This window comes from Castor canadensis, chromosome 8 (assembly GCF_047511655.1).
Source record: "Castor canadensis chromosome 8, mCasCan1.hap1v2, whole genome shotgun sequence".
Classification (NCBI taxonomy): domain Eukaryota; kingdom Metazoa; phylum Chordata; class Mammalia; order Rodentia; family Castoridae; genus Castor; species Castor canadensis.
Genome location: NC_133393.1, coordinates 51265219 through 51337307, shown reverse-complemented (window position 1 = coordinate 51337307; position 72089 = coordinate 51265219). Strand labels below are relative to the sequence as shown.

The 72089-nt window shown below is 41.5% G+C and overlaps 2 protein-coding genes across 4 annotated transcripts in view; both read right to left on the bottom strand.

Moving 5' to 3' along the window:
- Positions 1–2835, bottom strand: part of Serpinb9 (serpin family B member 9) — a 12139-nt gene extending 9304 nt beyond the window's left edge. Inside the window, exons 1-2 of one of the 2 annotated variants that reach the window (XM_074082993.1) lie at positions 2701–2835; positions 1376–1553 (exon numbers count right to left, since the gene is read on the bottom strand). In XM_074082993.1, coding sequence (XP_073939094.1) covers positions 1376–1543 — 168 coding nt within the window. In that variant the 5' untranslated portion in view covers positions 1544–1553; positions 2701–2835. Of the gene's footprint in view, positions 1–1375; positions 1554–2454; positions 2571–2700 lie in introns of those variants that run through there. The other variant, XM_020177990.2, reaches the window with a different exon arrangement.
- A 34121-nt stretch (positions 2836–36956) lies between these two features.
- Serpinb6 (serpin family B member 6) lies at positions 36957–54458 on the bottom strand. 2 transcript variants are annotated; one of them, XM_020177992.2, is made up of 7 exons: positions 54302–54458; positions 48089–48263; positions 45114–45266; positions 41555–41672; positions 40707–40849; positions 37796–37951; positions 36957–37492 (listed from the first exon to the last, which is right to left on the bottom strand). In XM_020177992.2, the coding sequence occupies exons 2-7, from the start codon at positions 48251–48253 to the stop codon at positions 37088–37090; spliced, it is 1140 nt and encodes a 379-aa protein (XP_020033581.1). In that variant the 5' UTR covers positions 48254–48263; positions 54302–54458; the 3' UTR covers positions 36957–37087. The 2 variants fall into 2 exon arrangements, with proteins under 2 accessions (XP_020033581.1, XP_020033580.1); XM_020177991.2 differs by lacking the exon at positions 54302–54458 and adding an exon at positions 53913–54128.
- Positions 54459–72089: the final 17631 nt, after the last annotated feature.

Sequence of the window (72089 nt, the reverse complement as noted above, 5' to 3'; positions counted from 1 at the left end):
ACAGGAATATAGTCATAATGGGACTCTTCAAAGGGAAATAAGTGAGCAATACTAATAAGACCAAAACAGAGCTCTTAAAACTATATCCTAGAGACACAATATTACATATATGCTACTTTAATATTTCAAAAATACATATTAGGCCATAAGGGAAGTCTCAGCCAACTTTGAAATTCAGAAAAATCTGTCAAAAAATAGAAAACCAACAGCTGAAGTCTATTTTACCTAAGCTATGATAACACTATTATCAATAGTTATTCATGGTGGGCACCAGATTTACATAGATTATCTCGCTGAATCCTCACATCAATTGAGACAGTACTGATAAGAATTAAGATATAGTTAATCACCAAAGTATAAAATTTAAAGCCAAAATGGGGAAATATGACTGGAAGGAAATGTTTTAATTCTTATATGGTTATTTCTGTTTAATAAGACTACAGGGGATTTTTTTTCCCTTTCTTCTACTTTCATTTTTAAAGATTTTTGTCATGGGCTTTTACCATTTATAGCATGAAGGAAAAATGAATAATTGTTTTAAATATTTTTTCAGCCAAATAGTCTCCTTTTGTGTTATAAGTAGCAATGTATATTTACCATATTGTATGCCTGGTTATTACCCAGTTGAGCCCTAGAGATATGAGGACCTTACAATCTCACACCTGGTAAATTGTCTAAAACCTAGAAAAGACCATAACACTTGACTGATACTGAAATAAAGACCAACAGTGACTAACACTCCCACCCTGAAGGTGTGAGCAGGGGCAGGAACCTCACAGTGACAAGTTTTTAGGCTTTCCTCAGGCACCTGCCCACCCTGCAAGCCTGTGGGAATAGGGACTGATTCTTTATCACCTCCAGATATCTACCAAGTGCTTGTTAAACCTAGCCAGACAGTGCTCTCATGGTCTGTATGTGTGACTAAGTGCACGCCTTTTAACTCTCCTTTATGTTTCTGTTTATCCCCTCAGTGAGTTAGCAAAGTAAACTGGTACAGAAAAGACTAAAGGCAGGAATTAACCTTCTCACCGTCAAATAATTACAATTATCCAAAAAATAGATACATTCTAGCAATTTATATTTCAAATAATTCCAGCATCACTTTCTAAGCAAAGTGCTACACAAAATTTTGAGAGTCTTCTCCAGGTTATTAATTGGGGAAACTTTTCCCCTTAAAAAAAAAAAAAAACCAAACAAAAAGACCTGTCTGGAGAAGACTCCCTGCCTTCTTTCCTCTTGGCACCCACCACCATGAAATGGGGTGCACGCACATCCTACCCTCCTTTTTCAGCAGTTCTGGAGGTGAGAATGAAGCAGGTGATAGGAAACAACAGCCAGTGGCAGGCCAGTCCCTCCTGGGTGACAGGCAACTTACCTGGGCCATCTGGACTGCGGTATTTCCCTTTGCCCCCAATAGAATCATGCACAGGGCAGAGGAGATGCTCATAGGAGAATAAAACACATTGCGTCCAGACTTGTCCTGACACAGTATCTTTAAAAGGCGGATGGCAAAGGTGCCATTTGCTTCAGAAAGAGTATCCATGATACAGGGTCTGGAGATAGAGAAGAAAGAAAAACAGCATTCTACACCCCTGAATGTTCATTGACTTAGCACCGGCAATGCGAAAGTTGTGCTTTTGTTTTTTCATCTCAAAGCTCATAAATATTTTAAGTTTAACCAAAAAAAAAATCTATTCACTGTTGTTGGCTTTTCAAAAATGAGTCGAAATCATCTCTGAGCCTTTGCATTTTTCCACTTAGAAGGCTCCCTACTCCATCCGCACCACCAAGTTCAAACCACTCTCATCCCACTGGGACACCTCTACTGAGAGGTGTCACAGCTCCAAGGCTTCTGATGTTCTACCCTAGAAACACCCCTCCCCCACACACACCCCAATTCTTCTCATCATTCCTTATTGTATTTCCTTATCTCATTAATTGTTGGCCCCACCAGATTGGAAGCTCTCTGAAGGCAGAGACAGCGGCCGACACCCTGATTTTAAGCATGCTCACGAAAAAGGAGGGTTCTGACAATATGAGGTGAGTTCCTGAAAATATTTGGGTGGATAAAGAGTGTTAGGATCTGGATTGGATACTGAGATTTCAAAAGGGCAGACAAACTATGACATCATCGTGCAGATCCCTAAGGAGAGAAGGGAGGGGATAAGTGGGCCCAGAGTTGGGACTCGCAAGGACGCAGAGGGCACCGAGAAGAAGCCGTGTCTTTGCTGGTTCAGGATCGCGCAGCACCGCTGAGGGACCACCCACAGACACAGCCTTGCTGCGTACTGCGCAGCTGGGATCTCCAGAGAAGCGGCCTCGTAAACACCATGGTGACACCGCCCTCTCGGGTTCTCTGGGTCCTCGGTCCCACCCCTAGAGGCAGTCTGAAGCTTCTGGAGATCGCCCGTGCCGGCCCCCGCCCCACTCGGCCCTGCGCCGAGGGACCCTCACCTGCCACCCTTCAGCGCCCTCTCTCAGTTGTGCTCTGAGCGCGCGGTCCGCACCTGTAAACGCAATCTGCTGACCTCGGGGCCAGGAGGACGCTTTTCTCGGTGCCGGGGTGGGCGGGGCGGGCAGCCTAGCGGGAGGGGCTTAGGGTCTCGGGGAAGTGGGGCATAGGGGAAGGGGGGCTTCCTACATTCACGAAGTGGTGCAAGTGTAGGAAGGGGCCGTGTGTCTGCGTTCCGCGCCTCTTACCTTTATACGCGCGAGGCATCCAGCTGGACCCACGCGCAGAACCCAGGCGTCCAGCTCCCAGGAGCCGAGCCCTTTTCCAATAGCCGGTGCTTGGTCTGCGGCGCTGGTGTGCCAGCGATCCCACTCTTCCCCGACAAAGCGACAGAAACAGACACTGAATCAGACTGGCTCCGACGCTTAGGCAGAGGGACTAACTCACGGGGTCAGTCCTGTATTTGCATGGATGAGAGTGGAGGCCTCCTTAAAATTTGCACCTTAAGTGCCTTTACCCTTTTTTTCTCCCAAATGGCACCGTTAAGAGCTGGTGTGGAGTGGTTCAAGTGGTAGAGTGCCTGACTACCAAATACCACCTTTATTAAGATATAACTTATTAAAATATAATGAAGATATAATTATTATATTAATTAAGATACAGTTATTATTAAGATATAATTCACATGTTACAGCATTGATAAGAGAAGAATTCTAGGATATCCTAAATTAAGTTAGTAGACAGAAGAATGGAGGGAAGCGAAAAATAAGTTTATTTTCACTGACAACTTTAAGCTAAACCAAAAAGAAAAAGAAAAAGAAATCTGTTCATATCCCCACATGTTGACGATTAGCGTCAAGACAACAGCCATTCTTCCTGTAGAACCAGTCCACGAAGAAGCAGCAAGAATTTTTCTGAATGGACTACCCTATCCCAGGGTTGTACTTGCTGCCTGTGGTCCTGCCCTTCTTACCTACAGCCACCATAGGTTCATTGTAAGTAATTTATGTCTTTTTCTTCCCACATTTTCAATATAAAATGCCCTGGCTCCTTACAGCCAGTAGACATTTTCCCACTGCTACCTGACCATGCTGCTGGTGCCCTTAGGGAACTTATCCCAGAACTCGTTCTTTTATTTTTGGCTAGCAACTGTAACATCTTAATAAACCCATTTATTTTAGAGATCTCTGGATCTCAAAAATTTTGATTTAACAACATTGATCCCTTTAAAGCATTCAATACATTGGTTTTTAATATAGTCACAAAGCTGTTACACCATCTAACTCCAGAACATTTTTATCACTTAAAAAAGAAATAGGATGCCCATTAGATTTTTTTTTTCCATTCCCTCCTCTCCCTTCCCCCCAGCTCTTGGCAGCTACTAATCCATTTTCTATCTGTCTGTATTTGCCAACTGTGAGTGTCTTCTTTTACTCAGTGTTTTAAAGTTTCATTCTTGATTGTTCAAGATAACATTTATTAGACTTTTTATAGCTGAAAAAATTCATAAGAATATTGTGTGAGTGGATATTCACTTTGTTTATTCATCAATGGGTACACATTTGTGTTGTTTTAGTCTATTATGAATAATGTGAACATTTATGCACAATATGTTTTCTTGGACTTATCTTGGGGATGGACCTAAGAATGGAATTTCTGGGTCATATGGTAACTAAATTTGACTTTTTGAAGAACAACCATATTATTTTGCATAGTTATCACAAAATTTTACATTCCCACCAGCAATGTATGAGTTTCAATTTCTCCATTGTGCTCTATCTTTTCTTATTTTAGCCATTCTAGTGGGTGAGATATGGTAGCACACTATGGGTTTTGAGTTGTATTTCCTGATGAGTAATGGCTAAGAAATGGCTATTACAATGCTTGTACCTGGTTGTTGGTTTTTTTTAATTGTTGAGTTGTGTAACATCAAATTTTTAACTGTGAATTCTGATTTACTTCCCCATCTCTTTGGTGAACTTGAAACCCTCCCAGGATTAAAGACACTCAAGCACTATGTTAATATGTCAGGTGACTTTGCCATCTCTGTGACAAGGAAATTGATGGACAGATCTCTGAGTCGTGCACTTGGGCTACTCTTTCTAGACTCTGGGATCTACATCCCCACCACCTTTACCTGTTAAGGTGACTTCTCCTGCTTTCATGTCTCCCACTTAAACTTTTATCCCCAGTTAGACTTGATAAGCCTAGACTTGATTGGTCAACTACAGACCTTCTCTCAAAGATGAGCAGTTCCACAGACTGGAATCATTCTCCATTTGGGGCTTAACTTTGTATTTTAGAGAGTGACATGTTCTGATATTGGACCCCCAAATTAATGTTGGTCTGATTTTTGAACCATTTAGATGCCTTTGCTCCAGTTATACTGAGTACCATGTCTTAGTCCATTTTTTGTTAATAACACAAAATCACAGAATGGGTTAGTTTTAAAGAAAAGTTCATTTTGACTCATGGTTCTGGTCCAAGGTTGAGAGACCTTGGTGCCTGATGATGGCATCTGATCTCTTGCTGATAGAGACCCAAGGTAGCAGAAAGCATCACAGAGAGAGACTTAGCAAAAAAATTGGCTTTTATAGCAGACCCACTCTCAAGACAATCCATTAATCAGTGGATCATCTAGGGTTTCATGAATTAATTCATGAGGACAAAGCCCTAATCATCTCTTAAAGGTCCTACCTAGTCCCATTTCTTACAATGGAAATTAATTTCAACATAAATTTCAGAGTGGACAAATTAGGAACATTCCTATTTCTGCTTAAAAAAATGCAATAGTGAAGAATAAAAGGTAGTCTTTCCTTAAAAGAATCAGCAATTATGGCCCCTGTTTCTTCTTAGAATCTTTACCACCAATGCCCTCTTGAGGCAGTACTTTACCAGGATGCTCTTAGCTGGTGGGAAAATACCACTTGATATCTAGAGTATGGGGGTATTCTCAGCAGTTTGGTATATACATAACTGATGCCACCTAAAAAAGGAGGAAGACAGAAGAAATATCTGAAAAAATAATAACTGGAAATGTCCAAGCTTGGCACATTATAATCAAATTGCTCAAAACTAAGGTAAAGAGAAAATCTGAAGATTGCCAGGAGCTCAGCACAGAGGAGCCCCAGGTAACTGAGCTCCTGCCTGGGTAGCATAGGGGACCAAGGGGTCAGGGAGGATGCACATATTGAAATTGGTGTCAGGGAGAGATTTCTCAGAAACAATGAAAAAGAGAGCAATAACACAGAAGCAATAATAAGTTCAAATTGTTAATTACAGAAGCATAATTCTAAGTACAATTTACAGCAGAAGTTATACCTCATACTCTATTCTTCTACAGTCTCTTATTTTCTTTTCATCAGCATGTAAACATGACTCATAAAAACATGTTCTTTCCCTCTGAAGAATCTGTCAGTCATTTTAAGAAAATACTGTGTGCCATGTGTGGTTTTTTCAAAAAGAAGTAACTAGAAACCCTGTGAACATTGCCACCGTTGTTTAACAAAGTGGCTGGTAATAGCAAACACCAACTTTGAACATTGCTCTGTCAATCCCCCCACCAAGGAAGCCTCCAAACAAATCTCTATACTCTATAGGTTCCTATAGAAAAGAAGTTGACTTAATTGTTGAGCATAGGGTTTGTGACCTCAGCAATTGGTGGTATTTGGGGCTAGACCATTCTTTGTTGAGGGATTTGTCCACATCACCTAATATTCTTAATAAACTAAGCGGAAAAGTGCCACGTTCACCACAAGATCACCCATCAGGGGACATTTGGATCAAAAGCACAACCTAGAAACACATCACCCAAGCCCTCCTGTGGTCACCTAGCCATTAGACCCTTTGTTAGTGAACCTAGGATATTGTAGGGAGCAGATTATGAGAAGCCTATGAGAACTCGACATAAGCACGGTTGTGTCAAATGATCTACAGGCTGAGTTTGGCATGGCCCCAGCCGCAGAAAAGAGCAAGAGGCAAAATGCAGTACAGCTGCTTTTCCTAAGTTGTTTATGTTTAGAGAAGTAGAGAGCAGGTTTCTCTTGTTACAATGTCACACCCCTCCCGGACAACTATTGTTCCACCTCCTTGTTTACCACTGGGTATAAAAGACTCATTGAAGGAGGATGTGAGGTTTTTTGGTGAGGATTTGACTGATGGAGGGTTGATGGGTTTGGATTGGTGGTTGCTTGTGAGGCTGCTGCTGACGCTGCTGCTGCTGCTGGCTGTTGTGTGTCTCCACCAGAGCAGCTTTCTGCACCGAGAACTTTGTACATAGGCTTTAGAAAAGCTGTGCTAAAGAAAAGCTAAAAAGAACATGGGACAGTGTAAGACTGAGGACCAAGACTTTAAGCGAGAACATGGGACAGTGCAAGTCTGAGGGCCAAGAGAAATTAAGGAAAACATGGGACAGTGCGAGTCTAAGGAAAGAAACTTTAAAGAATAGAAAAGAAGAAAGACTTAGAAGTAAGGTTTTAAACAACAGAGAAGAAGAAAGACTTTAGAAGTAAGGTTTTAAAAAATAAGAGGAAAGATGCAAGGTAAAAGAAGAGAATAATAGAGAAAAGAAATAACGAGACTGTTGTGCATCTCCATCCAAGCACCCAGCACACCTGATTCCAACTTTCTGCATGTCTGTCTTCTATCCTTTGCCCTTTCTGTATCTCCAGTTGCCCCCAGTTAGGTCAGGAGGAACAAGAGCACATGAGAAAGCTCACAACAGTGTGTGGTCAGCAGAATAACACTCCCGATAGATGTCCATATTCCAATTCCAAAACTTGTGTCTGTGCTGCCTGACATGGCAAAAGAGACTGTGCAGATAAGAGCATCTGAGTTACAGATCTTGAGAGATTATTCTGGTTACCTGAGAGGACTCAGTGGGCTCATGAGTCCTCATAAGAGAGAGACAGGAGTAGCTGAGTCAGAGGAGGAAAAGAGAGGACAGAAGCAAAGGTCAAAATGATTCAAGGCCATACACCAAGGATTGCTGGTGGCTTCTAGAAGCTGGAAAAGGCAAGGAAATGGATGCTGTCCTAGAGACTCCAGAAGGGACTAGTCCTGCTGACCCATTTTGGACTTCTGACTTCCAAAAATATATAAAGTTGGGTTGCTTTCAGCTATTAAGTTTGTGGTAATTTGTTATAGCAGCAAGAAAAGAACAATTACAGTAGGCTGAGGTTGTAGCTTAGTGGTACAGCACTTGCCTAATATGTACAAGCCAACAAAAAGAAAGAAAATCATGACATTGCTTTATTTATAAAATAGCCAATCCTGGTGACCCTCAGCAACAGGACTGCTGAATGGTTTATCAACACCCTCAAAAACTGTGTCCTGTACATTCTCCTAGAAAAGCAACCAGTGATTCTCTGTGCCAAGCACCGAGGTCTGCATGTTATTACCTCACTGCTAAGTTTGGAGCTTAAACATCCCCCAAGGTCCATGTGTTGAAGGCTAGCTCCCAGCATGGCACTACTGGAATGTAGTAGAAACTTTAGGAGGTGGGGCCTAGTGGGAGGACATTCAATCATTGGGGTGTGTCCTGAGGGGACAAGCCTCTTCCTGTCTTTCACGTCCTGGCTGTCATGTCTACCACATGCTTCCCACCATAATTTTCTATCCAAAAGCAATGGGGCCAAACAAACGTGAACTGAAATCTCCAAAACTGTAAGCCAAAATACACCATTCCTCTTTATAAGTTGATTGGTTTAAGTACCTTGACATAGGAACAGAAATCTGACTAACACAGCCACCCAAGTGAGGAGATGAACTTGTTCCAGATCCCATAGGTAGCCACCTTTGATAAAGTCAAGGTTGGAGCCCACAGTTTGGTTCCAGAGCCTGCATTCATGAGCATTACATAAAATTACCTACCACTGCTGGTTCTCTGTTGGTGTGATATTGCTAATATCATTACTGAGGAAAACGTAAATAAATTCTCAAGCTTTACTTTCTCTTAGTTGACTTAAAAATCATTAATTTTTGAGGTTATACAGCTGGGCCATACATTACCAGTCTCCCACTAGCTATGCTGCACATAGCACCCCTGTTGTGTGGGTTATGATAACAGCTGCCTAAGTTACTTTTCAGGAACTTGCAGTCTGCTTTTGCTGAAAATACTGACTCTTCACTTGGACCTGCAAATGTTCAAAGGGTAAACAAAAGGAAAAAAGCTTGGAATCCCTGCCTCCATTTAAAATCTGTCTTTACCCTGACCATTCTCTCTTGTAGCCACCTTGGAGCCACCTTGGAGTCCAGATATGACAAGACTGATAAACATCTTGTGACATTGCTGTCCTGAGCAGAAATGACTTTATCATGACCAGGCCCCACCTGACCAGTCTTGAGATAATGATTAACTGGGCCTTACCTTTGTCCACACTTTGACCAAGACTGCAATTTTACATAATTTCTGTCCACTGTCCCAATTCTTCCTTTTTTAAACCTAAAGCTCCATCTATAGCCTGAAGATAGATTGAAATGCTTACTTTGCCTCTTTCTACAAATACCTGTGTGACATAATAAATCTCCTCTCTCTGCCCTTACCACTAGTAATCTGTTTATTTCTCACATTGGGGCAAGTGACCAGGCCTGGTCTCTGGAGTTGGGCCTCTGACCTTAGGATTCCTGTCCATAACTCTAGATGCTATTTTTCTCTATGGTCATTCTCTCTCTTGCTCACTCTCTCCCTTTTCTCTCCCTCCCCCCTGCTCTTGCTCTCTCATTTTTTTCAAATACATTATATTTTTACTCAAATTTTTAAAAGCCACTCAAGAATATATATACAGTTTGGAAAATTAGAAAATAAGCAAAATAAACAATATTGGGAGCATCATGCAGAGACTAGCCTGACTATGCGAGTGCTCCCTTTTATAAACAGATGGATCTTCATCTGATCATCTTCTGGTTCCCCAGTAGACTGCGAAGTGCCTAGCATGGTAGCTGTGAAGGTGTCCTCCAATAAGACTTAGCAGACAACTCCTGAGTCCCTCGGGGAGCACCTGGGAGGAAAGTACAGCTGAGTTGGTGGGATAGGGGACTGGGAGGACCATCTCAATCCATGCATCTCCACTGCTCCCCCTTTTGTTTTAAACTTCTTCCTAAAATAATTTCTTCAGCTGGGCACTGATGGCTTATACCTGTAATCCTAGCTACTTGAGAGGCTGAGATCAGGAGGATTGTGGTTCAAGGCCAGCTTGGGCCTTACCAGAGCATCTCTAAAATAACCAGAGCAAAATGGACAGGAGGTGTGGCTCAAGTGGTAGAGTGCCTGCTTTGCAAGCATGAAGCCCTGAGTTCAAACCCTAGATACACACACACACAAATTCTTAAAAGGAAGTGCCTCATATTTTACAAAAGGAATAAAGTCTGAAGGTCTCTTTCTAAATACAGAACAACAGCCAAACAGGAGCAAATTCTTATAAGCCTCAAAGAATGGATGAAAATAATACAATAGTAGCATAATTTGCATAGTATCCTACACACAATGGGCCATTTCTTCTTTTAAAATATATTAAATTTTGTGAATTGTCCTTGAATAATTGCTGGAAGGTTAGTGTGCTGCCTTCGGCAGATTCCAGGGGAGCAGGGCCCTGCTGGGCCAGGCGCTTCTGGCCACACTCAGTTATCACCAAACACTCAATGCAGCCTTGTTTTATGGTTTTTGGGTTTTCATTTTGTTTTGGTTTTGGGGGTTTTTTTGGTGGGACTGGTGTTAAACTCAGGGCTTCATGCTTACAAAGCAGGTGCTCTACTGCTTGAGCCACACCTCCAGTCCATTTTGCTCTGGTTATTTTGGAAATGGAGTGTTACACATCATTTGCCCAGGCTGGCCTCAAACCACAATCCTCCTGATCTCAGCCTCTCAAGTAGCTGGGATTATAGGTGTGACCAACTGGTTCCAAGTTACATGTTAATTCTTTAAGGAATGTTCACCTAAAGCTGGAGTCTTTTTCCATCAAGACTGAAGACACCAAGATAAGAATAACTAAGGCATTTCAAGATTTGCAGGGCCATTATGTAACTGGTAAGTTTTAGGCCAAAGGCCCAACTCCAAGGGTTCTGTAACAGGATCTTAGAGCTGCTTTTGTGAGGAAGCCCTCATTCCTTATTTGAGCCCATGAGGAGAACAGGCTGGGCCTGCTCTGGGTCACTCTATGTTGTATAAAATAACAGTTTTAAAGCTGTGCCTACTCTTGACTTACTCCATTTTGTGAAGCAATAGTTTTGGTTTAACCTACTCCATTTTAAATATAAGTATCAAAACAGAAGGATTCTATGTCTTATTTATACTGGTAAACAACTACCATCTGCCAGCACAAACTCAAAAATGATGTATTTGTGCCAATAAACAATTACATCTACAAGTATATCAAATCAGATCAGAACCTTAGACATGTGAACTTATCACTCACACCAGATGTAACCATTTCACTTGGGACCTCAAAAGGAGAAGAAGCCCAAGGCTTAGATGTGACAGGTACAGCAACACCTCACCAGGTCACTCGTCGTGAGCCTCGTCCAGGAAAGTTGCCAGAGCAAAGGACCTCGCCCTCTGCCTCCGTACACAGATGCCAGTGTCGTTTCTCCTGCCTGTGACACACTGCCTACGTCAAACTGACACAAGAAACAGCCTACCACTGGATCTGCATTTGACAACGCTATGCCTTGAACAGCTCTGCCCCTGTGGTTCATAGAACTTTTTATCTGGTCCCCAACAGAGACTTTTCCCCTACAGAGACTTTTTCCTGTGTCTGTGTCAGTTCTCTACCTGAGCCTCCAGCACAGCCCTCTGAAATCTGAAGTCTCTTTAACCGTTTTTTAGTATTGCCTGTATATTGTTATTGTGTGATATATGCTACATGTGCTGAGAGTAATGTTAGTAATTAAAATGGAATAAAAGAAACTGTGTTGCCAGTGGTGCAGGTTATCCAGTGACATCAGTAGTACTTGGCCAATTAACAACTAAATTGATGTAGTTTGTGAATTTGTTGTTATTAAATATATTCTGGCATTGTGGAAAGACACAAGTATGTCTATCTAGCTATGTCTATAGCTTGCTCATAACAGCCCATGAATTAGCTAAAAGCAGGAGAAAAGCTTGGCATCCTCTCCTCCATTTTGGATCTGTGTTCTTTGCTCTGAGCAGTTACTTTGCAGTCATCTTGAATCCAGGACGTCCAGGATTGTTGGAAAACATCTTTACGAGGGGAGATGGAGAAAACTGCCTCCAAGGCAAGGAACATCAGAACCTCCTCAGGACGGACCACCCACCAGGCAACAATGACTTGTTTGTCCAGATAGCTATGACAGCAATAACAACTTTTCCAGAACCTCTCCCAAAACAAGGACTGAGATAATGATCCACTGAACACACCTATGACTGGGACTGTTTTTGCAGAATTTTCACCCCTTACCCAAATTCTTTGTCCATTTAATGCTAAAGTTCATGTCTGTACTCTGAAGATGACAGAAGATGCGCTGAAGTGCTTACTCCGCCTCTTCCTGCAGCTGCCTCTGCCATTTGGCTTGCAGGGGCAAGTGGTGGAACCTGACAAGTGAAACTTCTGCAGTTTGGGCCTGGGATCTAAAACTCTAGTTTTAGTTCCACATTGCAGGTCTGGCCACTTACCCCAATATGCCAAATAAAGAGATGAGTAGGGGTAAAGGGCAGAGAAAGATTTCTTACCAGGCACAGGTATGCTGCCGGAAGAGGCAAAGTCAGAACTTCAGCCCATCTTTGGGTTACAAACATGAGCTTTGCATTTAAATAGATGAAGAACTGAATCAGGGTGACAGACATATGTACAATTAAACAGTCCTGGTCATGGGTGGGCGTGGTGGCTCAGGCCTGTAATCGCAGCTACTCCAGAGGTGGAGATTAGGAGGACTGAAGTTGGAGGCCAGCCTGGACAAAAAGTTAGTGAGACACCATCTCAACAAATAATCCAAGCATTGTGGTGTGCATTTGAAATTCTGGCTATAGGGGAAGCTCAGGAAGGAAGATCACGGTTCAAGGCTTGCCCCAGGCAAAAATGCAAGACTCTACCTGGAAAAACGACTAAAAGCAAAAAAAAGAAGACTGGACTGGAGGCATGGCTTAAGTGGTAGAACACTTGAGTTCAAATCCCAGTACCACCAAGAAAAAAAAAAAAAAAACAGTCCTGGTCAAAGTGTGTCCTGGTTGGTTACTATCTCAGTTCTGGCCTCTGCAAGGGGTTCCAGAGAAGTTATCATTGTGGTCACTTGAGGGGAACACTCTGGTTCTCATGAGATGATTACCTCCATTATAAGTAATTGTCCTCACTTGGGAAGTAGTCAGTCCTGCCAAGCTCTGCTGTTCCTTTCCTTAGGGATAAGTTCAGTCCTTTCATTAAAAATGCTATTGGATTGGTTCTGTCCTTCTTGGAACCCAAGGTGATGGTGGAAGAGAGGTGCAGAGTAAAGGAGACAGAAATAAAATGGAGGAGGGATGCCAAAGTTTCTCCTGCTTTTGGTTAATTTGTGGGTCCAAGTAAGAAGTCAGTGCTTTTCAGCAAAAGCAGTTTCTAAGTATCTGTTATAATTATAATCAACGGATTGTCAACCACCAGCTTTCACAATGACCTGCTCTGTTCCAAACCACCAGAAAGATGCCATTCTTTCCTGAAGTCATTTTGGATTCTAGGACACAACACAGGAGCCTCACAGACAGATCACCCTTGGGGACTGCTACTCCAAGCAGCAGTGATTTCCCACTAGTGAGAACTGAGGCTGCCCTACTAAGCAGGAGCACTCATCTAATGATGGGAATTAAATTGCTTCAAGTAAGAACAAGACTTCTCAAGGACCTGAAATAACTAGACCTGAGATAATGATCAATCAGACCACAGTTTGACCACAACTGTTAAATTATACATCCGTCTTGCCCCCCTCTTCCTTATTTAAACCTGAAGCTCATGTCAGTAACCACCCCCAAGACAGGCTTCACCGTCTACCCAGTATAGCCATACTGAAAACTAAAGTTCCTTTCCTACTTCACTACTACTGTTTCCATTCTCTGTTTTGGAAAAGGGACCAGATCTGGTTTTTTGGGACTGCAACAGGTACTTAGAAACTGCTTTTGCTAAAAGTAGTGACTCTTCACTTGAGTCTACAAAAACTCTGCCTCTATTTTGAGTCTCCCTTTGCTCTGAGTTGTTGTTTGAAGTCACCTTGGCTTCACAGTCTAGTTAGCCCCGGACAGCAAGGGCTTTCTCTTTTTTCCTGCATTTCTGTTTTATTAAAGAAAATTAGTAGGTGCTTGGCTTCAGAGAGAGGTGAAGTGTCCTGAAAAAGCCCTGGATTGGAAAAGTGATCCATAACCAGGTAACTTCCAGATCTACTGAATTTGGAATTTCAAGAAATACAGATGGCTCAAACAGCAAACGTCCATTCATGCTGCCTCCCTACTTCACCTTCTGTTTTCTGTGTTCCTGGCTCTTCCTTTTTTACTGCTGTGCTGGGTGGGGTACACTGTGGCATTTATAAAAGTTCTCACAATATATCAAATACATCATAGTTCAATTCACACCCCCCCCCCGTTCTTCTTTATCTCCACCCCCCCACCCGGTTCCTGTGCATAACTCTCACCCGGCCCCAGTTCTTCCACTATTTAAACCTAAAGCTCATGTCTATACTCCAAAGATGGGCTGACATGCTTACTTTGCCTCTTCCAGTGGTGCATTGTGCTGCATAATAAATCTCCCTTTTCTGAGCTTCACTAATCCTCTCTTTAGCTGGCATATTGGAACAAGTGCTGGACCTGACATGTAGAATGTAGAGTTGGGCCTCTTGCCTAGAACTCCAGTTACAGGATTCCCTATAGTCACAGCCCCTTCCGGGACTCTGGTACCAGTCTGAATGGGCAGAAGAATGAATTGGCAAATCTCTACATTCCAACTGCTCTTCATTCCTTCCATCACTTACTTCCAACTTCTCTTGTTTTTCCTCTTCCTTCATTTCATTTCTTCACCTCTGTTCCTTTCTGATATCCAGGTATTACTAAGGATATCTACTACAGGCTATCTGCAGCAATGTATTTCCCATCTCATTACCGATCCTTAGTGCTCTCGCTCTCTCTCTCTCTCTCACACACACACACACACATACTCCGTGTGTGTGTGTATGTGCATGCTTCCAGGGTATGTCCCAGCTCACATGGTTACATGAGAACAGAGTGACTCTCTTCCCCATTCTTCTTGGTGCCCCAGTCCTCCTCCAAGGCCTTGAAGAGGGTTGGAACTTTAAACAACATGGACTTCCCCAAGAAATTAATCTAAAAAGCCATCATTTTTCAATACAATATGGAACAATGCAGGCAAGCACCAGTTTTTTCAGTGCCATAAAGGTATTGCAATGTGGAAAGGTTTGATTTACTTTCCTTTTACAGGTGAACAAACAGGGGCAATCACCTTTCTGTTCTCACAGGAAGAGTGGCAGAGTGGGTCTGAAAATCAAGCTTTCTGCTTCCAAGTATGAGTAATTGTCCTCCTCTTGGGAGCTATGGAGACCTGAGAACCCCTGCCCCTCACCTCCTCCCATCCACCCTCCCTAGATGAGGCTACTCAGAGACATTTACACAGGGCTTGCCTTATGAATTGGGGGATGAGAAAATGAAAACTAGACACCCTCAGTCCTGACATGGAGCTCCCACCCAAAAGGGTGACCACAGTTGTGACATCTGTTTCCAGAACAGCAGTGTGCTTGCTGTCTACAGGAAACACCAGGGGAGGGGGCCTGTGTAGTTTCCTGTGAGAGCAGTGGTGGTGGTGGTGGTGGTGGTGGTGGTGATGGTGGTAGTGGTGATGATGATGACACTGGATGGGAAGAAGGAGGGGGCTCAAAGAGCTGAGGAACTAGTCACTGTCAAGACCAGCAACTGTCAGAATATAGCAGACACACCTGTGTTAGAGAACTAGGAGATGGGATTGCTTGGCTGGGAACTGATTAGGGAACAGGTTAGGGAACAGGAGGAAGGGAGCTTTCAGCTTTCATCTACACTGCTAAATAAATTTCTAATTAGAATGTGCCATGGACCACAGGGAGGGTTACGTGAGGAAGCTGGCTCCCAGAGAGGAATGAGATATTCCACTGGAGACATAGGACATTCCAACTGAGCCCCAAAGAGACAGCCAGGGATGTTGATGTAGGAAAAGACTCATGATGAGTTGCAGTTCTAGAGAGAGACACTGGGGGCCATCAGCATCCCTCTTCCATGAGGGTCCCTCTGAGTGGTGAGAGGGATTTCCCAAATTCTGGGGATTCTCATCATGTGAGACTGTGCTGGGGAACCAGGGAGGTGTGGGTGGAGCTAGGGGCACAGCAATGGGGGCGAAGGGGCTGATGGAGCTGAGGAAGGGGATTAAAGGAATCCACATACAGAATTCCAAGTGGAGCACAGAGGCTGGTGAAGAAGGAAAGATGAAGGATGGCTTATTAAAAAAAAGCAAGAACATGAGAGGGTACAGTGGGATCAGATAGGGAGGAGGGCATTCTGTTCACCTCTACCCTACCTTCCTCAGGCCACTGTCCCCTTCTCTATCCTTACTTACTCTGGGCCCTAAAAAGGACATAGTCCTGCACTGCCACTCCTTCTGCCTCTATCTCTGCTACTGGTGCCACCACTGTCACTACCTCTGCCATTTAGATCATAACCACATCTCAGTGTTTTTCAAAAGACATTGATGGCACAACCCTACTTATTACTAAGCATTGTTAAATGTCCTTAAGTGGTTTTTACTTGTTTGTTTTGTTGTTTAAAGCAATGCATGCCCTCTGTGAAGAGCAAATGCATCAGGGTGCCTGTGTGTTATAAAGCAGTGGTGTCAGGACCTGTGTAGATGTTTAAAGAACCAAGCCATAGTTCAAACTCACATGTACCCAACTCCAAAGTCCACAGTGCTCTGCTTCCAGAGGGGAACAGGGAAGGCTAATCAGGAACCAAAGAGGAATGCAGGCACTCAGTTGCAAGCATCCTGGAGCAATTAGAGGGATTCATCCTTGCTGAGTCAGATGTCTGTTGGACATTTGCTTTTCAAAGGGTACTTATCCTGGGAAATCTTAAAGGAACTGCAGTCCTGACTCTTCTTGGAGGAACATGAGTAGGGTAAAGATCCTATGGGATTTGTCCTGAGGGGCTCAAGACAGCTCATGGCAAAGGGAAGTCTCACTTGTGGTTTGAGGGTTTCCTCTACTCCTGCCCGTGGAGGAGTGACCAACTGCCTCCCTTCCTGGACCTCTCCCCAGGGACATTTCTCCTCTAACAGCCCTCTCTTCTATCTCTCTAACTTCTTCTATTCCTTTGTAGTTATCTTTTTATTTTTATCTCATAAATATGCTCAAGACTTTCACATATTAAAACATTAACCATTTTTCCTTTACCTCTTCTGCCCTGGGTTCCATCTTCATTCCTTTAGAGACTTGGTAGGATATTTGTAGCCCCTTTCTGCATGTATGTCCCTCTACAAATACACATGTGACACCCAGCATCCCAGCTAGCTCAAATAATGCCTCCAGCAGGAAGCTCTCCTGGATCTCTCCAAGTAACAGTTGGTACTTCTTCTATTTAAAAAGCCCCATGTCTAATTAGTCTGCACCCCAACTCAATTAAGTCAGGATCTTTGGGGAGAAGCCCAGCCAAGTGGATTGATTCCATTCTGAGGCAAAGGTTGCTCTAGGGGTAACTGTTGCCAGAGAACACTTCCTCAATAGTCCTGGTCTGGGATTCACCCATCTTTCCTCTGTGCTTTGGAAACCTGTCCCTACAGTAATCTGGAAATCATAGCTGATTATGCCCAGGCTTTGCTGCTCAGCCTTCCAGAAACCCCAATGTCACTCCCCATTACTCACCAATTTCTCCTTGTTGGTTAAACTGAGATCCAGAGTTTTGTCCCCACCTGCTCCTTCAACATCAGGCAGAGCACATACTTGGCATGCGTGAGATCCTGGTTTGATCACCAGCACCACCACCACCCCTAAAAACACAAAGTACTATTCCTGCCTTGGGCTTGGTGCTCTGCTTCCACTGTAATTGTAAGGCCAACTCAGACCCATTGTCTCCGCGCTTGGGTTAAAACAGGATAACTGGTAAGTTGCCAGGTGACCATACATCCAGGTGACCAATTTTAACTGAAATCTCACAGTCTAGTTAGAGATACAATCTCATTTAACTTAATCAAATTGGCACCAAAACAGTCCACATCATTTTAGTTTCAACAAAACAACATCACAGATCACATACAAGGATACTCCATGGAGCTATTAATCCTAGCTGCTCTTAGAGAATGAAAGCTTCATTCCCTAAAAGGTTCTCAACAACCAGACCTGCTTCTTTGTGTTTCTAGGGGTGGCGGTGGTGCTGGAGATCAAACCAGGGCCTCACGTATGCCAAGTATGTGCTCTGCCTGAGTGACATGGCCCTGCGCTCTTTCAGATATCCCCTTCCCAGATCATCGTCTAGACTTGTCCAGCTGCTATGATCACAATGTGCCCTCCCCTGTAAGCCTCCAGCAAATGTTAGTTAGGTAGGCCAAGGTTCCTTATGAAGATTTAAATTCTCTCTGAAGTTCTGCGTTACATAAAGACAAATGTTCCCAATAGGAAAACCCGTGCATATAATAGTGCGTGGAGGTTGAAGACTGTGCCAAAGGACTGGAGGACTATACTTAATTTAGGCAGAGAGCTGGTGCATCAATGTTTAGCAAGTATTTGTTTGCAATTGTTACCTCCTCTTCATGGATTATTCCCTTTATTAATATGAAGTGACCTTCTTTGTGTTTTCTGACTACTTTTATTGTGAAGTCTGCTTTGTCAGATATGAGTATAGATACTACTGCTTGCATTTGGACTATTTTTGCTTGGAAAATCTTTTTTCCATCCTTTTGTTTTAAGCTTTTGTCTTTGTCAGTGAGGTACACTTCCTTAGGCAAAAAATAATTGAATCTTGTTTTTTGAAAATCTCTGTAGAGATGGTTTTGTGGCCATAAATATGAGAATCAAGGAAAGTGGAGTCTTTTCTGACAGAGGAGTTACTATGTAACTATCATTGCTTATACACCAGCTAACCTCCTTGAATTGCTCCCTACATGCTTTGTAGCAGCAAACATTGCTTGTTGCAAACTTTGCATGACTTTGCAGGGTTCTTAAACCTTTGACTTTGCAGGTCAAACAAAGAGCTGTTTATCACCAGATGTCCTAATCTCAAACTGCTTGAGATGAATATTGCCAAAATAATTTTCTTTTTCTCCCTCCTTCAAAGTCCCTCTTGCCCCAAATGGCCCCTTTCAAACTAGCCAACCACAAAGATTGTAAACCCAAACTGGTCCATCACAGTGAAGGCCACACTTACATTAGAGATAAAAGCTGAGGGGTCCTTTTGCCCTGTGAGCTTTGCACCCTTCTGCAGAAGTAAATTTTGCCTTGCCATCAACTTTTGAGCATGTGTCTGATTTGTGATCACAGCAGCACCCTGATATTTCTAACAATGAATTGCTTTAGTTTTTGTTTATCATAGAAGGTTTTTATTTCTCCTTCAGTTATGAAGGATGACTTTGCTGGATACAGTAATCTAGGTTTGCAGTTATTTTCTTTTAGGGTTTAAAATACATCATCTCATGCCCTCTTTTTATTCTGATGTTTTTGCCTTTATACGTGACTTGTTGCTTCTCTCTTGAAGCTTTCAATATTCTTTCCTTGTTCCATATATTTAGTGTTTTAACTATAATGTGTCTTGGATTGGTTCTTTTCTGGTCTTGTTTATTGGGAATCTTAAAACCATCCTAAAAGCACAAATAAACCACAGCACCATAATAGTAGGTATACTCCACTCTCAAAAATAGATAGGTCATCCAGACAAAAATCAACAAAGAAACTTCCAAGCCAAATGACACCATAGATGAAATGGACTTAACAGACATCTGTAGAACATTCCACCAGCAGCTGCAAAATACATATTCTTCTCAGCAGCCCATGGAGCATTCTACAAATAGATATTTTAGGACTTAAAGCAAGTCTTAACAAATATAAGAAAATAGAAGTAACTTACTATATTTATCAGACCACAATAGAATAAACATAGAAATCAACAGCAAAAAAAAAAATCTACTGAAAATACTCAAACACATGGAGACTGAACAAAATACTGCAGAATGATCAATGCATTATCAAAGAAATAGGAAAAGAGGGAAATTAAAAATTTCCTAAAATCAGATGAAAATGAAGGACTGGGGATGTAGCTCAGTGTTTAGTGTTTGCCTAGCATTCATGGGGCCCTGAGATCAATCCCCAGTTCCACCAAAAAAGAAAATGAAAAAAAAAATTACCATAACCTTTTGTACACATGAAAGGCAGTGCTAAGAGGAAAGTTTACAGTTAGGAGCAACTACACTGAAAAAGTCAGAAATATCTCAAGGCAGTCATGGTGACTCATGCTGTAATCCCAGCTATTTGGGAAGCTTAGGTAGGGTGGTGGTCCAAGGCAAGTCCTATACAAAAATGTGAGATCCTATTCAAACAGTAACTAAAGCAAAAAGGACTGGAGGAATGCCTTAAGTGTTAGTACTACCAAAATAATCAGAGAGATCTCAAATAAATAACCTAGTGATGAACCTCAACCCTTTAGAAAAAACAAGAATAAGCCAGTCAGGTGCTGGTGGCTCACACCTATAATCCTAACTACTTGGGAGGCTGAGATTGGGAGGATCATGGTTCAAGGCTAGCCTGGACAAAAATGTTTCTAAGATCCCTCATCTCAACAAGTAGCTGAGCATGTGGTGCTCAGCTATCCCAGCAATGAGGGAAGCTGAGATCAGGATTGTGGTTCCAGGCCATCCTAGGCCAAAAAATAAAAATTCATTAGATCCCATTTCAACAACAACAAAAACAAAAACAAAACAAAAAAAAAAAAAACCTGGCTGTGGTGGTGCATGCCTGTCATCCCAACTATGGTGGGAAGTATAAAATAGGAGGATCGCGGTCCAAGCCAGCATGGGCAAAAAAGTGAGACCCTGTCTTCAAAATAACCAGAATGAAAGGGTTGGAGACATGGCTCAAGCAAAAGAGTCCCTGCCTAGCATGTGTGAGGCCTGAGATTAAACCCCAGCACCACCAGAAAGAAAAAGAAAAAGAGAGAGAGAGAAGAAAGAAACGAAGGAAGGAAGGAAGGGAGGGAGAGAAGGAAGGAAGGAAAGGAAGGAGAGAGGGAGGAAGAGAGAGAGAGAGAGAGAGAGAGAGAGAGAGAGAGAGAGAGAGAGAGAGAAAGTAGTCAGAGAGGACCAAAACCTCCTCCACAGAAGCTCACTAGTGCCCTCTACTGACAAAGCCCTGAATTGTGCCAGCAGGTAAAGTAGTAAGGTTGGGGTCCAACCATTACAGTATTACAGACATGTCAAGGAAAGGTGGATTTAGAACTGAGAGATAATAAATTGATAACTGACATAGACATGCATAGAGTTCTCAGTTTAACCGGTGGCTGAATATGGAAGGCAACCAGTGAATCCGTTTCTCTTTCCCTGACCCTTTCCAGAAGTCTCCTGCTTCAAAGATGGCATATAAAGAATAAACTCATCGATAACACAACAGATACTTGGCCAAGAATCTGCTCACAGCTAAATTCTGGATTCTCATTCTGGGAGGAAAATTATTTCATGCTGCTTTCTTGAACAGCCACTTGGCTGTGCTGTGGCTAACACCATGGCAGGGATCATGGAAACAAAGAAAATGATAGTTTACATGTATGTAAGATATGTTCAGGAGACAACAGCAAGATGGCGATAGTTATATCATGCACCATTATACCTCATGGATATACCCCAATAAAAAGCAATTCTCAAACCTAACTACCTGCAAATCTGTGAGATAGTAAGCACCGGGAGCAAAATAGTTTTGATTCCATCAACAGCCCATAAGTGTACTGATAACTGTGGGCAAAACCAGAAGAATGGAATCACAGGCTTGTCCAGTGGGCATAACCTGCAGCAAGCATAGAAGCATCAGAGCATGAGCTTAATTTGTGGAGAATCCAGCAAGAAAAAACAGCAGGAAGTGGACTTGCCACATAGAGCACCCTGTGAGACAGAAAACACTATGGTTGGATGGGGCATAGCTGTTAACTGAAGCTAAGAAACTTCTGGTATGCATGGAAGGAAGCACACTGCAGCAGCTTCCAGCACAGTATAGGACTGCTGCTGGAGCATACAGCTAACCATGAGTTTCTAGGGACTTACGAGAAGAAACTACAAGATTAGTGGGAAGTGAGAGACTGGAGGAGTGAAGGCACAGATCTCAGAAGACTTCACTGGAGATTGTATTCAGATCTCCAAATCCTCTGCCTCCCTACCCACTCCCACCCCTGCTGGAAACAAGCCCAGATTCCAATCCAGAGTTCAAGTCTCAAACTGCCGTCTACTGGCATGAAAGACTCAGACTCTGAAGGGAAAAAATAGAAGATAGATAAATAGATAGATAGATAGATAGATAGATAGATAGATAGATAGATAGATACTCAGGAAAGCAATTGAGAACTTTGATTCTTAAAAAAAGAAAGTTTGTTTTTGTATTGAATCTCTGTATATCTGATTAGGATAACTTTGTACTTTCTCATTTTCTTTTTTGTTCTACTTTTCCTCCCTTTCTTTTCTTTATAGTCATTGTATATGAACCATGACACCCGCCTTTCAGTTTTCAGTCTTAAACCGTATCTTCTCCATCCCCTCCATCGCTCTCCTCCATTTACACTTTCCTTCCATTTCTGATCAGAACCACTTGCTTGCTCATATTGAGCAAGGATTATTTCTCCATCCATAACATTTCCTTATTACCTATACTCTTAGCAAGTTAATTATATTGCCAGATCATCCTTTTTTCAAATTTTTGTTGCTTCTTTTGTTTTTTTCTTTTATTTTCCACACCTCTCTTCCCCAACACAACATTAACTAGATCTTTCCTGCCTACCTCACTCCACTTTCCCACTAGTTCTTATTGATAAGCTAAGCCACACTTCTTCCTGCTTTATAAAACCAAAGACCCTATATTATATAACAGTGTTACCTCACCAACTCGTTCCCATTGACACCCTTAATACCTTCCTAGATTAGGAAGATTCTTCTCTGTGCCTATACTCCTCTAAATATACCAGAGCAGAAGCAATGACCAGACCTCATTACAGTTTACCATAATCTCAGCATCAGGATTTATGGCCTGTGACAGCTCTCGCAGCTAAGCTTCCTCTTCCTGAGTGTAGTAGGGAACTGAACCCAGTGTTTTAAGTATTGAAAAATATTTGACTACTGAGACAAACACCACCAATCTAGTGACAAGAAAACACACCACAACCCAGTCACTACACAGTTTTAAATAGCCTATGAGAAATATATAACTAAAAGGACACAGAGGACTGAAGCTCCAAACCAAAAACTTGGCCCCAGGTGTGTATATTCTAGCACAAACACAAATTTCATGAAAAAACAAATCAATATATTGCTTCCAAAAGCTAAAAAACTCTGCATTAAAGCACTTAAGTGATAGTGAAGAGGAAGAAATCTTAAATAATGAATTACAAAAAGAGCAAGAATGAAATTAAAAGCATAGTTGTATAAACAACTGAATGAAGTCAAAGAGGACAGAACAACAACTAACTGACTCAAAGAATTCAAACAAACAGGTGAATGAAATAAAGAAGACAATGCAGGATGTGAAAAAGGAATTCAATAAAGATATAGATATGCTGAAATATCAAACTGAAAATTTAGAAATGAAAAGCTCAATATCTCAAATAAAAACCTCACTCGAAAGTCTTGCTAACAGAGTGGAGCAGATTGAAATAGAGTATCAGAGATTGAAGATAAAGAACAGGGATTAGATCAATCAGCCAAACACAATGAAAAATACTTAGAAAACATGAATGGAACATGAAAAACATCTGAGACACCATCAAAAGACCAAACCTATGAATCGCGAGTATAGAAGAAGAAGAGATACAAACTAAAGGTGTAGATAACTTTTCAATAACATAATTGCAGAAAACTTTCCCTTTCTCAGTCTTGGGAAAGAGAGGGATATCCAGATACAGGAGGCTTTCAGAACACAAAACAGGCAGGATCAGAAAAGAAACACCCCCCAGACATATTATAATTAAAATGATAAATATACAGAACAAAGAAAGAATTTAAAAGCTGCAAAAGAGAAGCAACAAGTCATATATAAAGGCAAACCCATTAGAATAACAGCAGATGTCTCATACTAAAAGCAAGGGGGGAATGGAATGGTATGTTTCAAACCCTGAAAGAAAACAACTGTCAATGATTAGAAATGCTGTTCCCAAACATTGACCAAAGAAACTCGCAGGAGTCGCTCATCAAGGCAAAAAGAAGTTTTACTTCTGCAGAAGGGTGCAGACACAGACCAGAATCTGATAGGCAGAACACACTAAGAGTGGAGTCCGCTCAGTTTTTATCTCTCTCTGTCCCTCACCCTGATGGATGGGCTTGGGTTCACAATCTTTGCGATTAGAAAAGGGGCGCGTGGGGTAAGGGGGACCTTGAAGCAGGGAGAACAAGAAAATTCTTTGGGGGAATACTCATCTTTAAGCAAGCAGTTTGAGATTAGGACATCTGGTGATAAACAGCTCTTTGTTTGAACACAAGAACCTTGCAAGGTCCAGCATTGTTTCTCAAAACATGTAGGCAGCTCTTCGGGGAGGTTAGCTAGCATATACACAGTGATGGTTTTACATTAACTTCTTTCACAGAAAAGACCTAACTTTAGTTATTGTGTTGATTCTCACACAATATAGACTAGTCTATCCATCAAAACTATCCTTCTTAATTGAAGGAGAAACAAAAACTCTCACAATAAACAAAAACTAAAGGAATTAATTACCACCAAATCAGAAAATATTTAAAGCAATCCCACACACAGATGAAGAAGATAAATGCAGCCAGGAAAATGTAAGACAGAATAAACCCTACTAGCCAACAGATTAGCAAACAAGGAATAGGGAAAAAATAAACATAAGAAAAAACAAAAATACTACATGCCTTTCAATATTAACTCTGAATGTTAATGGCTTCAATTTCTCAATCAAAAGAAGTAGAATGGTGAGTTGGATTAAAAAGCAAGACCTGATCATTTGTTGCTTTCAAGAAATGCATCTTACAGACAAAGACAAACACTGGCTTAGCAAGAAAGGGTGGAAAAAGATCTTCCAAGCAAATGGACCCAAAATCAGGTAGATGTGGCTATATGGATATCTGATAAAGCAGACTCCAGACAAATTCAGTCAGAAGACACAATGAAGGAAATTCACATTAATAAAGGGAATAATCCACCAAGAGGAAATTAAAATTCTTAACATATATGTACCAAATGTCAGTGTACACAACTACATTAAAAAACAGTACTGTACTTAAAAGCACAAACAGACTCCAGCAAAATAATAGCGGGAGACTTCAACCCTACTTTCATCGAAAGATAGATCATCCAAAAGAAAATCAACAAAGATCCAGGAATGGGGGGAGGAAGGATAAAGAAGAATGATGGGAAGAGTGAATTCAACTATGTTATATTGTAAGAACTTTTGTAAATGTCACGGTGTGCTCCCAGTACAACAATAATAAACTGTTTAAATACACAAAGAAACCTCAGAATTAATAGACATTATAGATAAAATAGACTTACCAGACATCTATTGAGTATTTCACCCAGCTACTGTACAATACATGTTCTTCTCAGCAGCCCATGGAACTTTCTCCAAAATAGATCATATTTTAGAACACAAAGCAAATCTTAAGAAAGTTGAAATAATTCCCTGTATTCTATCAGACCATAATAAAATAAAACTAGGACCCAACAGCAAAAGAAGTTATAGAAAACATTCAAACACGTGGAGACTAAAGAACACATTGTCGAATGACCAGTGGGTCATCAAAGAAATAAGGAGGGAAATCAAAAAGTTCCTAGAATCTAATAAAAGTAAAAACACAACCTACCCCAACTACACAATTAGAACAAAGATAGTGCTGAGATGAAAATTTTTAGCTTTGAGCACCTATAAAAAAACAGAGATCACAAATAAATAATCTAATGATGCACCTTAGAAAAATAAGAACAAGCCAACCCCAAAACTAGCAGACATAAAGAATAATAAAAGGGCAGAAATTAATGACATGGAGAACAAAAAATTCTAAAAGAATCTATGAAACAAAAAGTTGGTTTTTCAAAAGGCTAAATAAGATTGATAAATCCTTACCCAATATAATTAGAAGAAGGAAGGAAAAGACCCAAATTAATAGAATTAGAGTTGAAAAAGGGACTATCACCAAAAATACCAATAAGATCCAGAGGCTTATAAGAGGATACTTTGAAAACCTATATTCTAATAAATTGGATTAATTTCTTGATGGATCTTACCTACCAAATTTGAAAAAGAGAATAAACCACTTAAATAGATTTCTAACAAGCAATGAGATTGAAGCAGTAATAAAGAGTTTCTCGACAAAGAAAAGCCCAGAACCAGATGGATTCACGGCCAAATTCTACGAGGCCTTCAAAGAAGAAATAACACCACTACTTCTCAAAATTTCCCATGAAATAGAAAGGGAAGGAACACTACAAAATTCATCCTATGAAACCAGTATTACACTCCCTTCAAATCTGGGCAAGGACACTACAAAAAAGATAATTATAGACCAGTCTTTTTTAACATGGACACAAAAATTCTCAATTAAAGTACTTGCAAACTGAATTCAACAACACATCAAAAAGAGAATACACCATGATCAATTTGGTTTCATTCTAGGGATGCAAGGATGGTTCAGCACATGCATAGCATATGTTTAGAATTAATTCTGTTTAGAATTAAGGACAAAAATTGCAATATCATCTCGATACAGAAAAGACCTTTGACAAAATTCAACATCCTTTTCTGTTTAAAGCTCTGAAGAAACTCAAAATAAAAGGAATGTACCTCACCATAATAAAGGTGATTATCCACCATCATACTAAATAGGAAAAAACTGAAACCATTTCCTCTAAAGTCAGGAACAAGACAAGGGTGTCCACTCTATCCATCCATTAGAGTACTAGAGTTTCTAGCCAGAGCAATAAGACAGAAGAAAGAAATAAAAGAAATTCAAATAGGAAGGAAGACATCAAATTATTTCTATTTTCAGATGATATGATCTCACACCGAAAAGATCCTAAAAGCTCCACCAAAAAATTCTTAGATCTCATAAACATTTTCAGTAAAGTATCAGGATACAAAATCAATACACAAAAATTAGTAGCTCTTCTATACACCAATAAGAACAGACTGAGAAAAAAATCAGAAAAACAATCCCATTCACAAGCACCTTAAAAAATAAATAAAACACCTAAAAAAGAAAGCTAATGAAGAAAGTGAAAGACCTCTACAAAAAAAAAGCAGATGTCACTGAGGAAAGAAACTGAAGAAGACATCAGAAGGTATAAGACCTCCCATCTCATGGATAGATACTGAAAAAATGGCTATGCTGCCAAAAGCAATCTCTATGTTCAATGCAATTCCCATCAAAATTCTAATGATGTTCTTCACAGAAATAGAAAAATCAATCCTAAAGTTCATATGGAAGCAAACACTTCGAATAGTCAAAGCAATTCTGAGCAAAAAGAGCAATACTGGAGGTATCACAATACCTGACTTCAAATTATACTACACAGCCACAGCAATAAAAACAGCATGATACTGCCCAAAAACAGACATGAAGACCAATGGAACAAAATAGAAAATCCAGAGTTAAATTCATGCAGCTATAGCCATTTGATTTTTTGACAAATTCGCCCAAAGTATATGTTGGAGAAAAAACAGTTTTTTCAAGAAACAGTACTGGAAAAACTGGAAATCCACATGCACAAGACTGAAACTGAATTGGAATAGGCATTTGGCTACTCTGGACCACTCCAAGGTGTATTGGTTGCTGGAAACTCTGTGGACTTTGCTTCTGTTGAATGTGAGGATCCTCAAGATGCAGTTGATGCTGCTCGGGAGCTAGATGGAAGAACACTCTGTGGCTACTGTGTAAATGGCCCAATGGTGAGAAAAGAAGTTATAACCCTCTTGGGGTCATCACCCTCGAGATAACTAGCGAAGGAGGAGTCCTCCACTTCACTGCAGATTTCCAAGAAGTAAGAGCTTCTCTGCCAGAGAAGGTCCTTTTTAAAGCTAGGAGAAGAGCAGGATCACTGCCTTGGGAGAGAAATCACAAACCATCTCATGTTTATCCTTCTCTAATTCTCATAGCCAATCTAGGTCAAATGAAAGGAAATAGAAGACCAGTTTTCAAGAGAAGTGGTGTTCAGGAAATAACTTCATTTGATAGGCGTATGTACAGAAAAATCAAGTTTTGTTTGAGATCTCTTAGCTTGGTGATTTTTTAAGATATTTTAGCAATTCAGATTTGTTAATCTCTTGGAACAGTGACTTGTAATTCTCTGTGGTTTGAAATGGATCATACGAGGCATGTAATACCAAGAATTGTTAGTCTACAATGCTCCCTTAAGCAAGATTGAATCCACTTTGAACTTTAGTCTAGCATAGACTGAAATAAACCTCTAAATCCTGCCAGCTAAAGTATGATGTGCTAATGTTCCGCATAAACAGCAGAAATTGAACTAAGATCTACTTTCTTGCATAGCTGGGATACAGAATGCAGCTGTAGATGAATAAGTAGTCTTTAAATGTGGCTGTGGCCACAGGCCGGCAGGTGAAGATAAAAGCTGTACCAGTAAGCTAGAGGTTTTCCAAAAATCCAGCTAGTCTTCACACTGGGCAAGGTTACCTAGTTGGTATAGAATCTCATAAATTTCAAGAAAGTTTCCCTTGCTTAGGCCATAATTTCCTAACGTGATTATTATATATGAATACATAACTCTTTGTAACATTATTTGGAAATTCAAGATTTCAAAATACCAATGTCCTGCTAGTTTAAGAGTACATTGTTGAGCTCAATTTTTGAGTTACTATGCAAGACTTTTTTTCATGTTGTCATTTGTAATATATTTTGTGAGCATCCTTGAATTAAAGTTTTTTTGTTACAAAAAAAATCCAAAATAGAACTTCCATTCAATACAGTGACACCACTCCTGGGTATATATCAGAAGGAATATAAGTCAGTATCTCTATACAATATACTTGCATACCCATGTTTATTGCAGCACTATTTATAATAGCCTAGCTATGGAAACAGCCCAGATGCCCTACAACCGATGAATGGATTTTTCAATGTGGTATATATACACAATGGAGTATTTCTTACTCAGCCACAAAGAAGGATGAAATAATGTCATTTATATGTAAATGGATGGAGCTAGAGACCATCATGTTATGCAAAGTAAGCCAGGCTCACAAAGACAAAGGTCACAAATTTTCTCTCATAAATCGAAGCTAGACCTGAAAGACACATATATACATAAATACATATATGATACATAACATGTTTGTAATAGCAGGACTGTCTGAGGGGACTAGGAGGAGGTGGTAGAGGAAAAGAGAAAGATAGTGAATGAATAATACTGAAATACATTGCAATCATGTAAGAAGATGATGTAACAAAATGCACTAAAGGCTGCTGAATAATGGGGAAAGAGAGTAATAGAAGGGTTAATCTGATTAAAGTGTAATATATTTATGTGTGAAATACCATGGAGAAACCCCTTTGACCAATGTATACACTAAAAAAATGAAAGACAGGAATGTAAAACAGGTCGTGTTCAGGTGGTAGATACCAGTGGGAGAAGGGAGGGTTAAACAGAGAGGGTGAAGGAGTTTGTATATGGTCAATGTACTTCATATATTTGTATGAAAACAGAACAATGGAACTTGTTGAAATTGTTGAAGGGGGAAGAGGGATGAGGGAGGGGGTGGATCTAACCAAGATACTGTAAACACATATAGAAATGTGAGAATAAAACCTCCTTATACAATTAACATATGCTAATAAAATGTTTTTTAAAATATGTACAGGGAAATAGAGCTATAAAGTCTTGTATTAAAAAGAGCCCCAAATCTCTACTACAGTGGTCTTGTCATTCATTGTATAGTGAAAAGTCTACAGTCATTTGTTTTACTGTTTGATTATGTTTCTGTATTTAAATTTTGCAATAAGTCCTTTCAGCGGTCAGCTCAAAAAGTAAGCACTGAATTTTCCTATCTTAAGAAATGGAATGTTTAACTTGCATAAAATGCTGTGACTTACCTCCACTGTTGGTTTTATTTCTGACCATGTAAAAACCAGAAGATGCTAAAAGATAAGGATATACCAATAACATCACCAAAAGTAGTGGCTTTTTTTTTTTTTTTTTTTGGTTCTGGTGCTGGGGATCAATCCTGGGGTATCATAGATGCTAAGCTTGTGTTCTACTTCTGAGATGCACCACCAGCCCAGTTACTAGTTAAGAAAATTCTGTCCAAAGACCACCACCTAACAAGTATAGCTACAGAGGATATAATTATACATGCGTGTGTAAAGCAGACTTTTCATGTGATTAAATGACTATTACCTAGGTTAATTTCTCTTGTCAAAAAGTAAAGCAATGTGTGGAAGTGTTGGCTCCATAAGCAGAAGGAAAACTGTTCCATTCAAGTCACTTTCACTGGATACATCTAATTCATGGACAGAATTAAAGTTAAGCTTTGGAATTTCTGTCTCCCAAGGGTAAAATATATAATAAGGATGAATGACTGCTGTTATAAAACCAGTTAAAATGTGTGTCAGCGAAGATTTTTTTAGTGACAACATAAATATAAATCAAATTTTGATGGAACACGACCCTGGAGTTGCCTATATGAACACACAATTCGGATTGCATAAATCAAGCTGCAACCTTCTTCCAATCAAACTATAATTCTGGGGCTGGAGGAGTGGCACAAGTGGTAGAGCACCTGCCTAGCAAGTGTGAGGCCCTGAGTTCAAACCCCAGTACTGCCAAAAAATAAAAATAGAAATCCATAGTTGTCAAAATTTATATTCCTCATAAAAATCACAACTATATATAAGGAAGCTACTGATGAATAAAAACAAAACATCAAAATGGCAATCCACCTTTCTGCTGCCCATCAGAACTTGGATTGCAGTGGTGTGTGCGCTTTTGTAGAACAATTTTTGAGTTAGCCTAACTGTTCTATGATGGTATTTACCTTCTTTTGACGGAGTCCTCAAAATTTCTGGTGCATTAATGTTCAAAATAAGTTAGAAACATTTAATCAAAATATTCAAAGTGAGGAGCACCCAGCATTTCAATTTTGGAAATTTTTAGTTACTTGAAAACAGTTTGCAAACTGGAAGATGTTGTCCCTATAAAAACAAGCAAGGAACTAACAAACTAAATCATGTAAAATTGATAGTGTACAAGATAGAATTCTAAAATTTTATAATTGAATTTCACAATATCCTGTCTTGTAGGAAGAATCTTTAGATGGAGTTCCTACTTTTAATTAGATAAATTTATACTCTAATTTAGAATGCAATGAAACCAAGAAAATCAAAAAGTTTGTAGCTTACACATTTGACAAATATTTCAAATGAATTATAGAAGCCATTTGATAAGTTTTTTTCTGGTAAAAGTATTTGGAAAGCAAACATATGCTGTATGAGATAAAAACTGCAATTGTAGAAATATTTAAACTGAAATATTTATACATTTTACTAGGAAAAAAAAGAATTGAGATGATTCTTAATGTCTCAGAATTTGCTCTGAGATTTCCAAGTCCCTCCATTCCTAAGGAGAATATGTTCTCAATAAAAAATACCACTGTCTATAGCAGGACCAGTTATGTAAATTAAGGGCCCAATGCAAAATGAAAATGCAAGATCCCCTGTTCAAAACTTATGAAGAATGTCAGGACGATGACAGCAGAAGAGTAAAGAACCCATGGGTTCGTCAGAGTGGGCCTTGCATGGCTGCTTAGAGACAAGTGAGTTCTGCTTAACAGAAATCATGGTGGCAGTAATTTCAAACTCATTAACAATAAAATGCATGAAAATTGTATGGGCAATCTTATTAAAATTTCCTTAATGAGATCCTACTGAAAAATTTATTACTAAAAAAAAAAAAAACAAACCAGTGACATTTGTTAGAGGCAAGTTCAACTAGGAATGGATTAAAGTACATGAACAGTACTAAGAAGAGATCTTAGCTCAGGCTGCCATAGCACAGTACCTTAAATGAAAGAAATTTATTTGCTCAAGTTCTGAAAGTTGGAAAAATTCGAGACCACGGTTCCAACACAGTGGGCTTCTGGCAAGGACTCTATTCCAGACTTGGTGGCTCCCTTCTTCACATGACAAAAACAGAGAGAGGTCTACCCTCCTCTTTTTATAAGGTCATGAATTATATCAGATTAAGTTTCCAAGCTCATTTCACCTAAATTATATAAGAAAGCTGACTAACAGACAAAATATCTGAGATAATTAGCTTCAAAAGAAGAAAGGGTTATTTTGGCTCACAGTTTTGGAGGTTTTAGTCCATGACTAATTGGACCCAACTGATTTGGGCCTATGGTGGCCATCATCATGGTGGGAGCATGTGGTGGAGGAGGCGTGTTTACCCCAATGACTGGTGCAAAAGAGCCAGAGAAAGGGTGAGGTCCCACAATCACCTTCAAGGGTACTCCTCCAGTAACTTAACTCCTTCTCCCTAGGTCCCTCCGTTTAAAGGTTCCACCACTTCCCAATAGGACTATACATTTGAGACTACGCCTTTAACACATGGGTGATAGGGGACATTTTAGATTCTTCGTACATATTGTACAAGACTGGAATGATTTGTGCCTTGATTGCCACAGTCAGTATCCACATGGGAATTTGAACGCAGATTCCACCTGACTGCAAGGCTTGCTCTGTTTTCCATATGCAAATGATCTCAGTGAGGGAGCAAATGAAAGAAAGCCCTTCACAAATACATGTGTGATAAATTTGGCTTCTATCATATTGGGCTCTCCTTTCCCAAAACTATGTACTATGGCTTCAAGAAGAATAGTCTGAAGTTCAATACCTGATTGTAGATGAATGTCCAAAGCCAGGCATCTCACTCCCCCACTTTGACCACCACCTGCATGACCACGGTCAGTCATCCAGCCAAGCTCAAAGTCACCCATCCCAGAACTGTGCTTGTACTGATTGAAGTTTCAGTCTCTCCAAAGAGTGATCTGAAGTGAGAACTTGAGGAGAGGGATGCATGGATGCAAGAGATCTAAGAGAAAACCTCCACCTGTATTTAATGACTTCCATGGAGACAATAGCCACCCCCCCACATACACACACACAAAACTTCACAATATTTAAGTGTATCATAAGCCCTTGATTTCTTGTAAGGTTTTAAAATATTTTTCTTATTCAAGAATACATATTCGGGCTGGGCCTTTCTGTATGGGAGGGGAGAGAGACCCCTCCCACACAGAGGGCTTTCTCTTTTCCTATTTAATAAACTTCTGCTCTTTTGCTTAAAAGAAAAATACATGTTCATTGTAGAAAGTTTTCAGTTTTTGCAAAATCAAATATTAAGCAAAAATCACCTCAATGTCTTCCAGTGACATTTCATTAAATATGCAGAAGTATTATTCAGACAATTGTGCATTTTTGGAAATAGTCAAATACTGAGAACTCTTTGAGGGTAGCTAACATGAAGAAACTCATCAAGAACAAAGGGTCTCAAAAAACTCTACTCAGAAGCTCCTAGACACCATCAATAGCTACAGCAAGGTAGCAGGATATAAAATCAACATAGAAAAATCATTAGCATTTCTATACACTAATAATGAACAAACTGAAAAAGAATGTATGAAAACAATTCCATTTACAATAGCCTCAAAAAAAATCAAATACCTAGGTGTAAACCTAACAAAAGATGTGAACGACCTCTACAAGGAAAACTATAAACTTCTGAAGAAAGAGATTGAGGAAGACTATAGAAAGTGGAGAGATCTCCCATGCTCATGGATTGGTAGAATCAACATAGTAAAAATGGCTATACTCCCAAAAGTAATCTACATGTTTAATGCAATTCCCATCAAAATCCCAATGACATTCATCAAAGAGATTGAAAAATCTACCATTAAATTTATATGGAAACACAAGAGGCCACAAATAGCCAAGGCAATACTCAGTCAAAAGAACAATGCTGGAGGTATCACGATACCTGACTTCAAACTATATTACAAAGCAATAACAGTAAAAACTGCATGGTACTGGCACAAAAACAGACATGAAGACCAGTGGAACAGAATAGAGGACCCAGATACGAAGCCACACAACTATAACCAACTTGTCTTTGACAAAGGCACAAAAATATACAATGGAGAAAAACCAGCCTCTTCAACAAAAACTACTGGGAAAACTGGTTAGCAGTCTGCAAAAAACTGGAACTAGATCCATGTATATCACCCTATGCCAATATTAACTCAAAATGGATCAAAGATCTTAATATCAGACCACAAACTCTAAAGTTGATACAGGAAAGAGTAGGAAATACTCTGGAGTTAGTAGGTATAGGTAAGAACTTTCTCAATGGAACCCCAGCAGCACAGCAACTAAGAGATAGCATAGATAAATGGGACCTCATAAAATTAAAATCTTCTACTCATCAAAAGAAATGGTCTCTAAACTGAAGAGAACACCCACAGAGTGGGAGAAAATATTTGCCAGCTACACATCAGACAAAGGACTGATAACCAGAATATATAGGGAACTTAAAAAATTAAATTCTCCCAAAACTAATGAACCAATAAAGAAATGGGCAAGTGAACTAAACAGAACTTTCTCAAAAGAAGAAATTCAAATGGCCAAAAAACACATGAAAAAATGCTCACCATCTCTAGCAACAAAGGAAATGCAAATTAAAACCACACTAAGATTCCACCTCACCCCTGTTAGAATAGCCATCATTAGCAACACCACGAACAACAGGTGTTGGCGAGGATGCGGGGGAAAAAGGAATCCTCTTACACTGATGGTGGGAATGTAAACTAGTACAACCACTCTGGAAAAAAATTTGGAGTCTCCTTAAAAAGCTAAACATTGATCTACCATTTGATCCAGCAATACCACTCTTGGGGATATACCCAAAAGACTGTGACACAGGTTACTGCAGAGGCACCTGCACACCCATGTTTATTGCAGCACTATTCACAATAGCCAAGTTATGGAAACAGCCAAGATGCCCCACTACTGATGAATGGACGAAGAAAATGTGGTATCTATACACAATGGAATTTTATGCAGCCATGAAGAAAAATGAAATGTTATCATTTGCTGGTAAATGGATAGAATTGGAGAACATCATTCTGAGTGAGGTTAGCCTGGCCCAAAAGACCAAAAGTCGTATGTTCTCCCTCCTATGCGGACATTAGATCAAGGGTAAACACAACAAGGGGATTGAACTTTGATCACGTGATAAAAGCGAGAGCACACAAGGGAGATATGAGGATAGCTAAGACACCTAAAAAAATTAGCTAGCATTTGTTGCCCTCAATGCAGAGAAACTAAAGCAGATACCTTAAAGCAACTGAGGCCAATAGGAGAAGGGGACCAGGAACTAGAGAAAAGGTTAGATCAAAAAGAATTAACCTAGAAGGTAACACCCACGCACAGAAATCAATGAGTCAACTCCCTGTATAGCTATCCTTATCTCAACCAGCAAAAACCCTTGTTCCTTCCCATTATTGCTTATACTCTCTCTTCAACAAAATTAGAGATGAGGGCAAAATAGTTTCTGCCCGGTATTGAGGGGGTGGGGTGGAGAGGAAGTGGGCGGAGTGGGTGGTAAGGGAGGGGGTGGGGGCAGGGGGGAGAAATTACGCAAGCATTGTATGCTCATATGAATAATAAAAAAATAAAAATTTTAAAAAAAGGTCTCTGGGAACAGGATACATTCTCTTGCTGTACTGTTATAGGTCTGTGACAGACAAGGCCACTCATCTTCAAAATTCTGTACTGATCCGGCTCAAGGCTCCTTATCCCAGGGAAAGGGAAGATAATACCTGAGGCCTGGAAAGTTGTATTCCCCTCACTCCCACACTCTACAACCTCACCGCCCCGACCAGACCTTTTGCAAGGCTGTGTGAAGCGACGCCAGGCTCTTGTGCTGGCAGTAACTCTCAGAGGCACTCCCTGCAATGAACTCTACATAAACTGTGTCCCACACTGGGGTTCTGTTCCAAGTCCCCTTGTCCTTGTTCTAAAAAAAAAAAAAAAACCAAAAAACCCCGAGGAATGCTGTGCAGAGGGGAGGATGCTATGATTTGGATGTGGTTTGTCTCCCAAAGGTTCATCTGCTGGTGGGTTGGTCCCCATTGTGATGGTGTTGTGGGGTCATGTGGGCTCCACCCTGGGAAGAAGTAATTTAGGTCTTCTGAGACTAGATTAGCTCTTGGGAGAATGGGTTAAGTGAGCCTGGCACCATGCTCCTGCCATTGTGATGTTATCCACCATGGGGCCCATCACTAGGCTGAAGTCAGCACCATGCTTTAGAACCTTCAAAACCTTTTAAAAAATAAAATCCCCAGTCTCAAGTATTTTATAATGGCAACAGAAAACCAACTAAGACAAAGAATGAGGCCAAAAGCAGCAATCCCTGTCCATTTTCCTCACCTCAATCCTAACTGCCATGTTTCCTGCTGCTCCCCCATTCCACCTGTCACCATGGCTTGAGTATCATGGGTAAAATGGACCAGCTGTAGAATGGGCACATGAGTCGCATCAGGGAAGCCAGAGGGGCCCAGTCTCCTGGGGACGGCTCATAGGCCAGTGGAAATCCTTCCCACCGTGCCTTGCAATTCCAACAGCACACTTCCATGCAAACTCAGTATATCAATTTGTTTCTGAATTGCTGGATGTTGCAATTGTATTTCTACCAAGTAGCACCAATGACTGCAGAAACCTTAGCTGCCTTTCTTTGTAATACTTTGAAATTAAAAAAAAAATCACCTGTTTATTCATGCAGTGTTGTAAATACTCTACAGTGGATGGTTAGACATGTCTAGCCCCTGGCTGCAATGTGATATTTGCAGAGTAAGTGGGCAGTGTGCATTTCAATAGGAATGTGACCCACATCTAGGAAGACAGAGACACATGTAGGAAAGGAGACCAGTGTCTCAGTGGTCTGAGTCCCTGCTCACTCTGCCTTTCTGTTTGCAGGAATTTTGACACTGGGCTCCCCACAGAGGGTTTCTGAGGACTGTTCTGCCCTTCCTTGCCCACTTCTTCAAAGCCCTGCATTGGACTCTCAGTCTCACTAAAAGTAGAATGAGATTTTGATGCCACTAAAAGAGAGAAGCACCATTTATTTCCCTATGTTGGGAAGGAAGCGCAGCCACAAAGGCAGCTGTCTACTCTCAGTGAAGCTGCAGGGTCCTCCATCCCTGGGATGGTTAACATCCCAACCCCAGCATGACCAGAGACCCACAGAGGGGCAATCATAGATCCCAGAAAAGCACTTCACATGCAGACACACAGACACACAGTTCTGAAGGTGGGATCCCATGATCAGGCCCTTTATTTTTCTGAATTGTCAGTGCACTGATAAGGTCACTTGGGTCAGAGGAAGAGTGGTGGGTGGGTGAAAGGTGGTCTGCATGAAGTGACAACCCTGTGCTCAGGGTGAGGAGAACCGGCCGCAGAACAAAATCCCGTTGGTCTTGCTGTGCTGGATGAAGAACAGGAAGGGGTGGTCAGCACAGAAGCGGGGGGTGTACCGAATGCAGCGCATCATCATCACGGCAGCAGTAGCGGCTGCAGCCTCTGTGCCCTCCTCATTGACCTCAATGAAGGATTTGTGCACAACCTTGGACAGACACAGGTCTCCCTTGGACGAGATTCCAGAAAAGTCTGCCTTGTCTGGCTCAAAGGCGTCTGTCATGCCCAGACTGCAAAGAACATCCTTCATGTCATAATTCTCCTCCAGTTTAAACCGAGGGAGGAAAACCTCTACTTCTTCTGCATCCATCTTGTCTGGTCTTGTCCACTCTATGAATTTCTCATAAGTAATTTCCTTTTCCACCTAGAAGAAGAGGGTTAGAGATTTTAAGCCCCAAGACAGGGCCACCCACATATGATGGTGACGAGTGGCTGGCCTGGCCATGATCAGAAGTGGTGCTTGTGGTAAATACAGTAGCCAGGAGGGGCTGGGGTATAGTTCAGTGATAGAATGCTTGCTTAGCATGCTCAAGACCCTAGGTTCCATCCCCAGCACCACAAATAAAATTTTAAAATAAGTTAACTGGGACCTGGAAAGAGCTGCTACAGCAGAAACCCAGAGGCTTCTCTCTCGCCATAGTGGAAGCATAGGGCTGAATATCCTTACCGTTCTCAGATCAGTGTCCTCATCTGGAAGCAAGATAAGCATGTTCAGCTCCTCACCCACATAAGGAAGGGCCAGAATCTTTGTGGATATTTCTCCTATGTAGGTTATTTTAAAAGTAGCCTTCTTAGACATCATCTGCACAGGTCTCTCCTCATTCTGTAAAGGAAATGGATAAGCATTTAGTTGAAACAAGACCCAACTGACACACTGGACAAATTCAATGGAGGGAGTCTCAGTCCCTTTTAAACACTGTGTTTGGGCTCAAAATACTCCATAAGACCTTCCTCATCCTCTGCTAGAATTTAGACCTTAAATGTCCCCAGAAGGCCCATGTTTAAAGGTGTGGTCCTCCGGTATGAGAGGTATGCCCTTGATGGAGATTGTGGGACCCTGCTCCTCTTCTTCCTCTTTTGCTTCTTGGCTGTGAGGTGATCAATTTTGCTCTACCACACACTCCCACCATTGCCATCCTCCTCATGATACAATAGCGTCATTCTATCTCTGCCAGGTAAGCTTATCCCCAGAACCCAGAGAGGACATTCTTTGCCTTCTCTATATCACCTTTGCAATGAAGGCTTCTTCAATACCGCTCATCTGCAACTATACCCCAAAACAACTTCCTGCCCCTCTTTTGTATGTCTCAATAGCACTTAGCATGACCTAGTAACTCCTACTCCCTTATGCATGCTTACTGTATCTGCCTCAGGAAAACATCAGCTTCACAAGGATAGGTGTGCTCAGTCAGCTAATGGTGGGAACAGAGCAGGCACTTAACAGCTGTTGACTAAATGAATAAACTAATGAGTGGATATACTGAAGGGCTGAGCAAAATTAACACGTCTTGCCAGAAAAAAGTACATTTTTTGCCAATGTATCCCCAACCAGACAGTGAGAAAGCCCCAAGGATGATGATCACATCCTATCTAACAACGCTCCATGGCTCCTGACCACTCTGTGGTTTAAATGAATGCCATGTGACAGGCACAGCCTAAGGCCCTTTGTTATCCCCAGTTCTTTGGCACAGAACATCATTCTGTATCAACTAGAACAAACCAAAGTTTTCTGCTGCTGTGCTATGTCTTGCCTTTCTAGAACTTGCCTGAATTAACCCTCAGTCAGAACAGTCTCCTGCCATTGGCTCCTCAGTCATCCAGGGCCAACAGCTGGCATGCTTTTTCCATAACTGGCCAGAAAGTAAGCATTTCTGCTTTGTGGGCAATGCACTTTCTGCCACAACTCCAGTCTCTTGTTATAGCATATATAAACAAAGAAGCATGACTGTTTCACTAAAACATCATCTAAAAACACAGGCATGGGCTGGCTTTGGCTCACTGGCCACAGGGTACTGACCTCTGCCTTAAGTAATTTCTCCCCATGCCCAGGTCTCCTTTTAACATAAAAGGATCTAATCTTAGTAATTTAATGACTCACTAAATATACAATTGTGTCAAGTTCCATTTCATTTAGAAGGAACTAAAATGAAAGTCCATATTAACTCAAAATCTGTGCCCTTGGAGGCAACACATGCACAGCAGCCCAGCACCTCCTCTTTGGCAGAACCCCTCACCATCCTGTTCCTAGTGGAAGTCATATGAAATAGTTCTAGTCTATGTGATATACAGGAAGGACTTCCCTCTGATTACAAGGATAAAACCTCTGAAGGAGGTTTTTTGCCCTCCATTCTCTGTCCTTCCTCCTCGCTGGTGGAGAGTCTGAGCTATTTGGGAAACATAATAGTCCCCATGATAAGGACAGCAGAGCAGGAAGGGAAAGCCAGTTCTAGAGAATATCACCCCAGGGCCAAGTCAGCCCCAGGCTCTATTCTCCTCCAGACCTCCTGGCTGGGGAGATGAACACCTATGAGTTAAACTATAGTGATCTGGGGTTTTTGTGGCTCAGAGATGAATGAAGTCCTAACATGTATCTTGTTAAAGATTAATTTCAAGGAGAGAAATAGGTTTGTGGAGACAAAACAGGATGGTTCATTTTAGAATAAAGCTCACAATAAAATGCATTTCTTGAGAAAGTAAAGATTCAGATTCAACTTGCCCTGAAAAATCAAAGTTTTGGTCAATCACCCAGAAAACACAGTAGTTAATCTGTTCTATCTGCTTTGGGATGTATGTGGGGAAAAAAGAAAGATTCAAAAGAAACAAAAAAACTATAGTTAAAGACTTAAAGAAACTGGATTCAGTAAGAGAATGATACTGGACCATTAGCAAATAACTTCTTCCAAGCTGGAGGTGGTTAAACTCAGTGTATCCTGCACACAAGTCCCTTTGTCTGCTGTTTTTAAACAGAAATCTGTACTTATATTATCCTTACTATCAAAACGAGACTGGAGAACAACAGTGGTTCAGTATTTACTGAGCACTACCATATGCCAAGCATGTGTAAGACAGAAAAGTTGAACCGCTGCAGTATCTCGTGGAGATCAGCAGTGCAATGGTGACAGCTTGGAGGAGGGGCAGAACCTAGAAGGCGCTCCCAGGGGAACACTATTAGGAAGAAAGGAGTGTATCAATACTGAGGGAATGGGGAGAATTGGCAGGAGCCAGGGCACAAAGAACCTTCTATGCCATATTTGGAGTTCAAATTTTATGTCATAAGCTCTGAGAAGTCTAAAAAGTCTTAAAGTAAGCCTGAGAGCTACCTCATCAGATTTGCCTTGTGGACAGACACCAGGGACAGTATGGATGGTGACAGTAGTGGGGATGTACCAAAAGCTGGGGAGTGCATAGCCACCTGTGGTAACATACAAAAGGAGAAGAGCAAAAGAAAGGTCCCAAGGCTTTGTCTGCCAGGCTGTCCAATGCCACTTGAAGCTAAAACATGCAGCCTTCCCGCACGTTTTAGAAAGTAACATGAACATTAACCATGTCCAGAAGTGTCGTTTCTGAACAATATTCACCTTGCTGACTTTAAACAGACTCTCCTGGGTCAGCTCTTTGTTAAACTGACCCTCCCAGTTTCCTTTGAAGTAGATGGCATTCACGAGAACCAGACCAGTTGATGGATTCACTGAACCTGGAGACAGCAACTCTGTAATTTTATCTGAAAGGAAGAGTTCAAGAGCCAGTCAGCTAAGGAGTTTGCTAGTGTGTACGTTAGGGAGGAGATGCAGAAGGGCCGCCTCCTTGTATGGTAAGTACACTGATAAAGGATGTCACTGTATACATGTATTGAAAATCACATGATATTCAATATGCATCATTTTATGTTTTAGGTACATGTTAAAGTAAATTTACATTTTAAAAAAAAGATGAGTGATTCTAAGATGTTCTTTGCAAGAGGAAAGCATCTGCATGAGAAGTCACAGGTGAATGAGGGCTGGGCCAAGCCCCCTGCAACAGTATGGGAGAAACACAAGTGTGAGCTTCAAAGAGGCACCTCCAGTTTTATTTGCAAAAAGATTAACCAAAAAAACAAAGTGTGGATTGTTCTGAAGAGGTGTAGTGAATATTGCGAGATGTCAAAGATACTCTAATGAGAGGAGGAAAAAGCTAGAGAAAAATGTCAGATGTTGACAATATTTCAGAAGCTTATTTGTAAAATTGACAGTTATTTAGAGAACAAAAATCCATGCCCATTTTCATCTGATGCGCTCATAAAGGAACCAGCAATAAAACCAATTAAAATACTATTAAAAATGGAGTAACAGGGTAACAGAGGCTGGAATGTGGCCCAGTGGTAGATCACATGGTCAGCATGCCCCAGGCCCTGGGTTCAATTCCCAACACCAAATAAAAGTATGTTCACCTTCTGTCTTTTTGGCTACCCAGGTGTTTATGTGTTTTCGGGACTCCTCTGTGGCACCAACAAAGTCAAGCTCTTCCATCTCTGCTTGGTAGAATTTGTAGCAGGAATCTTTAAAAGACTAACACAAAGCAACATAACTACACAGCTATAAAAATTATTAACACCAACAGCTTACTTCTTTAACACACCAAAGCAGAAAAACAAGGATCTGATTGTGTACAGGTATAATTTACACATAAATATGAGGGATAAACCTAAAATCTAACCTGTTTTCAGGGTTTGGGTTTTTAGTTTGTTTGGCTTTGTTTTGTCTGTAGTGCTGGGGATCAAACCCAGGGTCTTGCATCCGTTAGGCAGGCACTCTGCCACTGAGTTACATCCCAGCCCTTGACTTCTGGAGATAGGATCTCACTATGTGGCCCAGGCTGGTTTCAAACTCTTGATCTTCCTGCCTTCACCTCCTAATGTTGGGATTAAAGACATGTACCACCATGCCCTGTTTCACCTCTCTTTAATGTTAGCTTATGAACAAAGTAAGACAGTACTCTATCAATAAAACTTCATGAACTGCTGAATGGTTAAGGTGTAGCTGAGGCTCAACAAGGTAACTTATAAATCCATACCATCCAAACTGGTGTCACATGTGGCCAGCCACACAGCACCTAAGATATGGGCAGTGTGACTGGAGAACTGAATATTTTGATTACATTGGAATATAAATAGCTATGTGTGTCTAGTCGTTACCATGCTAGATGACTCAGTTTTAATTTAGCCTTAGTTTCTCAAAAAGCTTTTGGGGCTATGGCTGTAGCTCAGCGGTAAGAATACTTGCCTACCATGCACAAAGCCTGTGTTTCCTCTCCCGTATTGAAAAAAAGTTCAAACTATTTTGCTGATATATCCTACCAACATGATAATGACAATGATCAACATATGCCATATTAAAGAAGGAAATTTGATGAACATAAACAGGCTGAAATAACTCACCAACACTGCACTGTGAAATGATTTCAAGTTTTTTTTGAACAGCTATGGCTACATGTTAAACTCCCAATTGGAGCACTAATTTTATAATATAGGATTTTGCGTTTCTCCTTCAGTAGAGTATGAGAACAAAGATGTGACACAGTGGTTATGAACACAAGTGCTTCAATTATCAGCTGTGTGGAGATAGGAAAGCTGGTCCCTCCATACCTCATCCTCGCCTGTGCAAGGAGACACCTCCAAGAATCACTGTGAGGTCTGGATGGATCACTTTCATTCTTCCTGCTTTATCTAACATTACTAACTTCCAGTATGTTTCAGGCACTATAAAGGTGAACTGCACAGATCATCTTACTTAATCCTAGCATAGTTCATGCTCTGCCAACTTTACTCATCTGTGTTTGAAGATTTTTTAAACCTCTCATTCTAAGAAAACAGCCTGGAAGGATCCTGCCTTAAAAGAAGGATGTGTGCTCTTTGTGCTCTTTAACTCATTCTCCAAGGGGGTAGTGGAGTAGCTCAAATGGTAGAGCTCTGGCCCAGCAACTGTGAGGTCCTGAATTCAAACCCCAGTAGTGCAAAAAAAAAAAAAAAAAAAAAAAGGAATAACTTATTCTCCAGTCTCTTTCCAAAACACAGACACCACTATCTTGAACAATAAGGTTGAGGCTATATTAGGCAAAATATATATATATAAAGGGAACATGGACCTTTGAGACAAAGGAACACTATGTCTGTTTTTGGGTGATGGTACCAGACTTGTATTTGAATTAGAAATAAACATTTATTTTGTTTTGGAAAAAGGAAAAAAAAAACACAGCTTGGAAGCAAACTGATCACATATAATGGAGAACTTGCCACATCTTTGGGTGATTTTTTTACAACTTTAAAGACACTAAAAAAATAACTGCTATTTAAGTTACGACTTCATAAGCAATGACTAATTGTACTAAAGTAATATATCTATTTATAGATTTGGGTTAGTATTTGGATTCTTGTAATACTAAATTACTGAGAAATAACTGACATACTTCTATTTTATGTCCCAATTTCAAAAAAGAATTCTAATCAATTCTTTCTTTAAAACAGCCACAAAATAAAATTAAATAAGTCAATCCTTTGTGTTTGTTGTAAGTTTTTGTTTTGTTTTGTTTTTTAAATTTGGAAGGCTTTAAAAAGATGATGACAACCTCAAAAGCTATGACTAGCAAGTAAGTCAAACAAGTTAGGGGGAAAAAGAAAAATCACACTTGCCAATATCTGACCTCATGCTTGACTACATTTTACATCACTTAGTTTTAACAATTTAGAATCTGAAAGATTCGAAAAAAATGACCAAAAAAAACCAATAAAAAATTGATATCCTAAGCACAAAATTTTTGCACCCAACTTTGTCTTATTAAAAACTCTTATAAATCAGTAAGAAAAGTGAATGTAGGCCCGTAGAAAATATATACACTATTCACAGAACACAAACAGGCTAAGTATCCCTTATCCAAAATGCAAAGGACCAAAGGTACTTTAGATTTTGGAATTTTTCAGATTTTGGATTTAGGGATGCTCAGCTTGCTTATGCTCAACATATATGTAAGACAAGTTGATGCATCTCAAATAATCAAAATTTGAAATATTGAGATCATACAATGTTGATAAGAGTGGCTCAAGGTGTAGGTCCCAAGTTCAAATCGCAGTACCACAAAAAACCAATACACTGCCGGTATCTCCAGAGGGAATATAGACAGCATTTTGAAGAGCAATTCAGTAATATAGATTAAAATCTCTAAGCTTCACTTCCTTCCTCCCTTCTACAAATCATTTTGGAGCAACACATGCACATGTGTACAAAATCACATTCAGTAACTGTTATGGCCCACATTAGGTATAAGCTAAACGTCCACCCACGGGCCAATGGTCTATCACATTAGCATATATCTATCCCTAAGACTATCAGATGATGGTTAACAGCAGTGCGGTAGCAGAGATGCTTGGCATGAGTGAGGCTCTAGGTTCCATCTCCAGCAATAAATAAATAATAATGGTAATAGTGTGTATATCCACATATATTAAAATGCAAACAATGAAAGAAACAAATTACAAAATATGTATGGTCTAGTGGCATTATGCAGGGAAAATTCTCAAAGCAAAACTTCTAAATCTGCAGGAGGACATACCTCAAAATGAAAGTGCTTGGATTGGAGGTGTGGCTCAAGCAGAACACCTGCTTTACAAGTGTGAAGCCCCAAGTTCAAAACCCCAGTTTAAAAAAAATTTAAAAACTGAAAAATAAAACCTCTTATCCTCAGAGGGATGATGGATAAGGGAAAGGGGCTGATGAGGGCTCGTGTTTTTGATGGCTTTATTTGCATCCTACACAATAATATACTCACATGACTTGAGTAGTTTTCTGATTTTTTTTTTTTTAATGAGAAAAACCATGAGAGCATATAAACAAATATGAGAAGTTCAGAGTGCCCAGAGATCTGGGTGAATTCTCAGCTCACACTCTTTCTGACATACTAATGATCCCTCTCCTCCCCACCACCTTGCTTTGTGAAAAACAGCAGGTATGACTTACTGAAAGGAAATCATAAGACTTTTCTCCAAAGAGCCTGTTGGCTGTTCTAAGCAAGTACTGCGTGCCGGTCTTGTTCACTTCAGCAAGAAGTGACTGGAAGTCCTGGTGGAAATCTCCGCCTCCACTGCTGCTGAATTTATTGAAACAAAGTGCCTGAAATTATAAACAATAAAAACACACAACTTCAGTAGGATGACAGGAGATGAGTAAACATAAAAACTCAGCCTAAGAACTGTACAGATTCTTATGGCTGCTCAAAAGAACCAACTGATTAAAGATGAAGAGTACATCCTGTACCCCGTCAGCACTGGTTGGAGCAGAAAAAGCCCTCCACAAACCCTGGCTCTTTATGCTCTCTGTAGTTTGGCTGCAAACATGGCTACCAGCACAACCACACTTCCCATCTCAAAGGCAGGCTGCTCCTGACATTAGCCAGTGTTGTCTCTCCCCTATCCTTGGGTCTGGGTTGGCTCTCTAGCTCTGATCAACAGAATTCAGAAGTGATGCTATTCCAAGTATAGGTCTTAAGATACCAGGCAGTTGACACATTCATGTTCATGTACTGGTAACCATGACTGAAGTATGTCAAACTATCCCATTGGAGGCCACATGGGAGACCTCTGGACAAGAGGCCATGATACGGGGGGAGAGTTGCTTGGAAGACAGCCATGGCTCCAGCCAACAGCCAATAGAGGTCCAGGTCTGAAAGACACCTCCTTGGACCTTCCAACTCACTGAAGCATCTGCATGAGTAACCCCACCTGGCACCACAGGGAGAACAACTGCCTATCAGGCCACAGAATCTGACCAACAATCCAATGTTACTTCCAGCCACTAAGTTTTGGGATGGTTTGTTTTGCAACAATAGGTAACACATGCAGTAGTGCAGAAATATTCTGCCAAAAACCTCAAACATGGTGCTGGCTGTGGACTTGGGCAGCTGGCAGAGGTAGAGGGACAGCAGAAAAATTACTCCTGGAGGCTGGAAAAAGATAGGCCTGTGGTATAATAGTGTGTTCTAGCAGAAGTGGAGACAGTTGCCTTCAGTGACAGGCAAGAGGGAAAGACATTTTCCCCATTACATCCCATATTTGGCTAAGGTATCTGGAAAGAATGTGGCTTCTCTTAGTTACCTAGGATAAAGGATGGGAAGAGAGAGAAGTGAAAAGGAATGTTCAAGGAGAACTTCAAGGTCTTGTTGAACAGAAAATAAGATATTTCTTATCCCTAGCTTCTCCAGTTGGCAAGTGATTCTAAAAGAAAGAAAAGACCTCAAGATAAAGATCAAATCCTCGTCCTCAGAAGTGAGATCAAGAGCCACTCTTAAAACCTTAGGAAGATCAATGCAACATCTAATTGTCCTGGACAAAGGGGCTTTTGTTTTTTTTTTGGAGACAGGGTCTCATTATGTAGCTCAGGCTTGTCTTGACCTATGTAGCCTAGGCGGGCTGGCCTCACTCAATCCTTCTATATCAGCCTCTGGAGTACTGGGATTACAAATGTACACCACCACATCCAGCCAGAGGAGTCTCTAAGTATCTCAAGGACATTGTCCTACAGCCCTGACTACCAACCCAACGTAAGTTTATCATAAGAAGGTTTGTACACATGGCCTTTGTCCAGTGTAGTACACTGTAAATTGATATATAGAAATCCTACAATAATTTTAAAGAAGCTGTAACAGCTTGGAGCTAAAAGGGAGAAACCTTTCAAAGTGAGGTGAGCACAGATCCCCCGACTCTCTTTGGGCAGGACACAGGCTGAAAGAGCAACAAACACGGCTATTTCTTATAGAAAAGGTACTTGCCAAGACTAAGCCCAGAATGCAGAGGACAGAGCCCTAGTTAAAGGCGATGGATTAGGGAAACACAAATTGAAGCTAATGAAGGGACATTTCTGCCCTCAGAGCAGAGGACACTGGCCACACACACCTGGCTGGTTTGGGTATTGCTATAGATCAGTGACTGCTATGTTCCTCCCTTCCCTCTTGTCATGGGCTGAACATGTTTCCCAACCCCACAAAAAATAATCCACATGTTGAAGTTCTAACCCCAATACCTCAAAACATGACCATATTTGGAGACAGGCCCTTATAGAGATAATAAAATGAGGTGATAAGTGTGAGCTGGTATCCTTGTAAGAAGGGACAATTAAGGGGCAGCAAAGTAATTAAAGTGTTAAGAGTCCCTGCCTAGTAAGCATGAGGCCTCAAGTTCAAATCCCAGTGCCACAAGAAAAAAAGTAAATTAAGACAGACACGCACACAGGGGAGATCATGTGAGGATGCAGAGAGAAGATACCATCTTCAAGCTAAGGATGTCCATGGAAAACCAGACTGCCCAACCAGACTTGATTTTAAACTTAGCCTCTACAACTGTAAGAAAATAAATATGTTGTGATGTTTGTTACACAGCCTTAGCAGACTAACACATTTCTCCTTCCCCCATTTCTAAAAGGAATGGCACTGTGGCTAACCCTCACCATCTGACCGTTTTGTATAGAGGAAGATAATCTGTCTCTGTAGTTCACGGGATTCTGTATCCAATGAACTACATCCAAGGAGATGCATCTGCAGAGCTTCAGTTGTTCCTGTTCCTAGACTCCTATATAAGCTGGCCCCATGACAGGAAGATACTTGAAAGTCTTTGGAAAGGAAGGCTCAGTGTACATTGTGGGAAGGCTGAGAGCCAGTAGGAGACAGAGGTCAGAGAGTGGAAGTCATTAGTGGCCTTGATGCACCATGCCTTCAGTGTTCATTCCCCAAGACAAAAATGGCCACCATCACCCCCAATAGATCAGGGCACTTGCACCAGGGCCTCAGCAGAGGTAGCATGTCCTTCTCATCAATTCTCCATTCACACCCCTATGACACCTGTGGTTATCCATCAAGAGCAATGCCTTTCGGATTTGAAGTGTGGAGGACCAGCCCATTGACAATCATGGCACCGACTATTGTTATGAAAGGCACTAGTTACCTGAGCCATCTGGTCTGCAGTGGTTCTCTTTGCCCCCATGAAGACCATCGCCAGGGCTGAAGAGATGCTCATGGGTGAGAAAAACACATTTTTCGAGCTGTCTTCACCCAGCGTTTTCAGAAGGTTTAAGGCAAAAGTGCTATTTGCTTCTAACAGAGTACTCATGATGGCAAGCCTGGAAGAATGGATTTAAAGCCAGTATCACATAAACACAGGATTACATGTCAACTGCACTTTTGTTCTCATTAATACCATGATGCTTTGGTTCAGTAAGCAAATAGAGATACACACAAAACTTGAGTGTTTTTAGAGCCTCAAGATTATTTTATGCATTCCTAATATTAAATGAAAAGGGGGAACAAGTTTTTAACAACACGACCCTGTTTTGTGCACACTTGTTATTGCACGCTTGCCCACATGCATGGAGGAAGTACAGGAGGGGGCACATGGGATGTATTTCTGCAGTCACTTCCTAGGGGTGAAGTGCTTCCATTCCACATTCTTTTGTGTAATTCAAGGGCTCACTGTGTTATTTTATAATTTGAAAAACATTCAAAATAAATTTACTCAAGTTATATAAGATGAGATAAACAAGTGTTTTATAATGGGGGAGAAAAGACCCAACCTTAGAGAAACCTGAAGGCTTAAAAGAAAAAAGTCAAATCACATACAAAGCACCCTCAATACCCCTTCTAAGAAACCTACTGACATGACCAAGCCAAGTCTAACAGCATGCTAAGGTCATCCTGCTGCCAAGGGCCAGGTCTTCTTTCCGCTTATTCTGTCCTGTGAGGACACAGGGTCCGTGTGCTTATCAGACAGCCTCATATGCAGTCAGCAGGCACACGCCTACTTCCATCTTAAAGGAAAGTTTTTTGTTTTGTAAAGATAACTCAAAAATTTTTGATGCTACAGGTTATGACAGAAACAGAGCAGTTGAGCACAGGGAGTACATTGATATGTGGGTTGGGACAAATTTATTTCTATAAAACAAAGTAAAAACAAAAGTATACCTTCCAGATGGGATGACGGGACCTCAAGTTTTTATTGGGGATTATAGAGATGGGGATGGCTAATCCTAAAAAACCTGATTGTGTGTCATTCACTCTCAGACACTGGGCTATGCATCATCGACTCCTCCCACATAACAGGTGGAAAAAAATATTTTGGTCTTGGATGGCCAGCCTGTCCTGTTATTTTTGGGGGGGGGGGGAGAAGGGGAAGCCTCCACTGACTACCAGTCAACAGGACCCTGATATTTGTCATGAGCCATCTGTTACATCAGCAATCTCGGATGTGATCCCTTAACATCTAAGTCATGGTTCCCAGCCATCAAGCTTCCTAGTCCTCATGACCACTGACTTGTGTTCTGCTGATTTATGCCAGGTTTCTGACTACTGAGGAGACCGAGTCATAACTAAATAAAAGTTTACTTTAGAATTGTTTATGGCAAGTCTTCTTAATGACCACCTCATAATTTTGGTTTAGCAATTATCTTAAATGATGCTAATACAGTTAGTGCCTTATATGTGTCTGTGACTAAAAATATGTGGAGCCATATACTGTACCTAAATGTTGTACACGTTTGAGTTAAAAATATTTGAGTTTGGTAAATATAAAATAACCAACTAATGCCGTCTTATCTAAGAAGCATTGCATCTAACCTTCTTGCATATGACAATGGTCAATAGGACTTTTGGCATTTCTGTTATTTATGATCAATGCCATTTGGATAGGAGAAAACTGCCATTTGGGCAGCCCTACTGTTTGAATCTGGACTACATCTATTTGTCTTGGTTGGGTTAACATTGTTATATATAAGACAAAATTAAACATTAAACATTAGGGCTGACCTAGGATTTCCCATCAGTGCTATATACCTGTTACTTATCCAAAAATTTAAGGTAACTAAATTAATATAACTATACGGCCTTTATTAAACTGATGCTGTTGCTGACTCCACTGTATATTACATATATTTGTGTTTTCCTTATAAAGTCTCCTAAGATACAAAAGTTTTTTTAACAAAAACATGATACCAAGCTGGTGTCCTCCAAATTAAAACTTAATGCTAGCCTTTTGCAGATTTTTGGACATGTGTTCCTAACTGTAACAACAAAAAATTAATGGTGCTGATATAACACTGCTAATCATAATTATTATCCTATACACAATGGAAATACCTAGACTGTTCTGTTAGTTGCTAAACTATTTATCAAAATTTTAATTGTGGCTATCTTAAGTTTTGTCATTGCTAGCTCTGACATTGTCCACAAATATTTGCTAAATATTTCCCCAGTGGGAGAATGCTAACATTCTAAGACATTCCCAGTGATTCCCCTGAGTGGAAGAAGGGAACCCACACAATAAACAGAAGCAAGAGTGCATATTCAGAGATCCCAAGGAATGGGAAGAGAAACCAAACTGAAGGACTCTGAAGAGAACATGGTATACACCTTTCAGTTATAACTGGTCAGCTGAACTTGGGCCCCAAAGACATCCAGATCCTAATCACTGAACCTGTAGCAGTTTCCTTATACAGCAAAAAAGGCTTTGCAGCTATAAGGATCTTGTGGCCCCTTATAAGTGGGGCTGTCAAACTAAAAAAAAAAAAAAATTTCAAGAGAGCTAAGCTCTCTAGAGCAAAAGATTTTGAGAATAGCAAAGGGTGGCAACCCAGGGTGCACATACCATGAAAATCAAAGGCACAGCATAGGAAATGAGGACAAAGGGGAACCTTTAATATCAAGATGAGTCCATGCAGATTTTACCTTATACTCTGGTTTACTTTAATGGTTTCCTGGGTTGAATAAATCTTAAGCGGGTGTCCCCTCCCTGTAAAGACAGGGAGTAGGGCTGCCTGCCTGGTTTATGGTCATTGGTCACCCTAGCACGTAGCACCATACACTCACTCTTTTTGTAGCCAAGCATACTTGTGTAGTTAGTGGAGCTTGTGGCTTCAGTACCACTTTCACTGGGGTTTACAAAGCCTGGGCCAAACACCAAATTTCAATTTCTTATAGCCTGGTCTTTCCTTAAAAAGTATTAGTTGGGTTTTCCTCTGAGTTGCATAACCCAGAGGTCTATCAGGGAACTTGGCTCTGAGTTTTTCAGGTCTTTAGGTTCCTCTGTAACTTGAAATAGACTGTTTATGAAGAAATTCCAGATGGAATACGCACATCACTGAATTCTTCTGTGCTTTTTTTACAGCTCATCTTGCTTGCCTCACCTGAGTTCATTAATGGATGTAAGGCTTTTTACAACCAACCTGTTTCAACTAACTGCTGATGTTTGTCCTCTTGGTGCTCAAACTGTCCTAACTTGGCTAGCGAGAATCTCTTGAAATTGGTTATTTTACCCTAAGCTGTTGGTCTCAAAACCACCTTTTTTTTTTTGAACAATAGGGACTTCCAGGTTCAGGTTGAATTTTTCTAGTCCAGAGACATGATATCACTGTCTCTAGTTTCTTTAAAGGCAGGCCTTTCTCTTAACTGTTCAACAAATGTGCCAGGAACATACTCACAGATCACACACAAACCCAACACCCAGGGATGGCTTTCTAAGTCCCCACTGCTACTGCTCCAGCAGTAAGCTGGGAAGGATACTTCATGAATACACACATGTAAAATCAGGCTCTACTTCAAAATTACTCGCTACTTGAAAAATAGTATTCTTTTAAAAAAAAAAAACAACCACAGACATAAGAACTGCACGTTAAGATCTTATGAAAGAACAATTTGGGGCTGGCAGAATGGCTCAAAAGGTAGAGCACCTGCCTAGCAAGTGCGAGGCCCTAAGTTCAAACACCAATACTTAAAAAATATATGTATATATATAAACATATATATATATATATATATATATATATATATATATATATATATATATATACACACACACACACACTTTTTAAAACAAGTCTAACAAATCTATCCCAGGATCATTTTTTCCCCCACATCACCAGTAACCTTGAGCACTTAATGTTCATAACTGATCTTATTCAGCTGATCAAGTCATAATTTTAAGGAGTCACTATTTAACTGTGCTGCTTCTTTGAAGGATGCCTTCCTTCCTTCAAAATGTAGCTATTTAAACATTAGATGTATGGAAACTTGGACTCCTGCTTTGTTTTCTTGTGCAGGGTGCATGGGCCTGTGTGTCTTCTTATGTAAACAAGGAAATTATGCATTGTTTTCTTGTGCTGTCTTCTTGAAAATACAAGGTGTGTGGTCCTCAAGGGGATGGTACAGCATGTACTTGCATGTCCTTATTATCAGATACAAGAGGGAAAATGTTGATTGTTCTAATTTTATCCTACTAATACTGGTCTAAGTTGGCTGTAATTCATAATTTTATCCTACTAATACTGGTCTAAGTTGGCTGTAATTCACTGAACTGTAATAAAATGCCTTGGACCGGAATTGGCCTTACATAGTTTTAAACAGTCATTCCTGGATATCTGAAAGACATTAGTTGGTTATCTGTCAGATGCTCAGTTCCCTCATATAAAGTAATGTATTTTATATGACCTATGTACATTCTTCTATATACTTTAACTTCTACATGGCTTATAATACTCAATGTAATGTAAATAGTAACAGTTGTTACATATCATATTGTTTGGGGAATAATAACAAGGAAGAAAGTCTGTACTTGTTTAGTACAGAGGCAACTTCTCTTCTAGTACTTTCTAAGTAGCCCAGGCTGACCTCAAATTCTAGATCCTCATGCCTTAGCAGGCAAGTGCTGGGATTTACAGACCACAGACACCTGGCTTCTCCCACTATTTTCTACCTGTTGTTCATTTCTATCTGCTGCCAGCCTGTTATCAAATGCAATCCATGGGTACAGAACCTGTGGATGTGAAGAGCCAATTGTACTTGCTTTATGGAGCCAACTAGGACCTAAAGTGAACCATTTCTCTGTGATAGTACCAAGTCATAACGGATGCAATTAATCAGAGGTAGTCACCAAAACACTGACACACCCAATATACACAGTGCAGATAACAGCAGACATTTGCATTAATTAAAGTGCACGGTACTGAACCCCAGCACCCCAATTCCTGCCCACAGTATCCTAATCCAAAGGTTACTGAATACATCAGACCCCACACAGGAATTCTAATCACACCAGGAAAGAAGCAGGCAGCTGCCAGCATACTCCTATCACAACAGTCTCCACCTAAGCAAAATCCTGACACTACAGAAGAGTACCCTTCCGTATTTCCCTTTCTTAAAGCTGAGCTTTAAAGGGGATAAGGAGAGAGACCAGAGTGTAGGTCAAATGGTAGAGCACTTCCCTAGCAAGTGCAACTCCCTGGGTTCCATCCCCAGCCCCTTAATACAAGCAATAAAGGGAAAGGGGGGAAAAAATTAACTCAAATGCCAATTTCATCTAGCACACAAACCCACACATAATCAAAATTTTCCCCGTGTCCCCTCCTAGCCTGAGAGACATCAAGACGTGTACATCTTGCCTGCGGTGAGTTTAATTAAAAAACAAAGAAAGTCACAGGTGCGAGATTTGGAATGGTCCTCATGATTATCTTCGAGACCTGGACAAGGTTGCCTGTTTGGCCAAAGTCCAGGGCGTAACCCAGGCCGGCGTGGGTGCAGAGCCCCAGGGCACATTGGGAGAAAAGGGTTTGGGGGAGCCGGGCAGGCGGCCCTTGGCACGGACCCCTCGGCCTCCAGCCCTCCCGGGTTCCCAACGCCCGGCGACCTGCGTCACAAGTCCGCGGCCCCCAGGTCTCGGGGCGGGAGCGGTCACCAGTGGCCGGGACAGGCGGGGCTACCCGTAGCTACGGGTCGGGCGGGGTCACCTGTGGCCCTGGGTCTCCGCGCAGCAGTCCGGCCGGCTTCGCGTCACCCCCATCCTCCGCCGGCCGCTTAACCCTCGGGCGCTGGGCCTGCGCGCCCCGGATGCGGGTGGCTCCCGGCGTCACCAGCCGGCGGGAGACCAAACACAGCACTCCGCGGCGTCAACTCCGCCGCCGCCACCACCCGGCTCCAAAGGGAACCGGAGCCGAGACACCGTCCCCCGCCCCAGCCTGCCAGAGACGCAGAGGACACAGCCCTGCGTGCCACGCCCCACTCCCCCCAGGCGCCCGGGTCCCCGCGCCCTAGGCCCACGCACGAGCCCGACCCCCTCGTCCCGGCCGCCCCGGGGGACCCTCCCCGGCGCTTTCCGGCAGCTGGAGCTGGCCCGTACCGACTCTCGACGCGCGGCGGGAAGGAGCGGAACCACGGAGAGCGGTGGCCGGACCGGCCGCTCCCGGCCTCAAATACAGGCAGGGGTGGGGGAGGCGGGGCGGGGCGGGGCGGGGCCAGGAGGGCGGGGGCCGCAGGGCAGCGCCGCGCTCGGGCTGGAGAGAGGAGGAAGGGCGGCGCCCGAATCCTCAGGTGTCCGCCAGGCACGCCCCTGTACTTTGTCCTCGCCTCAGCAGGCTGGCCCGTTCACGACTATCCTTTCTGGTCCTGGTGGTGGTGACTTCGTGCCCTGGCAAACCAAAGTGGCGAATCAAAGGTCTGGCCCTCTGGGAGTCGTCGTCGTCCTGTCTCCCCCATCTCCCTTCAAGTGGGCGGCCCCTCCAGCTAGTGTACTGTGTCTTTGTAGAGACTGAATTATGGCCTCAGTGACCAGCGGAGCATTGTCACAGCAAATGATTAGCATGCCAAATGGTCCAAACAAGGAGCAAGCACACAGAGATTAGGGCCTACAGACCGCTAGACTGACTTGACCCTTATAAATATGCCTTACACAGAGGATTTGGCACGCTTCCCAAGAGCGCACATTTCCAGCTTATTGAGATGGGCTTTATTTCCTGCTTTGCTAAATGTCTATAAATGTATCACCTGAGGCAGGCTAAAATTAGGGAAAGTTTGGGACTCATAGAAACTTAATATTACATCTCAGATTAACCATGCTCTGGCCCAAAGACTGCCCTCCTATGACCCAGGAACCACCCATTCCCTTCCCCACTCATTGATTTTTGAATGGAAATCACCTGGTTCCTCCCTTCCCATAGATTAGCATAAGTTTTAAACGCACCTGGAGAAAAGAAGCATGCTCTTTAGGCCTCCAGATTTCACCTGGGCCCACCATGCTCCCCTTTGTATTTTGCATCCCTAAATTTTAAGAAACTCCATTCATACCCACGTGTCCTGCCATGGATTCTTGCCCTTGGGACATAATTTGGAAGTCTTCTGATCACTGACATCGCCCCCCACCCACAGCATAATTAGACTCATCCTTATATTCTTTTCAGTGACTATGTAATGAACTTGGTCAACATTGGGGCCACAAATATGGCAGACCATGACACAATCTCAGCACCCAGAGTTGAAGTCTATGCCCTCTGGGCCCTAGGTTTGATCTGGTCCAGTTCCAGTAACATTTGAATGTCATCTCTGCCAGAATATGAGAATGGAGGGCCTAATTGAAGGGCTGAAGGACAGACAGCAGGAAGTCCCAAAAGGGCGATAAGTGGTCAAGGAGACACTTCTCCTCCCTAAGAAATGCCTGTTTGCATCTGAAAGGCATCTCCACCCTCAGGCAATGCAAACAGTCTATAAAATCCCACTCCCCACCCTGGCCCACGGGATCACCCGTTTCTGGGTCCCCCTGCATTCTCCAATATGCAGTCTTTCTCTTCTCTTTTCTCCAACTAAATTCTCTACAAATAAAATTTTTCCGACCTCTGCTGTTGGAGTCTGCCTGTGCTTTCATTCTCAGAGCAGGCTCAAGAACCCTGAGCATCTGAAATTCCTTCGCGTGTCATCCGTGTATCATAATGACATTTGATGGTGACTCATAAGGCAACCCAAGGATAATGTTCACATTTGAGCCTGTTCCTGGTATCTAGCATCCCTAGCCTCTCTACCTAGTAGAGAAGTCAGTAGCAAACCAGCCCCCCACCCCAGTTGTGACTTTTATGTTTGAGGTATTAAGACATAAAGGAATGCTTAGAGTATCTCATTTCCACCCTTATTCTCTTCAGTCCTTTCCACCCTAATTTTATTAATTTCAGGTTTTATCATTGAAGAATATCCTCTACAAAAATAAGCAATGTGTGTACACAAAGTATAATATATATGTATGTGTAGAAAATTCTGCCTCTCTTGCCAAACAGTCCATTCTGTCTGTCATCTATACATAGTGCTGCAACTTGCTCTCTTCACTTAATCTGTTTTGGATCTAATTTGGTACATAGATGTCATGGATTTGGGGAGCCTGGAGTTGGTTAAAGAGTTTACTCCTGACAGAGAGTAGGAGAAAGCAGTTATTTATCAAGACACCATTAAAAGGGTAGACAACAGGTGGGAAGCTATGCAAAGGAGCTGTATACCTCAGGTTAGGCTACTTTTGATTGACTGTCTCCATTTTTATGGACCTCACTGATTGATTGTCTCTTCCTGGGATCATGGTTGGAATTTTGCTTGCTCAGGAATGTCTTTGTTTCATCTGAGCCTCCCAGGGGGCTGGACCCCACCCCCCCACATTCCTCTGTTCCTTATTCCAAAGTACTCCTTTGTCTGCCATATTTCCTTAATATGAAGACTCCTCCATAGTAGACATCTTCCTTATTCTTTCTCCTGGCTGCACAGTATTCTTTGTGTACCATTTGGATTCCTATCTTGAGCATTACAAATAATGCTGCGTGAGTAACCTTTTAGTGCACATTCACATCATCCAGAAGTGGGGTCAAAATGCAGATTCCAGTTCTGGAGACACTGAGTTGGGCATTTCTGGCAAGCTCCCCTGTGGCAAATCCTGCAGGGCCATAGACCAGACTTTCAATAGCAAGAGCTTAGTATGAATATTGTTTTGTATGCAAACACAAGTATCCACCAGTCCACATCCTAGGTTCCTAAAACAGGATTGCCAGGTCAAAAGAGAAATACATTTCTTATTAGTGTCAAATTCCCCTCCACAGAGATTGTGTCATTTTGTCCTTGACAAAGATTTTGTGCTTGGTCAAACTTTGGTCAGACTTCTGAATTTTGTACTGGGCACATCTATGCACTTTCTTATAAAATCCAGGATGTTTTTGTTTTGTTTTGTTTGTCTGTTTGAAAACAGACTCTGTGTATCCCAGACTGCCCTCAGATTCACAATCCTCCTCCATCCACCTCCCAGTGCTGGGATTCCAGTCATGTACCACCACATCTGGTTATAAAGTCCACCTTTAACAAGAATCCTTCTAAGTCATTTTGGTTTGAAATCCCCATCCTCAGTATCTTATCAACCTTGCTATCTGATCAAGTTCCTCATTCTCTACCCTCCATCAGGTGACATCTGATCATCCTGGCCTGTCATGAAAGAATCCTTTTAGGTAGAGTTAGCTAGAATTTCCCTTAGCCTTCTTTCCTCTTAGTAATTTTCCATCCAATCCCACACAGCTATTTGGCTATAAAAATTCTCATTTTCCATGCTGTATTCAAAATTAAACCCAATCTCTCCCCATTTCCATGGTTCCTGTTACCTTCATGAAGCTCCTTAATAATGTTTTCCTTACTGTGCTCTAACAAATGTCATAAAATAATTTTTTAACAGCTTCTCACTAGTTATATCCTCAGCCTCACTAACACAGTTAACGTCAGTTACTGGCAAATCTTGGATTTTTTCCAGTCTAATAGGTAAAAAAATGTTATTTCAGTGTTGTCCTAGTTAACATGTTTCTCTTTTTTATTATTATATGTCTGAATTTTGTGTGTATATGCTGGTGAGCGAACCCAGGGCCTTGCTCCCGCTAAGCAAGCACTCAAACGTTACCAGTGCTGGTGCAGTCTGTGATCAGAAGACTTCCAAATTCTTTGTCCAGAGTGGGACTTGTGGGTGCAAATGGAGTTTATTAAAAGTTAAGGAAGGGGAATACAAAAGGGAGTGTGGTGGGGCCCAGATGGAATCCAGAGGCAGAGAGCATGCTTCTCTTCTCCAGCAGCTATAAAAACTCACACTAATCTATGGGAAGGGAGGAAGCAGGTGATTTCCATCCAGTGAATGGGGAGGGGCATGGGTGTTTCCTGCCAGGCAGGGCAGTCACTGAGCCAGAGAGTAGGCAATCTGAACCGTGATATTAAGGTTCTATGAGTCCCAAACTTCCCCTAAGTTTAGCCTGCCTTGATACCATTGAGCTACATCTCCATCCCTAACATTTTCTTTATTGTAAGTGTTTTTGAACATCTTTTCATATGTCTAAAAGCCTAGTTACCTATTTTCTGTTCATCTTCCCTGTTCTTGAGCTTTGTTCCTTTTAAAAACTTGTTTGGTCTTTTTCTTCTTCATTCTTAAGATCTCTTTACATATAAGCATAATTAGTTCTTTGTGGAATAAGTCCTAAATATCAACCACCACTCTCAGCTTGTTGTCTGTTTTCTAACTTTGCTTCTGGTGATTTTGGTGCACAATTATTTCATGTAGTCAGATGAAGTGATTTTTATCCTTTACTGTTTATAGATTTTAGTCTTGGTTATAAAGTCTCTAAACCAGGTGCTGGTGGCCCATGCCTATAATCCTGGCTGCTTGGGAGGCCAGGATCAGGAGGATCACAATTCCAGGCCTGTCCAGGGAAATAGTTCACAGACTCAAATAATCACCAAGATAACCAGAGCAAAAGCAGGACAGAGGTGTGGCTCAAATGGTAGAGGTCTGCTTTGCAAGTGTCAAGCCCTGAGTTCAAACTCCAGTTCCACAAAAGAAAAAGTCTTTCTCTAGATTATAGGTTTCACCAATGTTTTCCTTCGGTATTTGTGTAGTTCCTTTCTTATATTTAGATTTCTGGCTCATTTAGAGTTTATCCCAGTATATGAGACATACACATCTGATTTTAACTCCTCTCCAAATGAGCTTCCAGTTGTTTCTGCTGTTTATTTAAAAAATCATATTTTCACTGATGACATCGACACACCTTTATTGCATACCGAATGGCTATGTATACTTGGGTCTGTTTCTGGGTTTATATCTGGTCACATTGGTCGCATCGCAATCATAGAAGTTTAAGAACTTGGTTTAGTATCTTGGAGGACTACTCCTCCCATTGCCCTTTTGTTTCAGGTTTTCCTGGCTGTCCTTGCTGCTTTTTCCCATACAAACCTTAGTGTCAACTTGTTTAGCTCTAGACAAACAAAATCAAACCCAAAAAAGAACCTTGTTGGTATATCTAGTAGGATCATATTGAGGGTCCGGTATGGTGGTACAGGTCTGTAATCCCAGCTACTCAGAAGGTGGAGATAGGAGGCTAGCTCAGGCAAAAGTAAGACCCTATCTCAAAAACAAGCTGGTAGGGCAGTCCACTCCTGTAATCTCAGCTGTTTGGGAGGTTGAGGTAGGAGGCTTGTAGTCTGACAAAGGTACAAGACCTTACCTGAAAAGCAAACTAAAAGCAAAAGGACTGGAAGTGTGGCTTAAGTGGTAGAGAGGTAAGCATGAGACCCTGAGTTCAATCCCACACACACACACACACACACAAAATGTTGAAGTTATATATTTCTTTGTTATGAATTAACCTTTGTTCCTAGCCAAGAACATGCTGGATCTATTTGATCAAATAAGATTTGTTTTATTAGTTTATTAGTTTGTTTCTAGTTGCAATTGGCACTCTGTATCCTTGTGTTCCACATCTGTGTTTCAACCAACCTCAGATCAAAAATGCTCAGGAAAAAATTGTGTCTGTCCTGAACACGTATGGACTTTTTGTTGTCACTATTGCATACGTAGTCCAGTGTAGCAACTATTGACAGCATTTACCTTGTGTGAGGTATCATCTGTAACCCTGAGATGATTTAAAGTGTGTGGGAGGATCATAGGTTCTACCCAAGCACTACTCGTAAGAGACTTAGCAGTCACAGATTTTGAAATCCACAGGGATTCATCTGACATCTTTGAAGGACTGGGTTGTAAAATCAATCCTAACTTGAAGGATTAGTTCTAATTCTTCAAATTACCTTAATGAAATGTTTTCAAATTATGTAAGTTAATAATATTAGCTGGGTGCTATGGCTCACATCTATAATTCTAGCTATTTGGGAGGCAGAGATCAAGAAGATTAAGGTTCAAGGACAGCCTGAGCAAAAAGTCTGTGAGACCCCATCTCAACCAATGGGCATGGTGGTACATGCCCGTCATCTCACCTATGTGGAGAAGCACAAATAAGAGGATCACAGTCCAGGCCAGCCTGAGCATAAAGTGAGACCCTACCACAAAATTAACCAACACAAAAAGGGCTGGTGGAGTGACTCAAGAGGTAGGGCACCTGCTTAGCAAGTGTGAGGTCCTGAGTTCAAAACCCAGTACCACCAAAAAAAATTGTTTGACGCACATTTTGTAACATGATATCCTAGCAGGCTTATAATGAAAAACAGAATCCTAGCCGAGAGTAAACAGACTTTTAATAAGCGGTATGAGCACAAATAGACCTATTCCAATGGGTAAATAATTCTGTTGCTCCCGTGAGCAGGTCCTGGGGTGTCAGTTGCCTGCTGTAACCCAACATGAGACATCAGCTCAATGCGGCCCCACTGGAAATGCTTGTAGGACCTTTCTTTCCTCCTTTTAACCATTTATAGAGAGACAGAAGTGCTGGAAACCATGTGTGTGTGTGTGTGTGTGTGTGTGTGTGTGTGTACGCACGTGGTGGGGGTTGAACTCAGAGTCTCCTATATTTTAAGCACACTATCGCTGAGCTCCATCCCCAGCCCTTGTGCTGACAATGCAATGCCTAATAAAGACCTCTGGCAAACTTGTCCCCATGCCCTTGAAGAAAGGTGTAAAGGTTACCATTTACCATCATTCAAAGCTCTTCTGTGTTTTCTTCTCTTTCCCTCTTCCTCATTTAATGAATTGAATGATTGTGCAATATGCCCTTCTTGATGGTCTGCTCCTGGTGAGAGCTTTCATGGATACAGAAAGAGGGAGAGTGAGCAAGATGAACCAATGGCTCCTGAGCCCCATCTGTATCTTAGTTTTCCTCAGGCTTTTCAGTGCCTGGGGCTCTGCTCCCGCAGACAGGACAGCAGGTCCTCAGGCTGTGGTCCTGGAAGCTGAGTTTGAGCCTGTAAACTACTGCAGTGCCAGGTGATGGCTGAAGGAGGGAAATTGTCACTGTCAGAGGACCATAAAGAGCAGAAAGCAAGGTGCCCCGGTCGATTTGCAGAAGCCCATATACACACAGCTGTTGTCCAGTTCCCATGACTCATTGGGTCTAGTGTTCAGAAAATCAACTACAAATACAATGGTGTCAACAGAAAGGTCAGATTCCACAGAAGGTCTTTTTCTTTCTAACCCAGCTAAATTGGTCCCTTCTGCTATGATGGGAAGCAGATGGCTCTGACTTGGAAAGAACATGGCATTCTGGTTATGACTGGATTTGAAAGGGCTTCAGTACTCCATGCAAAACAAAAGTAAGCAAAGCCTTCTTGGTATTCACACAGTTCTCAATTTACAGTCAGCAAAGTGAAAATAAAGATTTATTTCCAGGAAGCTAGTGTGGGGCACATGCCTATAATCCCAGCACTTGGGAGGCTGAGGCACAAAGATTGCAAGTTTGAGGCCATCCTGGTCTACATAGAAAGACCCTGTCAAAAAAAAGCCACCAGGAGTCTTGGTCATGAGTACTAAACACAGTTCATTTAATTATGCATTGGGGATTGTTTTAAATTGCTGTGTTCTATTTTAAGTCACTAATGACCAGAAAAACAGTAACTAAGAAATCACTCTGCATGAATGCATTCTGACCTTTGACTGTTTCACCATGATACTTTCATTAAGTAATGCTATCATTCTCCATGCGAATTTTTCAGAATCACATGGACTGACTCATAAAACTTGAACAGATTTCTACCTGGACATCAGTGGTAGCTGTGGATTTGTATTGATTTAGCCTTACTTCTTAAAAATCAGATCACAATGAATGGAATCAAGCAAGATGAAATGACTAAATAGTAAACTGGGAACTTAGAGGAGTGAAACCTTCCCCTAATGGGTTAAACCATCTACAACTAGGTCAAGACATTGCTTGGTTAACACAATTTGGTTAAATCCATATTTGTCACACATCTGTAGTTCAAAACTGAAATTGGTGCAGAGCTAGAATCTTTTTTCCACACTGGGGGTCACAGAAGTTTCCACACTACCTATTTCTATGTAGTTTTCCTTACAGGCAATAAACATTGCAATGTTTCTATGAATAACAGAAAAGTTACCTAAATGGCAGGTAGCAATAACCCTGCAGCAATGTGGCACTGCTTTCTAGCTCTTCACACAAAGTGATTTTGTTGCGGGAACTCATGCCAGATAGCCACAGGGGTATAAGAACCACTTCCTCAATCCTCTCAGCCTTGGGTTTTTTTTTTTTTTTTTTTTTTTTTTTTGGTACTGTGGTTTGAACTCAGGACCTCATGCTTGTGAGGAAGGTGCTCTACAAGTTGAGCCACACCCACCAGCCCTCAAAATAGATTGTTTTTTTTGTTTTGTTTTGCTTTTTTGCAGTACTGGGATCGAACCCAGGGCCTTGTACATGCTAGGCAAACACTCAACCACTGAGCTACATCCCCAGTCCAGCCTTGGTTATTTTTGAGAGGTCTGGCATGAGTGACACAGTTTGAACTTTGGTGGTATTCCCCCTTTGTCTTTAAACTGTTTGTCTCTGAGCAGTCTCTTTTGAAGATTTGTTTTTCATCCAAGTACTAGTTTCTGAGACCAGATGAAATTGGGCATGTTTAGGGTGGTATGGTCGTGGACTGAAGATCCTTGGGGGGGAAATAATAAGCAGATCAGATGGGAGTCAGTGTCAACTAGACCCTTTTGGCCAAATTTAAGCAATAAAGAGGCTTAGAAGGAATGGCCCTTAGGCAATGGGCTTTTAGACAAAGATGATACGAAAAAAAAATCTAACAAAAGCAGATGTCTAAAAAGCTAACCTGGTTGACACATAAGCACTTATTTGAGTCATTTTTTATATACTTGATTGTATATAAAACAGTTTGTCAGAACTGTAATGACAAAATCTTAAAAGAGCCATGGTTAAAGTACCACTAACTTTTTGTTACCGTGTTTTCTAAATTTTGTATTTTAGAAGGCTTGATCTACTTGAAAAACATAAATATATTTAGTATAAGGAACCAGCAATAGCCTCATAGCTCTATAGAGGTTATATATACATATTAGTTTAGTTGCTGTTCTTGAAGTAAAACTTTAGATTTTTATCAGTTGTAGGGGGAAGAACAGTTTTAGTAAACCGAAATAGCCCAGTCACAGACACATGTAGGGTACCAACTGTATTAGAATCACCCAAGACAACTGTTTTTTAATGATGAGGTCATCTAGAAAATTTTACATAAACTGTTAGAAAATAAGAGGCATGGAAGAGGCAGAGAGATGGCTAAACACCAGTACAGGGTTTATTGTTTAGGCAGGAACCCTGTGGAGGGGGACCCCAGGAAGAGAACTAGAATCCACTGCCATGTATAGGCTTGGGCTAGATACAAGGGGCTAGTGGAAAAGTACCAGGACAGTCACTAAGGGATTCTGTTGCTGGGCAACCAAGAGAGATAAGTTGTAGTTAGGTCACTTTCTGCCCAACTGTCCTTGGCATCCATCTGGGGAGATAAAGGTTAACAATTGTCTCTTTGTCAATGTTTGGGGTTGAGTGAGGAGTTTCTAGTAAGCCATCTGCAAGGGGAGAGGGGATCTGGTCCTAACATGGCTGTCCTCATTGTTAACCCCAACATAAACCAACTCTTCAGTGAACATGACTCAAATTACCAGAGAACACAGGTAAATATTTATGGGCACTAAGTGTGGAGCTAGGAAACCTAATGGCCAAGAATCATGGCTCAGATGTTGATAAGGGATCACATCCCAGATTGTTGACATTACCAAATGACTCATGACATACAGCAGGATCCCACCAACCTGTAGTCAGTGGAGACCCCCTAAAATAACAGGCCCAGTCTGCCATCCCAGGCCAAAATATCTCTACACCTGCCATGTGGAAGGAGTCAGACCAACATCTCTACTCTGTTGATGCCAATAAAAATTGGACATCTTGACCTCCAGTGTAGTGCTCCTTTTTGAGTTTTTATTTTTTAATCCTATGGCTTAGTTTTTTTTTTTTAACTTTGCTTTACATAAGTAAATTTGTCTCAACCCTCCTATCAGTGCAGAGGTACTGAGTACTGTCCTCAGCTGTCTTCCACTTCTCTGTGTTTTAATAAGCTTTTGTTGTTTTGATAAATTTGTGGACTAACCTATAGCACCAAAAATTTCTGACAGTTATCTTGACAAAACAAAAACTATTTTAAGACAGTTTTTGTAAATGTTATTAAGAACAATATTTTTAAGATAGTTTTGTTGTTATGAGCTTCAGAATTAACTTTTAGTTTAACATCAGTACATTAAAATTTGACCTTACAAAACCTTTAATGTAACTGGATTTTAATCAACTCAATCACTTATATAAGCATTTATAAGCTCCATCTTTTTATGACAACTTACACTGTACCTTTATGACAACTTATTTTGTATTTCCTGAGGGAGCTTGTTTTTATCCTTTTTTATGTATTTAAAAGTATTTTTTAACCTTTTATTGTTAAAAACCATATCCTTAATACTATATATATGTTACTTGTTGAAAATAACTCATAAAACTTTTTAACTTAGAACCTTATATTTATATGGAAAAAACCAGAAAGAAAGCAACCTTAAAATTATTTTTTGTATAAAACCAATTATAGAAAGCCCATTTGTTAATAGACCCATGTATTATACGAGAGAATTAAATCCTAGATTTTATTTATGGCAGAATGAAACAAGCTAAGGTCATTTTTTTTTTTTTTTTTTTTTTTGTTGCTGTATTGGGGTTTGAACTCAGGGCGTCATGCTTACTAGGCAGATGCTCTACCACCTGAGCCACACCCCCAGCCTTGCTAAGGTCATTTTTAACTACCCAAATTTTAAGATTCCTGTTGCAGGCTGTGGTCCCCCTTTTTTTCTTTCTTTTTTTTTTTTTTTTTCTTCCTCTGGTATGCCTGCATCCTATTGAGATCTGATTGGAGTAAGTTTGAAAACCTGTTTTCTTGAAAGTAGCAGTAGAACAGAGTAATAGTTTTTTTACATTTACTTTATGATAAGAACCTTCCTCAAATTGTTTACATATACAAATATAAAAAGCTTAAGCAGTTTGTAACAGAGATCTTTAAAACACCCTGATTTTTTTGTTACCGTGAATATCACATTAACCTTGTAACAGCAGTTTAAGAACCATTTTGAAGATGCTTACATATACACACACACTCCTAAATTGAAGAGAGGAGAAAAAAATCCTTTTAATTCTGGTGTGGCTTTAATGTGAGAGGCTGAGGTCTGTTGGGGCTGCAGGCTGTGGGCAAGTAAAGGATGCATAGCCCCTTCCTCTGAGGGGTGATGACCTTTTCTCCAGAAGAGTGTTTGGAAGGCTGCAATCTCAATATTTTCTACCCCAGGAAAGCTTCTAGAACATTTCAGGAGCTGCTGACTGAGTACTCTTTGCTTCTCACCAGCCATGCATGGCCTGGTGCCAAGGAGATCATAGGCTTCTCAGCATTTCCTCTTTAAGGACAATTTGGGAGGACCCTAGATGCCAGCCCTGCATCCATTCACTTCTCCTGAGTTCTCCAAAAAGAGCTCAGCTCCCAATTCCTCTCAGTGCTGAAGCAAAGAACCTGTCATATTTCCTTAAAGTAGAGAGCAAGAGGAGCTAATCTGAGGGTTCAAATAAAGAATTAGCTTGTGCCTTCTTCTTTTCTTTATCACCACAGTGTGTGTGCTTGACTCAGTTCCTCACCATGTCTTCTCACAAGACTATTGGGATTGAGAAATTCCTAGCCAAGAAACAAAAGCAAACTCACCCCATGCCCCAGTGGATTTGGATGAATGCTGGTGGATCCAAAGTGATTGGATCATGAGGGATCTGACTTAATCAATGGATTAATCCATTGATGGATTCATAATTTGATGGTATTGTTGGGAGCTGGTAGAAAGTAGGAGGTGAAGCCTAGTTGGAAGAAGTAGATCACTTGGAGGAGAGTGTCTTTGAAGAATGTGTCTTGCCCTGGCCTCTCTGATTCCTGGCTTCCATAAAGTGAACAGCTTTTCTCCACCATGACCTTGCTCCAGGGTGCTTCCTCCTTGCCATGGAACTAAAAGCAAGAGAGCCAGCCAACCATGGACTGAAATCTCTGAAACCATGAGCCAAAATAAATATTTCCTCCTTTAAATTGCTATTTGTCACAGTGACGAAAAGTCAAGGTCACTATCATTTTACTGTATCAAGCTGAAAATGTCTTCACTGTTTGGACAGCTGAACATGTTTTATTGGGAATCTAATTTTTCTTTTCATTACTTTTTGAGTAGTTTGTTTCAGTAAGTAAGTAATAAGTATGTGAAACCCATCCAGAGGACAGGTGGAAATGGAGACAAAGGTATGGGACACAGGTGCTAAGTGAACTCAGAGTGTGTGTGTGTGTGTGTGTGTGTATGTGTGTGTAGGGGGATACTTTGGCCAGGAGAGCTGGTAGATCAAGATGGTATCTGTCTGATGACAGAAGCCAAGGCATTGACAGCCAACATTTCAAAAGACAGCTCGGAAAAGAGCACGTTGCAAAGAGGATTGAAAAGGAGAAAACGAAGAAGAAATGGAACAATGGAGAGCCCAGTCAACAGACCAGCAGCAGGTAAGAGAGGAAGAGGAGTGTTGGAACTGAAAGAGGCTGAGCTGAGTGTGTAGCTCAGAGGTAGAGCACGTGCAGTTCGAAAGGTCCAGGGTTCCAGCCTCGGGGCCTCAAAAAAAGAAAGAGATCATTTTAATTCCCAGGTCAGTAGACAGTAGGTGGGGTAGACATCATCTGAATGTAATTCAGGCATGGGAAGAGACATGCACAGGCAACCTCTTAGAACACCCATAACACTTAGCTGTGAAGAATAACAGTGAGACTGCTGATCAGAGCTGGAGGCAGGGCTAGGAGGATTGTGTATTAAGGACACATGTCATTTGCCTTCAATAGTGACAATCAGAAACAGCTAGCAAAATACGAGGAAATTGTTTGATTTAAAGGGAGACCTAAACTGAAAAAATGATTGTTTTCTCAGGAGTATAGCAGTGAATCAAAGCAAGCTGCTTTTTAAAAAATTTATTTTTATGGTGCTGGAGACAGAATCCAAGGTGTTGTACCTACTTGGCAAGTGCTTTTCTCCTGAGCTCTGCCCCAGCCAACCCGCTCTGCTTCTTTCTATCCTGACAATTATCTTTATTATTTTAGGTTATCAGTGGCTCAGATGACACCTGCACTTTCTAGGACAGCATGGTCACCTAGCACTAGAAGACAGGTACCCAGAGGAAGAGGGACTGTGACTCTTACAGATAGCTCCTCCATCTGAACAGCTGTTCCAAGAACCTGGAAGATGGTTTTCATGACTGGAGTTCAGTTATTTCTTTTCCTTGAAATTAATACTCTCATATTTAAAATCTAAGTTAAATTAAAACAATATTGTTTCTCTGGACATTTTTAAAAATATCCCTGGACATAAGAATTCAAGACACAGCTAAACAGTGGAAGAGAGGTTCTCTCTGGGTGTGAATCTGAAGGAAAAGCTGCATGAATCCTCTAGCTCCCATTGCTTTTAGTTGACATTTAAAAATCACTAATTTTGGAGGCCACATTTCTGAGCAATGTTATTATCTTCCGCTGGCTTTGTTGTAAATAACACATCTGCTGTGTGGGGCATGATGGTAACCATTGCCTGGGTTAATTTCAGGGACTTGAAGTCCACTTTTGCTGAAAACATTGACATCTCACTTGATCCTGCACAGGTATCCAATGAGTGACCTTTGATCTCAGCGGTCATGCCAACATCACCATTTTCTGATGTCCCATGAAGAGCCATGGAGAGTGAATACACCTATGCAGGCACTAATTATGTCACCTGTCCCCATGCCTTAGACCACCATGCTCCTTTATCTCACAAATACCACTGACTCCTATCCTCAGGGAGGCAGACTTGAGACTCGGGTCTCCCCATGCATGATCTGCCACCTTGAGAATAAACTGTCTTTTGCAAGACTGGTGATCTCAGTGACCCTCATACGGTGCAGTGGCAGAACTGCCTGCTTCAGGAACATACTTCTCTGCCTCTTTCTTTTTCCACACCAAAAGAAGCTCGTCTTCTTATCTGCTCTAGATCTTTGGGTGATCCATTTCAAAATGCAAATGAAGAGTCAGGTGAACAAGTGCCCTGTGTTGGAGCAGTGTGCAGGGACTAAGTAGGCTCATGCTGAGGAAGGGAGCTGGGGCGATCTATATGAGAGCTCAAGGAAACTGCTCCTCAAATGCCAGATAGAGAGACCTCACCAGAGGAAGACTGACCAGGGCCCTGTGACAGGGCTCTGGGATAAGGAGGCTAATTCTAGCCAAGAAGAACCACACCCTTCCAGACTCTGCCACCCTAACACTGGGGGGTGTTCTGAACTAAAATTGGACTTGCAGGGCAGCCAGATGCTATTGGAGACCCAGAAGGGCATCTGATTTGGATTTCACACATGGGTGAGAGATTCAATGCCCAAATGTCAACTTGGGTAGTATAGAAAGAAAGTAGAAAGGCGCACAAGTCTACATGTCCATTATTCCTCTGTGGTGAAGAAATGGAGCTCGGAACATTTTCATTCTTTTTTAAACTAGGGCAGTTCACTTCCTCATGATGAGGAAGGGAGCTGGGGGCTTACCAATCTTGTTCTGTTTTCTGGTGCTATAACCTATGACCAGGGCTTTTATAAAGAGTAGAGCTTTATTTAGCACATGGTTTTGGAGGCTGGGAGGACTAAGGTCAAGGGATTGTGTCTGGTGAAGGTCTCCTTGCTGGTGGGGACTCTGTAGATCCTATAAGGCTCAAGACATCACATGTTGAGACACATACAAGAGACAAAGTGAAACTGGCTTATAAAAATTTGTTATAAAACAGACCAACTTTTGAGATCACCCACTGACCCATTAGTCCCTTCCTTAGCCCATGAGTGGATTAATCCATTTATGGTAGAGACCTCATGATATAATCACCTCTTAAAGGTCTCACTTCTTTTCTTTTTCTTTTAGTTATTTTGGGTCCCATCTCAATACCTCACACTGGGGATTGACTCATGTTGATGGGAACATTCAAAGCACAAAACTACCCACCCTGAAGGAGAGATCCCCAGTGCCTTATTAGGAAGATATCTACTCACTGAGCCCCAAGGACAAAGTAGTTGGATACAGTGAGAATCTATGGTGACTAGGGTGGTTGGTCCCCACTATGCCTTCTTCTCTGACTTCTCCTACCCCAAACATCCCCCTAATACCCACACTGTTTCTCAGTGCTATCAGCACTTCCAAAGGCTGCCTGAGCTCTCCATGAGGACACAGTGAAGGGGATTTCTTATCCTGAGAGTTATGGAAGTAACCAGATGGGCAAAGTCCTTTAGCTCCCTGGGTAACTTGATATTTGTTATCGGCTTTAACAACTTAATTATATGAGCTCCCTAGCATTAGGGAAGTGATACTTATAGTTACTAAGTTGGGTGTGACTAATTGTTTCATTCATTCTACAAAAAAGAAGAGCAAGAAGATAAGGATGAAAAGAGAAAAAAGAACCACAAAAGGCCAGAGGGACATGAAAAGAATCAGGAAAGAGGGTTGTTAACAACAACTAGCAGGGGAGAGTTTAAAAGAAGGAACTGAGCAGTTTGGAGGAGTTTGGGGCCATAAGTCTGTGTGGGGCAGAAGTGGTAGCCATGGTTGAAATACAGTAGCCTTGGAATTGAGCAGGGTCAGAGGTTGTTTTGTTCTCTTGGAGAACTCTGAAGTCTGCAGAGATGTGAATGAATGTTCCTGGAGGAATGAATGGTGCAGAAACTGAGTCAGATGTAAAATCCTGATGGCATGAGCCTGAAATTGAGGCAGGATAGACCAGAAAAAATGAAGCCTGGGAAACAAGCCAGGGATTCAGACCTGAACATTTTGTTAATGAATAGGTTGGTTAAAAACACACAGCATCACCTTTCTTTGCTTTAAGCTTCACACTTCCTTACTACAATGCAACATATAAAAATAAATAAATAAATAAAGAAGCAGCTCTCTCCTGACCTCGACCTTTTGCCCAAAGGATTACTATGCTCTGGGAACTGAGCAAGGAGCCTTGCCCTGGGAACAGAACATTGATTCCTTTGATCACAAAAGTGTTTACAAAGGAAAAAAAATTATTATAAGGAAGGACATCAGTTTTGCAAGCAGCATGTGGTTAAAGGGACCCTCAAGTAGAACAGACATCTGTGTCACAGTGCCCCAAATTAGTAAACTAACCAGACTTGGTATTTATGGCCCAATTAATAATGCCAAAGTAGTGTAACCACAAGGTAACTAAAGCATTCTAGGGGCTCGCAATAAAGATAAGTTCTTATCTAGAGGAGTGTGGAACAAAACCTCCAGCACTACCATCTCACCATGAATAACTGACATTCCTTGCTCTACCTAACAGATTGTGCTTTTGCTTTCTGCATCTTGGTTAAAAAAATCCCGGCCAGTTTTCTTATTTACTCCTGGGAAATTCTTGTTCTGTGATTGCAGTCAAGGACCTGCGAAAACCCTGAGTGAAAAGTCCCTAACTTTAAAAGGTGATCCCCTGAGACCATCACCAATGACCAGCGACGAAATGAGCAGGGCTTGGGAAGGGCGGTAACAAGGGTGAGGCTGGTGCTGCTTCCTGGTGTCTGTGTGGGGCCTGTGCCTGCCCTGTGCTGGCCGAGGAGGTGTGAGAGAGCAGGCCGGTTGGGGAGACCTGGTTGCATCCCCGGACCCCCAGAAGAGGCCATGGATGGATGAGTCAGGGGCCCAGGCAGATGAGTCACCAAGCCAGCTGACAGCATCGGCTTCTGGGAAGGGATAACTTCTGGCTGTGGCCAAGCAGACGGATAGATGATGCTGGAGTCAGGCCAGACCAACCCCTTCCTGGCCTGCAGCTTGAGGGCACTGGGGAAGGTCCACAAGTTCGCCAGGCACAGTCCGCGCCCACCAAGCCTGGACAGGGGACGCGGGATGGGGGGCCGTGGGGGTGGAGAGCTGAGACAAGCATTGCTTGGGATGAGTCACCTAGGGCCCAAGCGGGATACAAGATCAAGTGACACCTGGTACAACCTAAGGCGACACATCTGCTGGCTCCTACCCCAGCACCCTCTTGATTTCCCTCGCATTTCCTTCCATCCATTCTCCCTGCTTTCCACTGGAAGGTAACTTCCAGGAAAGGGGCCAAGGGTCCTAACGGCCCCTAGCCCCAGAGCAGCACCAGACCCAGGGGCATCCACAGCTGGGGGGTGAGGGGGAAGACTTGGGAAGAGCAGGGACTGGCACCCAGCAGGAAGAGCAATCACTTCCCACCTGCTAGTCTACCCCATACCATTCGGATCACTGCCAGGGACCCCTGGCTTTACCAGGGCAACACCCCTAGCCCACTTGGTACCACACCAAGTAACGGAAAAACTGGGCAGTAGGTCTAGTCTGTGATGGTGGAAACTCCAATCCCCCTTTCTGTTCTTGCTCCAATATTTTATTGGTATTTGAAGACTTCCTTCAATCTAGAACTTTTACAGCAGTTTCCAAAATAATATGATCTACAAATAATCTAATTTTAACATTAAAGCAGTTTTCATTATCCTTTGCAGATCCTTAACACTACATGCATCCTACAAAGATTTGCTGTTCAAGTTGCTTTGGCCTACTAGTCTCAAAACAGACTAAATAAATACAATCTTGCTACTCACTGTGGTGGGAAGCAAAAGTCACATCAGAGTTTCTTGCCTGCACTGTGGCGGTCCCTAACTCTTTACCCTGCATCTGGCTATCTGAGCATCCCACTGCTAGATCCTGGATACTTTCCCAGAACTGGTGCCATCTTTTACACCAGGCTTCACCTGTGAATGTTTGGACAATAGTGCAATTCT

Coding starts and splice junctions, on each gene's coding strand:
- Serpinb6 (XM_020177991.2), bottom strand. CDS start 53,965: ATGGGGGTGACGCGAAGCCGGCCGGACTGCTGCGCGGAGACCCAGGGC. Junction 41,673..45,113: donor AGTCTTATGATTTCCTTTCA/GTAAGTCATACC, acceptor GCTTTGTGTTAG/TCTTTTAAAGATTCCTGCTA. Junction 37,952..40,706: donor GTCTGTTTAAAGTCAGCAAG/GTGAATATTGTT, acceptor TTTCCTTTACAG/AATGAGGAGAGACCTGTGCA.